At 45.1% G+C, this 72,089-nt stretch overlaps 2 protein-coding genes and 1 non-coding gene across 3 annotated transcripts; all 3 read left to right on the top strand.

Annotated features, from left to right (window-relative positions):
- Positions 1-21,568: 21,568 nt before the first annotated feature.
- LOC123087167 (uncharacterized) lies at positions 21,569-26,046 on the top strand. The gene is made up of 4 exons (XM_044509093.1): positions 21,569-21,790; positions 23,464-23,509; positions 25,258-25,763; positions 25,847-26,046. The coding sequence occupies exons 2-4, from the start codon at positions 23,466-23,468 to the stop codon at positions 25,879-25,881; spliced, it is 585 nt and encodes a 194-aa protein (XP_044365028.1). The 5' UTR covers positions 21,569-21,790; positions 23,464-23,465; the 3' UTR covers positions 25,882-26,046.
- Positions 26,047-31,543: 5,497 nt separating this feature from the next.
- LOC123107995 (nuclear pore complex protein NUP98A) lies at positions 31,544-38,232 on the top strand. Its single transcript, XM_044529873.1, has 9 exons — positions 31,544-31,729; positions 32,513-33,079; positions 34,251-34,325; positions 34,952-35,107; positions 35,716-36,068; positions 36,164-36,286; positions 36,361-36,474; positions 36,692-36,812; positions 37,448-38,232. Exons 2-9 carry the CDS (start codon positions 32,515-32,517, stop codon positions 37,987-37,989), a joined length of 2,049 nt encoding a protein of 682 aa, XP_044385808.1. The 5' UTR covers positions 31,544-31,729; positions 32,513-32,514; the 3' UTR covers positions 37,990-38,232.
- A 1,176-nt stretch (positions 38,233-39,408) lies between these two features.
- On the top strand, positions 39,409-39,481 carry TRNAK-CUU (transfer RNA lysine (anticodon CUU)). The gene has a single exon. It is a non-coding gene; the product is annotated as a tRNA-Lys (tRNA).
- The last annotated feature ends 32,608 nt before the right edge of the window (positions 39,482-72,089 follow it).

The following is a 72,089-nucleotide window of genomic DNA, read 5'->3' on the forward strand; positions in this document are numbered from 1 at the left end:
GATTCGTTCAGGCAATCGGTTTGAAGTTTCGTCAACCGTAAAGGCGAGGTAACCTTCCGGGGCGGCCATGGCGTCCTGTGGCTGTGAGCACACAAGAGAAGGGGAGAAGGGAGAGAGGAGCAAAGTAGCCGGAAACAGGGAACGGTGGGCCGTCCCTCGATCCGGATTCACCGACCCAGAATCAGATTCGGGAACGAGAGTCGATTCGGTAAGATTCGATGCGGATTCGGCGTTTCCGCAGCCGGATCGTCGATTCAGGTTCGGCGACTCGACAGTCTTGGTTCTTGAATCGGTCGAGTAAGCAAAAGGTCAGTCATATCAATCACGAACTCCTCGTTTTACTCTCTGCCCGGTTCTTTTTCACTCCCCTAAATAACTCGTCGTTCTGCTCTCCAATTACTCCAAGGCTGTTAATAAATTTTCCATTGGAAAGGAGATGATTTATTTTAATCTTCATGGATCGACGATGGAGCCATCTATAAAGATTCACGTTCCTCGTTCTATGGTACCGTACCGGATTCATCATACCGGAATTGGTTGCATCGCGTTTCCGCTTTAGAAAAATCGTTCTAGAGATGTATACCCCCGCTATACCCTATTTTTTCCAGACTCCGACTCTCGTCCCCCGTTCCCGTTCATCATTCCCACCGTACCGAAAACATGACAACGACTCTGAGCAGCGCCTTTGTCCTCGCTCATACCTTGTAGAAGACGTGCCCCAGCGTGCCGCGGCAGTGGCACCCGAGCACGGCAGCCTTGTCCTCGCTCATCTCGAGCCCATACAACAGTCCAACAATCCAACAATGTTAAGCTGGTGATGGATGAGTACTAGTACGCCTTGACTGCAACGGAAGCTTGAGGTTCATCATCAGGAGCAAGGATTGCATGGACGCTAGTATTGCCATAGTAGAGAGCACAACCATCGGATTGCGCGTCAGGACCTGGCTGCACTGGCTCTGGTGAAACCTGTTGATGTTCGGCGGCGGCTGCTGCCAGCACCTTGCCAGGGCCCTGCTGAGCTAATGCCTGAAGAAGAAGAAGAAACGACACCTTCAGTTAACGGACCCCCAAACAAATCAGGGACGAATTCGCCCCCATGTTCCTCAACGCCTCGATCCTTACGCACCTGCGCGTCGGCCGGCTGTCGCTTCCTCTGTTCACTGGCGGCGACGTTAAATCCGATGCTGGTGAGCACCGTGCTCAAGAGCGGCGGCGCTGATGACCCAGCCGCCGGGGTCCTTGTTGCCCGCGCGCTGGCAGGTGAGGTACCACGACGGCGGCCCCTGCGACGCGTCGCCGTTCCCCAGCTGGCTCGTCCCCCTCCTCCCGTTCTCCTCCTCAGACGCGCCGCCGACGAGGACGCCTTCGGCGCTCGGCGTGAGAACGTGGAGCTCAGCGAGCTGCACCGGGCAGTCGCCCACGAGAACGACAGCCTACAGCGCGCGCTCGAGCGGGCGGTAGAGGAGGCACGCGGCCAGCGAGTCGCTCAAGTTCGTGAGCGGTGTTCCTGGACTCCAGCAGGGTGATGGCCGCCCCGGCGATGAACCTGGTGATCATGCTGCGGGGCGGCTCGCTCTCCGGCGATGGGCTGAGGGCCGCTGCCCGGCGCAGTGCCGAGTCCGACGGTGGCTGCGGCGCCGAGTTCGACGGGCAGCGTGACGAACTAGTTGTTTGCGGCGTCAAGAACTCTATTTAAGGTTTGTGCCAGATGTAGTCACCATGTGCGAGTGGCCAACACACCATCCAGCGAACCAAGTTATAAAGGAACTGTGGTATCCCCAGACCATCAGGATTCAAATCCTGGTGTTCGCATTTATTTCTGGATTTATTTTAAGATTTTCGATGATGCGCATTCAGTGGGAGGAGACATTCCCGTCGACGACGAAGGTGCCTTCGGTGACTTTGTAAATTTCAAGATGATATGTCGGCTCGGTCTTTCGGAGGTGCTCACAGAAATAAGGTCTGTGTGTGTGCGTTCATAGGGGTGAGTGTATGCGTGTGCATATGAGCGCTTGTGTCTGTACTGATGTTAAAAAAAACACAGCAGCGTTATTTTTTTAGGAATTTATAAAATATATATTTTATTTCCATAAATGCTAATAGAAGTCTAGAATGTTCATGACTTAAATAAAAATATGTAGTATATTAGAGTGCTCATTGCTATTTTTAAATTTATTTTATTTTAACGCACAATTACAAGTTATATGTATTTTAATATATTTTTTACAAAATAACAATGTAAAATGGGTCACTAGGACTCCAGCCCACTTAAATCAGAATGGTTATATAAGTTTCGTATCGTTTAATCACAAGGAACGATGTTTTTTTTTCCGGAAATAAGGAACGATGTTTGGTGTATTGGTTTGGCCGACGGCAGTGCAGGCGCAGGCGTTAGGCGTCAGGCGACAATGTTTGCACAATACTAGCCTCCATGTGTGAGAAAAATATGGGCCCATGCCAGGGGCTTTTTCATGGGAAAAATATATGAGTTTTTTTTCACAAAATAGCTGGCACACGTCGTCCCTTCGCTGACAGCGGCCCTCATGCCACGTTGGTGCACCTAATCAGCACCTTGTTCGTATAGAAATATGATTTGCACCGTATATGCACGCCAAAGCCAAGTTATGACACCAGTTCAATGTATGCCACAAGTTTTAGCATTAAACTAACTTTTCGCGTCAAGTTGTGGCACCATGGTGTAATTGACTCTTGTTATTATGTGTAGGTGTTATCTCTTAATCACATTGCCCGTAGGCAACCATGCATCTGGCAAGCCAATGCACGCAACCAAACGGCAGGCAATTTTTTTTTCTCAATGCAGACAACCTATATGCAGGCAACCAAACTAAATGCAGATGATGATTTTTTGCCTGCATTAGCTCAACCAGGCCCAACTGAGACAAGTATGCAAAAGGGCAAAAAACGATGCAGATAACCAAACACGCCCGAAAATTCACATCTGATTAGATTGTCATAGGCAAGATGCACGTGTGTGATGAACAGCTGATGCTGAATGCGTCCGCCGCAATCCATGCATGCTCCTGGATACCGCCGCCGGCAGATCGTATTGCCCTCCTAGTCGTCGGTCCCTTCTTGGCCCAGGATTGTACGGCGGCTCTCGGCATGATTCTTCAATGACTTGATGGAAGTGTGGTTTTTTGCGGCTTACCGATTCTTATTCAATTGTAACGACTCACTTGAGGCAGAGATCCACGCACTGATGCAGCAGGGTATGCACTGGCCCTTCAACACTCTCGAGGCCGTCGGGCCCTTCCAAAGTGTTCTGTTGGACTGGCCTCCGTGCCGAGATTAGCCTCCTTGCCGCCTCTATCTCTGACCTCTTCTTCCACCCCCGCTCCGGCCCCTCTCCCTCCCATCTCCGGCGGCCACGGTGGCCGGCGGTGAGTGGGTGGGGGGCTCGGTTCTTGTGCCATATGTATAGTTGTAGTAGTAGGACTTTCCTCCACAGTAAACCAGATCTGAGGTCTTCTTTCTTGCTTCGTGGGATCTTTGTTTTGGCCATGCTGACTGGAATAAAGGTCACCGGAGCTGACCATATGCCTGGATCTGATGCTCTTCCCCTAAATAAAGGTGTGGATGAAGGTTATGGTGTGCTTGATTCAGATTTTTCTTCTTCCCGAGTCGCTCTTGTCTTCATGGAGAAGAGAAGAGAGGCAGAGGAGGTGAAGAATGCCTGGATCTGGCGTTGTATGTCGTGTATCTCCCTGATGTGGAAAAGGATCTTCCGCTCATTTTCGATTTCGGATGCCGCCGTGGTGGTGGATAAGGAGAAGGGGAGGAGCAGAGAGATGGAAACAACAGATGGGGTGAGAGCTCACCATCGATGGTGCTTCAGGCAAGGCTACGGCGCCCATGATTGGCAGCCGGCCTTTCTCACCACGCCATCGATTCTTCTGGCCGAAAGGCGGCCATGGTTATTCCTCCCGGCCTCGATGCCAAAGGGGAGGCAGGTCAGTTTCTGTTCGGAGTCCATGAGTTCCTTCTTCAGTGAGCTTGGTTGCCGGAGGCGAAGCCATGGAGATTGCGGCGACCCAAGTGGTTTCGTCCCCGGTGTCGTCGTGGTTGAATCCGATAGGAAACTGTGTTGGACCCGATTGCTTTTTTCATTCTCTGTATGGGGTCCTATTTACAAAAGTCAGGGATTGTTCTGTAGTTTCTCTTTTATGTTGGGTCCTTTTGTAATATGTACTGCAATGCCTATCTAATGAAGTCTGGGTCCTTCCGGACCCTCCTACTGTTCAAAAAAAACACTCTCGAGGCCCATTATGTCCAGTCAGACTCGTTAGAGGTATTGGCATGCTTAACCTGCAATAGCTTGTTTTTTCTGAACAGAACCTGCAATATCTTGTCCATATCAGCACACGGTCACCTGTCCCAGAGATAAAATCGTTAATCGAAGGCAAAGAGTTTATGCCACAAGAGATTACATGTAAACACAATTGGATGACATTGTATAGCCATAGTGAACATAACACTACCACGTGGCTCCTTGGGCGCAAGCCTAAAGATATTGCCCCGCTCATCCAAGAAGCTTCCATGCGTAAGAATTGGAAAGTGCGGAAGGCCCTCAAGCACAACGTGTGGATCCTCGCAATCAATCCATTCACATCTATCTCCGCTGAGCATGTCACGCAATTCTTCACACTTTGAATGCTCCTTCATGAGGTCCATCTTGACGAACTCTCTAAGGATAACATCCTTTGAAAGCACTCGGTCTCAGGGCACTACTCGGCGGCCTCCACATATAAGACACAATTTCTAGGATTGGTTCTCTCCCCCATGGACAAGATGGTTTGGAAAGTTTGGGCTCCCTCAAAAGTAAAGTTCTTTGCTTGGTTGGATCTCCAAGACAGGATTTGGACCGCAGATAGATTGGCAAAGCGTGAGTGGACATGTGATCTTTGCCCCCTTTGCAAGAGGGAACAAGAGAGTGGGAGTCACCTATTCTTCAAATGCCGCTTCTCTAAAAGGCTTTGGTCCTTGTTCATTGACAAGTACCACGTCCCCGATTTCGTCATTTTCACTTGGCCCTTGTTCGACTCGGTCCAATCTTGGTGGACAAGTACTTGCGACGACGGCTATCCGCGCAAACAAGCCAAGGCATCCCTCACCATGCTTGTTTCATGGACAATTTGGAATGAGCGAAACGCACGAGTTTTTAGGCATAAGTGCGCCCCTCTGACAATGCCGCTTTCCTCCATCGTCACTGAGGCTAACCTTTGGATCATTGCTAGTGCTAAAAAACTAGGGTCTTTGTTATCGCAGAGTAATCCGCATGTCGTGTACTTGAGTTGTTTGTAACTAACTCTATTCTCTCTTATTTAATGGATGAGGCAAAGCTTTTGCCTCCGTTTAAAAAAACAAACACTACCACATGGCTACCTAAAGGATCCTCCGCATTGAGGAATTTTGCCTCTTAACTGTAACCCTATTATTATAAAATAAAACCCTTTTTTCAAAAGAAAAAATCTTTTACAAACGAGGGTTCTTCATAGAAATCCCCTGTGTTCCTCCTCGTCCCCAAGGACTTGCAGTGACCCGGTTAACGGTTAAAAAGAAGACCTTCCTACCCGACGAGTGGCGTGGGAGAAAACCTGACAAGTCATACTTTACTTTTAGGTATCAAAAATTGACATGATTTGTAAAGGCATCTCTCACGCGGACCTTAAACTGCCCAAAACAATTTGAACCGCGTATTTCGGATGTATTTTGTCATCCAACGTTGTCTTGTATTAGTCTGTTCGCTAGTTCGGACGTCATTTTTTCCATAAACCGAAAGCAAACCAAGGGGCCTTTGCAGGCATCCGGACCGCTCCACGCGCGCTTCCGACAAACCTGGCCCACCCAAAACCCTTGTCCTCGCCCGCACGCTTTCCCGTCCGAAGCGGTTAGCATTACTCTAGAGCGTTAGTTGCACATTCATGCCCACCCAGAACTAACGACCTCTTACCTCGCCCCGACATTGAAGCGGCGAGCCGGCTGAGTGCCGCTTCCCTGTGCACGCTTCTACCCCGCGTTCAAACGACAACTCATCAGTCTGCCTTCCTAGATCAAACATGTGCGGTTTAGGAACCTTCTTCAGCTCCACCCGTCTGTCTGACTGCCGCCCACCATTAACCATTGCCCGTTTGCCATGCCATCCGCCCGGTATTTAAACTCCAAGCCCGGCCATAGCTGCATCAACTTCCTCCGCTCCCTATATCCTCTTTTGCACCACTGTCATGACCCTCGAGGTCCAAAGCCCTTTGAGCCTCTCGTCCGAGCAGAATAAGGAGATCGCCGCCATTGAAGTCAGCAGACAGGCCGACAGAAGAACGAGCTCACCGGAGGCCAGCGCTGAGGACGCCCCAATGGAAGAGGTGACCGACGATGAACCGGGCATGGGCAAGGCCCGTGCTCACTACACCGACATGGTTTTGACAGAGCGGGAGGCCTTGTTCCAGCAGGCGCATGCCGACCAGGCCTACAACCTCCGCCTCCTTGACGAGCACCGATGCATGGATGAGCAACTCGCCGTTGGCAAGGGCATTGAAGAGGATGTGGACATGGATGTGTAGGAGACACTTCTCGACTCCTACCGTTCTGCCTGCGACCGTTGTCGGTACCGCCTCCATCAGGCGAAGTTAGAAGCCACCTTTAAGGATATCAACGAGGCGACTGATGAAGTGTACGGCAAGAGCGAGGACGAGGACGACGTCGGCAACTCCGCCTCGAGGGCATCCTGCCACCATGAAGCCAGCACTTCCACGGGGCGCCGTCGACAGCAAGGAAGAATAGAGCATGGGAGGAGGTCCCCAAAAGGCCGCCACTCCTCCCCTCCCGTTGAAGTTAAACTTGGCGGGTTCATTATCGTCTGCTGATTAGCCGCTTGCATGGGAAACGGGTGCCCGCGGTCATTTAGACTACGGTTTAGTTGACATATGTCAAAATGTAATGGATTTGCTCCGATTTAATGAAAAGTATCTGATTTTATATAAAAAATTATAAGTATGAATGTCAGTTTTGATTAAATATACATTAAATTTCTTTTGAAATGCATCCGGACATATGCAGCTACCATTGGACTACGGGCTGCTGAGAGCATCTCCAACAGCTGCGCTTCGCGCCCCGCGCAAAAAACCTGTTTGCCGCGCGCGCTTCGGCCGGTTTAGCGCGACCGCCAGCGCTGGCTCCAGCAGCCGTGCTATAATGCAACACGCGCGCGCCGCTTCAGCAGCGCGCAAAAATACAGCGCGTGCAGCACGCACAAGCCACATATACATTTCAAAAAAGAGGAGCAAAAATGATCAAATAAACAAAATAAATCAACAATAAATAGTTCAATTTCGTTATCATTACAACTCAAACAAATAGTTTATTGTTCAGTACAACAAATAATGCAATAAATACAACAAATAGTTCATAAACAATACAATGTCGAATGCAGAAATCATGCTCTTTGTCGTCCATGTCATGCCCACCACTCTTCAATCAGATCATTCTGAAGTTCATTGTGCGTTGCGGGACGCCGAATGGCATGATAGGAGGCAATAAAACGGGCTACCCTTTCATCCCTCCGTCGCACTCGCACGGGATGTCCCAAGAGCTCATACTGTGAGTAGTCTAAATCTTGCTCACGCTTATTCTCGATGATCATGTTGTGCATGATCACACAAGCGTGCATGATGTACCAAAGCATTTTTTAATCCCAAAATCTAGCCGGTCCTCTCACAATAGTAAATTGGGCTTGCAAAATCCCAAATGCTCTCTCCACATCTTTTCTAGCCACCGCCTGAGCATTGTGGAAATCAAGATTTTTCTTACCTTCCGGCTTTTTCAACGGCTTCACGAAGTTTTGCCACTTTAGATAGATGCCATCCGCTAGATAATAGCCATAGTTGTACGTACGTGAAGGAAATATGCCCTAGAGGCAATAATAAAGTTATTATTTATTTCCTTATTTCATGATAAATGTTTATTATTCATGCTAGAATTGTATTAACCGGAAATATGATACATGTGTGAATACATAGACAAACATATAGTCACTAGTATGCCTCTACTTGACTAGCTCATTAATCAAAGATGGTTATGTTTCCTAACCATAGACATGTGTTGTCATTTGATTAATGGGATCACATCATTAGGAGAATGATGTGATTGACATGACCCATTCCGTTAGCCTAGCACTTGATCGTTTAGTATGTTGCTATTGCTTTCTTCATGACTTATACATGTTCCTGTAACCATGAGATTATGCAACTCCCATTTACCGGAGGAACACATTGGATGCTACCAAACGTCACAACATAACTGGGTAATTATAAAGGAGTACTACAGGTGTCTCCGAAGGTACATGTTGGGTTGGCGTATTTCGAGATTAGGTTTTGTCACTCCGATTGTCGGAGAGGTATCTCTGGGCCCTCTCGGTAATGCACATCACTATAAGCCTTGCAAGCAATGTAGCTAATGAGTTAGTTACGGAATGATGCATTACGTAACGAGTAAAGAGACTTGCCGATAACGAGATTGAACTAGGTATTGGATACCGACGATCGAATCTCGGGCAGGTAACATACCGATGACAAAGGGAACAACGTATGTTGTTATGCGGTTTGACCGATAAAGATCTTCGTAGAATATGTAGGAGCCAATATGGGCATCTAGGTTCCGCTATTGGTTATTGACCAAGAATAGTTCTAGGTCATGTCTACATAGTTCTCGAACCCGTAGGGTCCGCACGCTTAAGGTTTCGATGACAGTTATATTATGCGTTTATGAGTTTTTATGTACCGAAGGAGTTCGGAGTCCCGGATAAGATCGGAGACATGACGAGGAGTCTCGAAATGGTCGAGACGTAAAGATCGATATATTGGACGACTATATTCGGAGTTCGGAAAGGTTCCGAGTGATTCGGGTATTTTTCGGAGTACCGGAGAGGTACGGGAATTCGCCGGGGAGTATATGGGCCTTATTGGGCCATACGGGAATAGAGGAGAGAGGCCGCAAGGAAGGAGGCGCGCAGCCCCCCTCTGGTCCAAATTGGACAAGGGGTGCGCCCCCCCTTTCCTTCCTCCTCTCCCCCTCTTTCCCCCCTTCTCCTACTCCAACAAGGAAGGAGGGAGTCCTACTCTCGGTGGGAGTAGGACTCCCCTTGGCGCGCCCCTCCTAGGCCGGCCGCCCCCTCCCCCCTTGCTCCTTTATATACGGGGGCAGGGGGGCACCTCTAGGCACGACAACACAAGTTGATCTACGGATCGTTCCTTAGCCGTGTGCGGTGCCCCCCTCCACCATATTCCACCTCGGTCATATCGTCACGGAGTTTAGGCGAAGCCCTGCGCTGGTAGAGCATCATCATCGTCACCACGCCGTCGTGCTGACGGAACTCATCCCCGAAGCTTTGCTGGATCGGAGCCCGGGGATCATCATCGAGCTGAACATTTGCTGAACTCGGAGGTGCCGTACGTTCGGTACTTGGATCGGTCGAATCGTGAAGACATACGACTACATCAACCGCGTTGTCATAACGCTTCCGCTTACGGTCTACGAGGGTACATGGACAACACTCTCCCCTCTCGTTGCTATGTCATCACCATGATCTTGCGTGTACGTAGGAATTTTTTTGAAATTACTACGTTCTCCAACAGTGGCATCCGAGCCTAGGTTTTATGTGTTGATGTTATATGCACGAGTAGAACACAAGTGAGTTGTGGGCGATACAAGTCATACTGCTTACCATCATGTCATACTTTGGTTCGGCGGTATTGTGAGATGAAGCGGCCCGGACCGACATTACGCGTACGCTTACGCGAGACTGGTTTCACCGTTGCGAGCACTCGTGCTTAAAGGTGGATGGCGGGTGTCTGTCTCTCTCACTTTAGCTGAATCGAGTGTGGCTATGCCCGGTCCTTGCGAAGGTTAAAACAACACCAACTTGACGAACTATCGTTGTGGTTTTTATGCGTAGGTAAGAACGGTTCTTGCTAAAGCCCGTAGCAGCCACGTAAAATTTGCAACAACAAAGTAGAGGACGTCTAACTTGTTTTTGCAGGGCATATTGTGATGTGATATGGTCAAGACATGATGCTATATTTTATTGTATGAGATGATCATGTTTTGTAACCGAAGTTATCGGCAACTGGCAGGAGCCATATGGTTGTCGCTTTATTGTATGAAATGCAAACGCCCTGTAATTGTTTTACTTTATCACTAAGCGGTAGCGATAGTCGTAGAAGCAATAGATGGCATAAATGACAACGATGCTACGATGGAGATCAAGGTGTCGCGCCGGTGACGATGGTGATCGATGGTGATCATGACGATGCTTCGGTGATGCAGATCACAAGCACAAGATGATGATGGCCATATCATATCACTTATATTGATTGCATGTGATGTTTATCCTTTATGCATCTTATCTTGCTTTGATTGACGGTAGCATTTTAAGATGATCTCTCACTAATTATCAAGAAGTGTTCTCCCTGAGTATGCACCGTTGCGAAAGTTCTTCGTGCTGAGACACCACGTGATGATCGGGTGTGATAGGCTCTATGTTCAAATACAACGGGTACAAAACAGTTGCACACGCGGAATACTCAGGTTAAACTTGACGAGCCTAGCATATACATATATGGCCTCGGAACACGGAGACCGAAAGGTCGAGCGTGAATCATATAGTAGATATGATCAACATATTGATGTTCACCGTTGAAACTACTCCATCTCACGTGATGATCGGACATGGTGTAGTTGATATGGATCACGTAATCACTTAGAGGATTAGAGGGATGTCTATCTAAGTGGGAGTTCTTAAGTAATATGATTAATTGAACTTAAATTTATCATGAACTTAGTCCTGGTAGTATTTTGCAAATTATGTTATAGATCAATAGCTTGCGTTGTTGCTTTCATATGTTTATTTTCATATGTTCCTAGAGAAAATTGTGTTGAAAGATGTTAGTAGCAATGATGCGGATTGGATCCGTGATCTGAGGTTTATCCTCATTGCTGCATAGAAGAATTATGTCCTTGATGCACCGCTAGGTGACAAACCTATTGCAGGAGCAGATGCAGACGTTATGAACGTTTGGCTAGCTCAAAATGATGACTACTTGATAGTTTAGTGCACCATGCTTAAACGGCTTAGAATCGGGACTTCAAAGATGTTTTGAACGTCGTGGACCATATGAGATGTTCCAGGAGTTGAAGTTAATATTTCAAGCAAATATCCGAGTTGAGAGATATGAAGTCTCCAACAAGTTCTATAGCTAAAAGATGGAGGAGAATCACTCAACTAGTGAGCATGTGCTCAGATTGTCTGGGTACTACAATCGCTTGAATCAAGTGGGAGTTAATCTTCCAGATAAAATAGTGATTGACAGAATTCTCTAGTCACCACCACCAAGTTTGTAGAACTTTGTGATGAACTATAGTATGCAAGGGATGACGAAAACGATTCCCGATGATCTCTTCGTGATGTTGAAATCGACGAAGGTAAAAATCAAGAAAGAGCATCAAGTGTTGATGGTTGACAAGATCACTAGTTTCAAGAAAAGGGCAAAGGGAAAGAAAGGGAACTTCAAGCAGAATGGCAAGCAAGTTGTCACTCCCACGAAGAAGCCCAAAGCTGAACCAAAGCCTGAAACTGAGTGCTTACACTGCAAAGGAAATGGTCACTAGAAACGGAAATGCCCTAAATATTTGGTGGATAAGAAGGATGGCAAAGTGAACAAGGGTATATTTGATATACAAGTTATTGATGTGTGCCTTACTAGTGTTTATTGTAGCCCTTGAGTATTTGATACTTGTTCAGTTGCTAAGATTAGTAACTCGAAACAGGAGTTACAGAATAAACAGAGACTAGTTAAAGGGTGGAGTGATGATGAGTGTTGGAAGTAGTTCCAAGATTGATATGATCATCATCGCACACTCCCTATACTTTCGGGATTAGTGTTAAACCTAAATAAATGTTATTTGGCGTTTGCGTTGAGCATGAATATGATTTGATCATGTTTATTGCGATACGGTTATTCATTTAAAGTTAGAGAATAAATTGTTATTCTGTTTACATGAATAAGACCTTCGAAGGTCATGCACCCAATGAAAATAGTTTGTTGGATCTCGATCGTAGTGATACACATATTCATAATATTGATGCCAAAAGATGCAAAGTTAATAATGATAGTGCAACTTATTTGTGGCACTGCCGTTTGGGTCATATCGATGTAAAGCGCATGAAGAAACTCCATAAAGATGGATTTTCGGAATCACTTGGTTATGAATCATTTGATGCTTGCGAACTGTGCCTTTTGGGCAAGATGACTAAAACTCCGTTCTCCGGAACAATGGAACGAGCTAGTGACTTATTGGAAATAATACATACCGATGTATGCGGTCCAATGAGTGTTGATGCTCGTGGTGGGTATCATTATTTTCTGACCTTCACAAGATGATTGGAGCAGATATGAGTATATCTACTTAATGAAGCACAAGTCTGAAATATTTGAAAAGTTCAAAGAATTTCAGAGTGAAGTGGAAAATCATCGTAACAAGAAAATAAAAGTTTCTGCGATCTGATCGCGGAGACGAATATTTGAGTTACGAGTTTGGTCTTCAATTAAAACAATGTGGAATAGTTTCACAGCTCACACCACCTGGAACACCACAATGTTATGGTGTGTCCGAACATCGTAACCGCACTTTATTGGATATGGTGCGATCTATGATGTCTCTTATTGGTTTACCACTATCGTTTTGGGGTTATGCATTAGAGACAGCTGCATTCACATTTAATAGGGCACCATCTAAATCCTTGAGATGACACCGTATGAACTATGGTTTAACAGTAAACCTAAGCTGTCGTTTCTTAAAGTTTGGAGTTGCGATCCTTATATGAAAAAGGTTTTCAACCTGATAAGCTCGAACTCAAATCGGAGAAGTGTGTCTTCATAAGATATCCAAAGGAAACTATTGGGTACTCCTTCTATCACAGATCCAAAGGCAAAACATTTGTTGCTAAGAATGGATCCTTTATAGAGAAGGAGTTTCTCTCGAAAGAAGTGAGTGGGAGGAAAGTAAGAGCTTGATGAGGTAATTTGTACCTTCTCCCGAATTGGAAAGTAGTTAATCACAGAAATCAGTTCCAGTGATTCCTACACCAATTAGTGAGGAAGCTAATGATGATGATCATGAAACTTCAGATCAAGTTACTACAAAAACCTCGTAGGTCTACCAGAATAAGATCCGCACCAGAGTGATACGGTAATCCTATTTTGGAAGTCATGTTACTTGACCATGATAAACCTACGAACTATGAGGAAGCGATGATGAGCCCAGATTCCGCGAAATGGCTTGAGGCCATAAAATCTGAGATATGATCCATGTATGAGAACAAAGTATGGACTTTGATTGACCTGCTCGATGATCAGCAAGCCATGTTAAATAAATGGATCTTCAAGAGGAAGACGAACACTGATAGTAGTGTTACTATCTACTAAGCTTGACTTGTTGCGAAAGGTTTTCGACAAGTTCAAGATGTTGAATACGATTAGATTTTCTCACTCGTATCGATGCTTAAGTCTGTCTGAATCATGTTAGCAATTGTCACATTTTATGAAATCTGGCAAATGGATGTCAAAACTGCATTCCTTAATGGTTTTCTTAAAGGAGAGTTGTATATGATACAACCAGAAGGTTTTGTCGATCCGAAAGGTGCTAACAAAATGTGCAAGCTCCAGCGATCCATCAATGGACTGGTGCAAGCATCTCGGAGTTGGAATATACGCTTTGATGTGTTGATCAAAGCATATGGTTTTATACAGACTTTTGGAAAGGCCTGTATTTACAAGAAAGTGAGTGGGAGCTCTGTAGCATTTCTAAAATTATATGTGGATGACATATTGTTAATTGGAAATGATATGGAAATTCTGGATAGCATGAAAGGATACTTGAATAAGAGTTTTTCAAAGCAAGACCTCGGTGAAGCTGCTTACACATTGAGCATCAAGATCTATATAGATAAATCAAGACGCTTGATAAGATTTTTCAATGAGTATATACCTTGATAAATTTTTGAAATAGTTCAAAATGGAACAGTCAAAAAAGGAGTTCTTGCCTGTGTTGCAAGGTGTGAAGTTGAGTAAGACTCAAGACCCGACCATGGCAAAAAATAGAAAGAGAATGAAAAGTCATTCCCTATGCCTCAGTCATAGGTTCTATAAAGTATGCTATGCTGTGAACCAGACATATTGTATACCTTGCTCTAAGTTTTGCAAAGGAATACAATTTTGATCTAAGAGTAGATCACTGGACATTGGTCAAAATTATCCTTAGTGGAATAAGGATATATTTCTCGATTATGGAGGTGACTGTAACGCCCCGAGACCGACGCTCCAGAAGACTTCCAGCTATTCCGAGTTTTGTCGTGTGATTTGTTTTATTTGTTGCATTCATCCTTGCATCATGTGCATTGCATCATGTCATCATGCCATCATATCATTAATTTTTTAAAACCTCAACTAAATAAATTGTATGGATTTTTCGATCCATTTAAATCGAGGGACTCACATGGTGACTTCTCTTTATAACATACCCTCCCGATATTTAGGGAGCTATATTAAATATTCCACTATTTCGGAATCACCAAAACACACTTGCAAAATAATTTCGTTCCTTTTCTGCTTCAAGTTTGGTCTCCAACCTTGCCAATAATTATTTCATCATTTTCCGGAGCTCCACCAAAAATCCGAACATTTTTGGACCTTCCTTTCATCAAGTCCTAGTTCAAACCCATTTGAATTTCAAATGAGTTTGAATTTAAATCTTTCGATCATGCTCGCTTCTATTTTTCCTGGATCGAACTCATTTTTGTGAGTCCGGAAAAATTATCCCCATGTCCTACTTCTTCCCCTAACCCCTCTTTTTCTTTTCTTTCTCATCTCTGTTTTTTCTTTTCTTTTAGCAGTGAGAGAGAGCCCAGCCTAACGAGCAAACCAGGCCGGGCCGGCATGCTTCCTCGCAGCCCACCTCTCCAGCCGCAGCCAGCCGCAGCCCACTATCTAAGCAGGCCCAGCCGCGCCCCCCTCTAACCCTAGCCCGATCCCCTCGATCCCTCCTCCTCATCCCCTCGCGCCGCCACCTTCGTTCAGCGATCCCCATCGCACGCAGCCCCGCATGGCCAGGGAGCGCCGCCAGCACTCGACCCCACTCCCTCCTCTCGATCCCCATCTCCCTCTCGCCTCTCACCTCGCGCGCGACCCCGCCGCCGAACCATCTCCACCTCGCGATGCCTCCCTTTCTCGAGCGCCCCCGCGCCCTGCCAGCCTCGGCCTCCCGCGGCTGCCGCTGCTGGCCCCGCTGCCGAGCTCTCCACCGCGCCCGAACCCTCCTCTCGCTCGTCGCCCCGCCTCCAGGGTCCTCCCCTTGCTCCCGCGCTCCGCCCTCGCCGGAGAAGAGAGCCAGGCCGGAGCCCCGTCGGCCTCCTTGCCTCCGTCGCGTCCCGTTCCATCAGCCCCACGCCCGGCCTCCGCAACTCCACCGGGACGGCCAACTCCGGCGCCCCTCCGTCGCCCTCAAGCTCGTTCAACGGCCCCCTGTCTTCTCCTCATGCCCGCCGCCGTCTTCATCTGCGCCCGGAGGAGCCCACCGCCTCCCTACCTTCTGCTCGACCTCGTCCTCGGCCCCGAGATTCTGCTGCCATGGCGTCCCGAGCTCCGCCACACCTCTGCTCCTGCTTCCCCTTCATGCACCTGCCGACCACCACCGCACCGAGTCTTTTGCCTTGCTTCGTTTTGGTTTGGAGACTGAGACGAGACCGCCAAGATGCACCCTGGTTTCGCCAAGGCCCTCTGTTCGACTCCGTGTACAACTACACGGTGAGACGCCAAGTACCACGATGACCATCACTTGCCAAGTTCGGCTACATGGTGACGCGTCAAGTACCTCTACCGCGTCTACGGGATCGCCAAGAACGCGTACCTCGACGACCTGCCAAGTACCCCTTCGGATCGCCAAGTTCATCTACCACGTGTACCACTATCGTCGACCCTCGAAGACCCCGTGGACCCCGAACATCCACGGGACATGAACAACTACTTCCACTACGATATGTACCACTACCGTCACCCCGAAGATGTTGGATTCGTCAAGTACCTCTCCGAAAACGAACGTGTACAACTACTTCCACTACCGTCGCGAGAACGACTACTTCCCTCTACGAACTCGATCCGCCCGAAACGCACGCTTCGAAGGTATAACCCGAGACGACCGTGATGAGATGCCCTTGCATGTATGAGATGCTCGTGTTTGCGCCGTGCCCGTTTGTCTTTGCACGTTCCTCCTCGTTTGCCATGCCGTCGACCCGTGGGAACCCGGAAGCCGGGATCACCCCATCATCTTGCATGATACGCTCACGCCTCCTTTTGCACCGGTATCTCTGTGAGCTATCGGGACCGGAATGTTGCTGTGGCACCATTTTTGTTTCGCCGCCGTGGCACCCTTTTTGTTCCGCCATGGTGACCAAATGCTTCATAACATGCTCATGTCAACATTTTCATAAAATTGCATAAAACTTGCATATGTCATCCGCATCATGATAACAACATTTAAAATGTTTAAACTTGTTGTTGCATTAAATTGCTAAATGCATATGGGGATTTACCGGATTTGTTGTTTTTATATCCGGCCCCATTTAAATTGTTTAGATGGTATAGTTTATATTATGCTTCACCTCTTGCCATGTTTAACAACAGTTAATATTGTTGGGTAGCTTAAACGAGAGATAACTAAATAATTGATGTGGTGTTCCGTCAACATGCACCTCGTTGCATATTGAGCTCCACTTAACTTGTAGTATTGTTTGTTGCACTTTCCCATGCCATGCCTCATTAAACCGGACATGCATCATACTTGTTTGTGCATCATGACTTGTTTATGCTTGTGTGTTTACTATGTTGTTTGTTTCTTTCCGGGTTGCTTCTCTCGTTAGCTTCGGTTTCGTTCCGGAGTTGTGAGGATTTGTTCGTCTACGACCGTTTGTCTTCTTCATGGACTCGTTCTTCTTCCTTGCGGGATCTCAGGCAAGATGATCATACCCTCGAAATCACTACTATCTTTGCTATGCTAGTTTGCTCGCTCTTTTGCTATGCCAATGCTACGATGCCTACCATTTGCTTGTCAGCCTCCCAAATTGCCATGTCAAACCTCTAACCCACCATGTCCTAGCAAACCGTTGATTGGCTATGTTACCGCTTTGCTCAGCCCCTCTTATAGCGTTGTTAGTTGCAGGTGAAGATTGAAGTTTGTTCCTTGTTGGAACATGGAGATGTTGTTCCTTGTTGGAACATGTTTACTGGTTGGGATATCACAATATATCTTATTTAATTAATGCATCTATATACTTGGTAAAGGGTGGAAGGCTCGGCCTTATGCCTGGTGTTTTGTTCCACTCTTGCCGCCCTAGTTTCCGTCATATCGGTGTTATGTTCCCGGATTTTGCGTCCCTTACGCGGTTGGGCTATAATGGGAACCCCTTGACAGTTCGCCTTAAGTAAAGCTCCTCCAGCAATGCCCAACATTGGTTTTACCATTTGCACTAACAACCTACCACCTTCCCTTGGGTTCTGCAGACTCAAGGGTCATCTTTATTCTAACCCCCCCCGGGCCAGTGCTCCTCTGAGTGTTGGTCCGAACTAGAGCCCTGTACAGCGCCCCCTCGGGGAAACTCGAGGTTTGGTTTTAGTTGTACGGATTGCTCATCTGAGTGTGCCCTGAGAAAGAGATATGTGCAGCTCCTATCGGGATTTGTCGGCACATTCGGGCGGTGTTGCTGGTTTAGTTTTACCCTGTCGAAATGTCTTGTTGTACCGGGATACCGAGTCTGATCGGAACGTCTCGGGTGGAGGTCTATTCCTTCGTTGACCGTGAGAGCTTGTGATGGGCTAAGTTGGGACACCCCTGCAGGGTATTATCTTTCGAAAGCCGTGCCCGCGGTTATGGGCAGATGGGAATTTGTTAACGTCCGGTTGTAGAAAACCCGAAGTTGACCTTATTTAAAATACATCAACCGCGTGTGTAACCGTGATGGTCTCTTCTCGGCGGAGTCCGGGAGGTGAACACGGTGTTGGAGTTATGCTTGACGTAGGTTGTTATAGGATCACTTCTTGATCATACTCTTATCGACCGTGCTTTACCCTCTCTTCTCGCTCTCTTTTGCGATTGTAGCCACCATATATGCTAGTCGCTTGCTGCAGCTCCACCTCATTACTCCATCCTTCCTACAAGCTTAAATAGTCTTGATCTCGCGGGTGCGAGATTGCTGAGTCCCCGTGGCTCACAGATACTTCCAAAACCAGTTTGCAGGTGCCTATGTTACCGTGCAGATGACGCAACCAAGCTCAAGGAGGAGCTCGATGAAGATCTTGCCCTTTGTGTTGTTTCGTTCTAGTTGATCAGTAGTGGAGCCCAGTTGGGGTCGATCAGGGACCTTTGTCGCATTTGGGGTTCTTCTTTTATTTTGGTTCCGTAGTCGGACCTTGATTGTATCTGGATGATGTAATGCTTTATTCATGTAATTGTGTGAAGTGGCGATTGTAAGCCAACTATGTATCTCTTTCCCTTATGTATTACATGGGTTGTGTGAAGATTACCTCACTTGCGACATTGCTTTCAATGCGGTTATGCCTCTAAGTCATGCTTCGACACGTGGGAGATATAGCCGCATTGAGGGCGTTATAGTGACAAAAAGGTTCGTCGTAAAGGGTTACGTCGATGTAAATTTTGGCACTGGTCCAAATGACTTTAAGTCTTAATCTGGATACATATTGAAAGTGGGAGCAATTAGCTAGAGTAACTCCATGCAGAGCATTGTGGACATAGAATATTTTGCAAAATAGTGACAGACCCGTTGACTAAGTTTCTCTCACGAGCAAAACATGATCACACCTTAGTACTCTTTGGGTGTTAATCACATAGCGATGTGAACTAGATTATTGACTCTAGTAAACCCTTTGGGTGTTGATCACATGATGATGTGAACTATGGGTATTAATCACATGCAGATGTGAATATTGGTTTAAATCACATAGCGATGTGAACTAGATTATTGACTCTAGTGCAAGTGGGAGACTGAAGGAAATATGCCCTAGAGGCAATAATAAAGTTATTATTTATTTTCTTATTTCATGATAAATGTTTATTATTCATGCTAGAATTGTATTAACCGGAAACATGATACATGTGTGAATACATAGACAAACATATAGTCACTAGTATGCCTCTACTTGACTAGCTCATTAATCAAAGATGGTTATGTTTTCTAACCATAGACATGTGTTGTCATTTGATTAATGGGATCGCATCATTAGGAGAATGATGTGATTGACATGACCCATTCCGTTAGCCTAGCACTTGATCGTTTAGTATGTTGCTATTGCTTTCTTCATGACTTATACATGTTCCTGTAACTATGAGATTATGCAACTCCCGTTTACCGGAGGAACACTTTGGGTGCTACCAAACGTCACAACATAACTGGGTGATTATAAAGGAGTACTACAGGTGTCTTCGAAGGTACATGTTGGGTTGGCGTATTTCGAGATTAGGTTTTGTCACTCCGATTGTCGGAGAGGTATCTCTGGGCCCTCTCGGTAATGCACATCACTATAAGCCTTGCAAGCAATGTAGCTAATGAGTTAGTTATGGAATGATGCATTACGTAACGAGTAAAGAGACTTGCCGATAACGAGATTGAACTAGGTATTGGATACCGACGATCGAATCTCGGGCAGGTAACATACCGATGACAAAGGGAACAACATATGTTGTTATGCGGTTTGACCGATAAAGATCTTCGTAGAATATGTAGGAGCCAATATGGGCATCCAGGTTCCGCTATTGGTTATTGACCAAGAATAGTTCTAGGTCATGTCTACATATTTCTCGAACCTGTAGGGTCCGCACGCTTAAGGTTTCGATGACAGTTATATTATGCGAAGCCCTGCGCCGGTAGAGCATCATCATCGTCACCACGCTGTCGTGCTGACGGAACTCATCCCCGAAGCTTTGCTGGATCGGAGCCCGGGGATCGTCATCGAGCTGAACGTGTGCTGAACTCGGAGGTGCCATACGTTCGGTACTTGGATCGGTCGGATCGTGAAGACGTACGACTACATCAACCGCGTTGTCATAACGCTTCCACTTATGGTCTACGAGGGTACATGGACAACACTCTCCCCTCTCGTTGCTATGTCATCACCATGATCTTGCGTGTACGTAGGAATTTTTTTGAAATTACTACGTTCCCCAACAATACGGCCATTTGCTACAAACTGCACCGGTGACAACTCACTGTTTGCAATCTTATTCATCAGTGGTGACCGGTTGACAACATCGATGTCATTCAAAGATCCAGGCATTCCAAAGAATGCATGCCAAATCCAAGTCTCCTGATCGGCCACCGCTTCAAGGATTATAGTGGAACCCTTTTTTTGGCCGTGAAATTGCTCATGCCATGCCTTTGGACAATTCTTCCAACTCCAATGCATGCAATCTATTGAGCCAAGCATGCCAGGAAAGCCGCGCGCTTTGTTCATTGCCAATAGCCTTGCGGCGTCTTCAGCAGTGGGAGATCTCCAATACTCCTCGCCAAACACTTGCACAATTCCCACTGCAAAGCGCTTGACACACATGATGCCTTGGCTCTCACCCATAGCCAAGTGATCATCAACTAGATCAGTCGGGATACCGTATGCCAACATACGCAAAGCGGCTGTCACCTTCAGAAAGGTGCTATGCCCGAGCTCTCCGGCGGCATTCCTCCTTTGCTGGAAAAACTGGTCATCGCTCGCTAGTTTCTCTGGAATGCGCCTGAACAAGTCGGTGCTCATCCTAAACCGGCGACGAAAATACGACTCCGGGTATGTGGGATTCTCCACGAAATAGTTCTTCATCAATCTGTTATGGGCATCAATCCTATCTCTCCAAATTTTCTCCCGTCCCATAACCGAACCACCGTGCTTCGGTTTTTTATTGATATGCATAGATATGATCATTGCAAGATCCTCCTCCTCTTCCATATCAAATTCTTCTTCGGAAGAATCATACGACGAACTCATCTACAATGTTCAATACTATACTATAAAAACTACAATTCAAAACATGCACCAAATTCATGAAGTTTGAGCAATACATACCTTGTAGGCGTTTTGTCGAACACCTTGCGGGCGCGGCGCGGCAGCGAGCGCTCGGGCCGGCGAGACTAGGAGGGGATGCGGAGGAAGCGCAGCGGCACGGGGATACGCCGGGGAAGCGCCTGAACGGTCGCCGGGGGGGTGCGGGCGACGGCGGCAGCGCGGTCGGATGGGGGTGGAAGTGGGAGAGCGAGCGCTCGAGTGTGCCGCGCGCAGTAGCGGGCGTCCGAAATACACCGCGCGGGATAGTGCTTCCGACTCATTATAACGCGCGCCGTTTTTGCGCGTTCGCTGGAACGACCCGCCGTATTGCGCGCGCGTTAAAACGGCCTAATTTGCGGCGCGGCGCTAGTTTAGCGCGGCTGTTGTTGGAGATGCTGAAGACGGATGCTCTGTTCAGTCTACTTCTACACTACGCGCGATCCAGAAGTCCTCCAACTCCAAGTCCAGCCGCCGCTATATAAAATCCGCGCCGGCGCCAGACCGGGGAAGCCCACCCGCGCGCCTTCTCCTCCTCCTCTTTCACCCAAACGGCGGAGGACCCCTGCCGTCTCAAGCCCGTCGGCGCCCCGCCTCTCTCTCTCCGGTTGGAGCGCCGCCTTGCTGTAAGCATCCCCTCCTTACCCCGCACCAATTCGACCGGAACCCGGCGATTCTAGTTGCGAATCGCTCGTAGATCAAATCCGAGGCTAGGTTCGGCGGGTGCGTTGCCTACTTGATCGATGTGCTTCCCACGCTTGTGTCCCTGCCTGATTTTGGTTCAGTTCGGTTCTATCCCCAATCCGAGATAGGGTTCTTCGTGCGTTTGATTTCGTTTTCTTAGTGTGTGTTTGGTTCGGGAACGAAGTGTAATGTAATGTCATGGTTCCGTTCCACTAGAATGGGCTGGTTCCGTCCTTGTGTTTGGTAGTGGCAATTTGAAGGAATGAAATGGTTACATTCTAGTGTTCAGTTTGAGACATATGGAATGGAATGGATTTATTATGTCACCATGAACTGGATTGAATTTCAGTCAAACAAAGGCATATAAATATTGTTGTTGAATCGAAGGCTTGAGCACACTGTCAAAAACAAATCGTAGAGAAACAGAAAGAAAAGAATTGGACTGAAACACAAGATCAACAGCAGCCACCCAAATACCAAAGTCTGAATCTGAATCAACAGCAGCCACCTAAATTCCGTCAACAGCAGCTACCCAAATACAAAATCCAGTAGAGCTACTACAAATACCAAAATATCAAGAGCAGCTACCCAAATACCAAAATCTGGATCAACAGCAGCCACCCAAATTCGGCCATGCTCCTCCTATTCTTTTTCAGCCGACGGCGGGGTGAAGTCATCTATGGGTGAAGTGCACTTGCTCCTTCAGTTACTTTTCGGCACCGAGGCCGTCCAGCCACTTGAGCTCGGTAGCCATGGTAGAAAGCTCGGCCGGCCTTCCTGTCGCACCAGGCCACATGCCTCCTTCCACCAGATCTTTGGGGTTCGAGGAGGAGAGACAAGGGGCAGGGGACGCCGGCGAGGCTGCAGTTCCGAACAGGGGCAGAAGATGGTGCCCCGCAGGAGGGGAAGGTGCTACGGCCGCCGGCCGCCGGTATGGCCATCGAGGGAGAGAGGAGAGGAGAGGTCGTGGGTGGCTGGGGCGCGGGGTGGGTGAGTCGTGGAGGAAGGGAAGAGAGTCACGAGTGAAGCGTTCCGTGTGGTCCGGCCGATTTGGAGGAACGCCCAGGTTCAGTATAATCAGGGAATATGCCGTTCCCTGGAATGGGTGGGTTCCGGTTCCTTCGGTGATCTAAACACGAGAACGGGCTCTGGGAATGGAACCGACCCGTGCCGTTCCGCTTCGTGACTGAAACCAAACACACCTTTATTAGTTACAGTATTTAACTATTCTGCATTTATTGCCTAGATTCTTGTTTACCCCGTGGTTGGCGGGGTAGATCAAACTAATGGGAAGCTAAGAGTAACAAATTTATCAGGCCTCCGATCCAGAGGTGAAAGATTAGTTTATGATTTCTGAATGTAGCACGACGTATTGAGAAAATGCACCCACTCAACTACTTAAGTAGCTTTCATATAACTGCCAGGATAAACCGATGTGTGTTCGTTTCTGTGAATATTTTGCAATTTTGGCAAGAAGTGGCTTGCGTTTCTTCCTTTTCTGGTAGTACCTAGCAATTAGTGTCTTGTGTAACTGATGCAGTTTCATCTCCCATGCTTATTAGGGATTATTAACTTGTCATTCATTTAATTCAATTTAATCTTTGCTGTTTTGCAGTTATGATGGGTTCTTCATCATCTTGGTCTGTCCCGCCAGCCTCTGGGTCAGTCATGGGCTCTTCATCCTCATTCATTTTTGTCCACCGCGACCTCTGGTGCAGCCATGGGCTCTTGTCCATCCTCGTTTTGTTTCACAACGAGCTCTGGTGCAGCCATGGGCTCCTCTTCTCCTTTGTATAGCCCGACCTTTTGGCCACCCATGCGCCATTTTCCTCCATGAATTCTCTATTTTTTTTTGTTTTCATGGTTTGCTATTTGGTTATCCCTAAGTAGATTTGATGGGTTCTTATGTTTGTCAAGTTCAATACAATAATAGATGTGAATTCTTTGTCTTGCCCTGTTTGACCGTGCATGTGTACAATTTCTGGGGACGCCATCAAGTAAAACATCCGTGAGTAAGTTGATGAATAGGTGAAACATTCATGGTATAACTAGGAACAACATTTTTCTTGAGTTCATGGCCTAAGATATTTGTTAACCAAATGCCATGCACAAATAGATCGTGCAAGTACTAAAATTTCAGTAGTATAGTAGGATATGATGCATTTAACTACTGACTACTGAAGGACCGAAATCACTATTTTGACCTTTTCAGCAATCTTTGCCACAAAGTGAACTCGACATGAAAGTATTTCACGATCTGACCCTTTTAGCAACGCCACAGCCCGTGGCGTTTCTTCTCCATACAAAAACGCCGAAGTAGCTCGCGTTTCAGACCCACATACGAACGCCAAGCTAGCTAACGCTTTCGACCCACATGGAAACGCCAAGCACATTGGCGTTTCCGCCCAGGCAGAAACGCCATGATCGTTGGCGTTTGTGGCATGCATTTTGATCGACCGGACGAACACCGATTCGATGGGTCCAAACTCCGGCGGCCCCATCTGGCTGCTGCATGCATGCATGCATGATCTCCTTCGTTCAGTGTAAAAAATCACTGGCTGCATGCCGACAGCCGTCCCTGCCGTGACATTCCACTGGCGAATGAGAGCTGTTTACTTGCGAAAAAAAAGGGAGAAATTGCATCCAGGAGTCTGTGTTAATCAAGTCATTAACTTCAGATGTTAACCTAGTACGTACTGGACAGCAAGTACCACAAACCAGATCGCTAGACCTAGGCGAGATCAAACTGGAAACAGAACGAGAATACAGTACACCACGTCGGGAAGAACCACTGGGTGCGGTGCCGTTTTCTTATTTTTAGGCGCGCATCAGTGCTGTGCCGTGCACCTCTCCTCTGGCATTGGCAATGGCAATGGCCGCTACTGACGAACAGGGCCATGCACAGTGTGAGCCACAGGGACTTTCCAGTTTTCCTCTTGGAGCAAACCCAAACCCAAGCCCCCCCCCCCGCTGCTTCCTCCCACCTGCCTCTCCTGTGCTGCGCTGGAGCCAGTGATTTTTTACACTGAACGAAGGAGATCATGCATGCATGCATGCAGCAGCCAGATGGGGCCGCCGGAGTTTGGACCCATCGAATCGGTGTTCGTCCGGTCGATCAAAATGCATGCCACAAACGCCAACGATCATGGCGTTTCTGCCTGGTTCCATGTGGATCGGAAGCGTTAGCTAGCTTGGCGTTCGTATGTGGGTCTGAAACGCGAGCTACTTCGGTGTTTTTGTATGGAGAAGAAACGCCACGGGCTGTGGTGTTGCTAAAAGGGTCAGATTGTGAAATACTTTCATGTCGAGTTCACTTTGTGGCAAAGATTGCTGAAAAGGTCAGAATAGTGATTTCGTCCCTACTGAAGCACCATTGGCATTTTTTTGTGTTAATAGTTGGTTTTTATAGGGAATGTTCTTTACAAAATGGCGAACGTTATGAGATAACCAAGGCCTTATTGAAGTGCAAAATGGCAGAAGGAAGCTCAGTGAGCCAACATCTGGTCAAGCTAGTTGGTTACATGTGGAGGTTGGAAGCTTTGGGCACTCCCATCCCTGCCTGGCTTTGTACTGATCTTATCCTTCTGTCTCTACCCTCAAGCTTTAATGGCTTTATCACGAATTACATGATGTGGGAGATGGAGAAGAGCGTGAATGAATTGCTCAGGATGCTCAAGACCTTTGAGTATTGGATGCAGAAAGACACCAATTATGTGACGAAGAAGACAACTAGTTTTAAGAAGAAGTGCAAAGTCAAAAATGGCAAGGGCGTCATTAAGACCGACACCAAGGGAAAGCCTAAACGCGGCGCTGCTAAAGAGACTGAGTGCTTCTTTTGCAAGGACAAGGGTCATTGGAAAAGGAATTGCAAAAAGTTTTTGGCAGAAAAGAAGAAGTCTGAAAAGTCCAGCACAAGTATGATATTCATACATGTTATAGTTGTTTTTTCTGTTGATCCTCAATGCAATTCTTGGATATTTAATACTCGATCGATGCAGGGACTTCCGAGGACACTAGGACTGGTAAAGAATGAGGTGCTGTTCCGTGTCGAAACGGTGTTGAAGTTACCGCTCAAGCCGTCGGCGTCATGCCCTACATCTACCTCTATAATTCGTACTCCCTCCGTCCCAAAAACTTTGTATTAAATTTAGTATAAAGTTGAGACATATATTTTGGGACCGAGAGAGTACTATAACTTAGTAATTGTTATTTTGTTTCCGCGTTGTGTAAAAACATTATATTAGGATATTGTTTATCATGTGATGGATATATCTATATCTATCCGTACTAATAAGTAAGGTGTGATTCTTTGGGTTTTTAATCCGTTCATCCATATTATTATTACTAGCAAAAATGTCTGTGCGTTGCAACGGAAAAAAACACATGCTCTAGTCGTAACAAGAAAGCTTTCACAAATTCACCGGTCCACATTATCTAATTCAACATAGTGTCTCACATTTCTTGTCTCTTAGCGTCCTTTCCGCCATCACCGATCATGGACGCGGTGTCCAACTAATCGCGACACCGCAACGCGTTTGAACGTGATCAATCTTTAAGGTGACGATCTCAACCACCGCATGACACATTTATCAATAAACCGTGTCATCGCGGGCGAATGATACACCTAGTTCATACATATGAGCCGGTTCACCTTTAAACTGTGTATTTGTTTTTTAATGTATCGACTTTAATTTTAAAACACGTAAATACTTTTTAAATCACATGGAATTTTTAAAGATCTTGAATATTTTTTAAACTACGAATATATTTTTAAGCACAAGAACACTTTTTCCTTCTTTTTTTCTTTTTCTTTTTCTTTTTTTTCACAAACAATCTTCCAAATTAGAGAACATTTTTTGAAATCGTGAATACTTTTTCAAATTCATGAAGATTTTTTAATCATGAATAATTTTACAAATTCGTGAACATTTGTTTTGAAGTCGTGAATAATTTTTCAGATTCATGGATATTTTTTAAAATAATATTTTATTTTAAAATTCTTGAGCATTTTTTGGATCGTGAACATTTTTTCGAATTCATGATTCTTTTTTACAAAATTTGGGAACATCTTTGGATATTCGTGAATATTTTTACTTTTTTTGAAGAGTTTTTAAAATTTCCATGTATAGTATTTGAATTCGTTATTTTTATTCAAATTGATGAACATTTTTTGAATAACCAAACATTTTTCTAAAACCACGAACATTTTTTAAAATACACAAACATTTTATAATTTCTTGAATTTTTTTGAAAACTGTTTTTTTTAATAAAATTCGAACTACTTTAAAATCCCAAATTAGGAAAAGTGTTAGATTCAACCGGCTGATTTCACAGCTCGTTAAACCGCCCGCTTTGCTCGCCACGTGTCCATTGGACCCACTCACCGCTGGCAAACCACCATTCCTTATCTCTAGTGACACACGCAAACCGCCTAATCCTTTTCTCTTTCTTCAGGCCCCCTTCGTCTCCATCGCGACTCTCTCCTGCTGCTCCTCGACATGGCCACACTTTTCCTTTCCTCTGCCCAAAGCTGCTCCTCGACATGACCACACTTTTCCTTTCCTCTGCCCAAAGCTGTAATCCAATGGCCACTAGTAGGCAGATCGGACGGCTGATTCGTAGCAATGGCCTATTATTTATATGGTCCGTCACCCTTGTTGGCCCCCAGTTTACAAAAATAAATTGTCTAGGCCAATGGCGGAGCCAGGAAATATGTATTAGGGGGGCCAAGTGCTGCTAAAACAAGTTAGGGAGGGCCAAACTATAGCAAAATAGATTTTCAGCAACAAAAGATTACTAATTATGTCACTGTTCATAGCAGATTAGCAGCAAAATCCAGATGTTAGGGGGGGCCAGGGCCCCTGCCGGTCCCCCCTGTCTCCGCCACTGGTCTAGGCTGTGATTTGAACACTGCTCGATTCATTGAAGCATAGCACACTAGCCACCATCACCCATCTATTCTATATCTATATCTATACGAAATAATAAAGGGTTCTTGCTTTTGACGATACGTCACAAAAATTGCCTCCAAAATTGCAAAATATTACCCTTCAATGTCACCTATAAGTGATAAAAATAACGTTCTTACACAGGGGAAACCCTCGCCTGGGCCAGCACATGTAGTAGGGACCTCCTATAATGAGCTCTGCGCGCTGGGAGAAGACGTAGTGCATCTGTTTGGGCCGGCACATGTCTGGGCGAACTGTTTTTAAATTTTCTTTTTTTCTTTTTTCTTTTTTACATTTTCGCTTTTTCTACTTCAAATAATTGGAACTTCCAAAAAGTTCTGAAAATTAAAAAATGAGAATTTTGATATAAAATGCTTAGTAAAACATAAAATGTTTGTGGAAAAGATGTTCATAATTTTGTAAAAGAATGTTTGCTTATTCGAAAAATGTTTGAAATTTTGAAAGCAAATGTTTAGAAAATCAAAAAATGCTTGTAAATAGCAGAAATGTTTCATGAATTCAAAAAATGTTCTCGATTTTAGAAAATGTTCAAACATTTATAAAAGTGTTCATGAATTTGAAAAATGCCCACATTTCAAATATGTTCACGAGTCTAAGAACATGTTCATGATTTCAAAAATTGTTCATGAGAGTGATAGTGTATCTCGGTGATGCAGCAAAATATGGCCATGGCATTGGAGATTATGATTTTTTCCCCTGTTGCAACACGCGGGTCCTTTTGCTAGTATCCTTCCGTCCTTTGAAGAGTGTACTTCCAACTTTGTTGGAAAGTCAAATATTTTTTATATTTGACCATATTTATATAATAACAGACCAACATTTATGACATCAAATTAGTAGCATTAGATTCATGATAAATTATATTTTCATCATATACCTATTTGGTTTCACATGCATTAATATACTTTTGCACAAACACAGTCAAACTTTGAGATAATTTGACTCTCCTATAAAGTTGAAAATACTCTCTTCTTTGAAAGTACACTCTTTAAAGGATGGAGGGAGTATGTGTAAAAATAGAGATAGACTAAATATACACTCGATGCTTGGATGGATGAAGACGTATTTGCACATGCGCGACGACATAGTTGCACAATCACGTGGAATCATAGTCACACACACATTCGTAGAGTTGCACACTTTCATCAGCATAGTCGCACATGCATGGCCGCACGTTTTCATGCTCTTGTAGACATAGTCGCACATGCACGGCCGCAAAGTTGCACACGCACGATTGCAGAGTTGCACACCCTGGTCGGCATAGTTGCTTACGCACGAACTGCGCGATCACGCACTCTTGTCGGGTAGTAGCTCACGCACAGCTGCGGGAGTTGCACATGCGCGGCGGCGTAGTCACATAATCACGACAAGTGAGTTGCACATGCGTGACGTCATAGTCACACACGCATAGTCGCAAAGTTGCACATTTTCATCGGCATAGTCCCACACGCATGATCGCGGAGTTGCATGCTCTCATCGGCATGGTCGCACACGCACGCCCGCAAAGTTGCATGCTCTTGTCAGCATAGTTGCACACACATGATTGCGGAGTTGCACACCCTAGTCGGTATAGGTATGCTTACGCATAGACTGTGGGGTTGCACACTCTCGTCGGGTAGTAGCTTGCGCACGACTGCAGGAGTTGCATACGCGTGACGGCATAGTGGCACAATCACGGTTGTGAGAGTTGCACACGCGCGGCGACATGGTTGCACAATCACAGTTGTGGGGATTGCACACACTCGTTGGCATAGTTAGCCGGAACAACAGACGACGTTGCACGTCTCACTAGCAGAGATCTTTGGATGATGAAAACTGCACACCCATGACGGGTAGAGAAAAGTTGCTTATAGGCGCGAAGCTAAAGTTGCACATTTCACCAGCAGGGGGGCCGGAGGGGTGTTAACAGTGAAAACTACACCTCCACAGGATATGGGAAAAGTTGCACATCACTACTAGACGGTTGCCCGGGGCAGCATCCGAAGTTGCACATCCAATGCTAGGAAGTCGGTCGAGGTAGAGAACAATGAAAACTGCACATCCACGGGTAGAGGGAAAGTTGCACATCAACTACTGGCAGTTGGTCATGGCAGCAGACGAAATTGCACATCTCACTGGTAGAGGATAGTGTAGGGTGGAGGTGCCATCAGTGAAAACTGCATGTTCATGGGTAGGTAGAAAAGTTACACATCAACTATTAGGTAGTTGCACATTAACTGCTATGCATTTGCATCTAACAAGGACTAAATTGCATGCAAAAAAGTTCATCGAAACATACCCAAGCGGGTTCTAGTTGTGAAGAGCTTGTTGCGAGGACTCCTACGGTGAAAGCGGGTCTTAATTCCGATATTCAGTTCAAAAATTATGTCATTTTTAGAATTAAATGCATTCACACACGCTCACATCAGTTAAAACTACACGTCCACGAGTAGGGATAAAGTTGCACATCTACTACTAGGGAGTGGCACCAAATAGAGACGACTAAATTCCACACACATAAAAATCATCGAAACATACTCATGCGAGATTTAGTTTTGAAGAACATGTCAAGGTTCCAAAGGGTGAAAACAAATTTGAATTTTGACACTCAATTTGACAATTATAGCTTTTTGACTTGTCTTGAAACAAAATTAAAGACACGATAAGACAATACCTCCATCTTATATGCCAGTTGAACTAAATGGGACAAGAGACACACGTGTTCATGATACTAATGCACATGGGACTAGAGGCACATACGTGCATGCTAACTTTCTTAATTGATGGCTGCTCGAGGGCGCTATCGGGTAAACATTCGCCCGCTAGACACGTCCTTTATATATATGGCGTGAGTACTGGCATCAATTAAGTACTTCAAACACTTGACAAGAGTGCTAGCTTAGTAGCTCGAGGGCGCTATCAGGTATTTCCATTCAATTTTTGATGTTGTGTGAATTAAAATTGTATGCATTAGAGGAAACAATGACATTGTTGATTTTTTCACTGGGTTGCCAACACCGAGCCTAAAAGAATGGACCTTTGTATAAATGTTAATCCTTTTTATTTCCCAATTCACTTTTTCTGTTGGTTTCCTTCTTTTGTATCTTGCTTTGTTCACTAATATAAATTTACATCTGTTATATAGCTAGTTGTTTGTAACCATGGATGAACTGTTTTTTTGCTACCTTTCGATATTTATCTAAGTTAAATTGGCTTGCACATTACCAACTGCTAACTCACGTACCCACTGTCTTCTTCTCTTCTATAAGAAAAAAAACATAGCTACGCAAACGGGCTTCAGGACGGACGCGGCACGCCTCTGCCTACTAGTCCTTAGTAGTCTCGTGAAGCATGTATCAACATTTTAATGATCAATAAAATGCGGTATCGATGGCTTTTCCTCGAATAGAAAAAAAACCACGGCACTTTCTTTTAGATCGGAGAGAACATTCGGTACATCTTTCATGTTCCACCTCTCTTGCCGAGAAGTAGCTACCGAAGAAGACTTGTAGTCGTCGCTAGGTGGTCCATAGACCTAGTTGTAATTTTTATTACCTCTTGTGTTCTCTGTACTGCCATGATTGATGAATAGATTGGAAATTTCTCTCGCAAAAAAAAAAGCTACCGAAGAAGACTTAATAAAAATCGAAAAAAAAGGTGGCGTTGGAAGAAAGCTGACAAGTCATATTTTACTCTCGTGGCTTGATTTGTAAGCTAGTACTACACCACTCCTACGCTACCCGCGATCCGGAAGTCGTCCCCCAAGCCCAACCCCAACCGCCGCTGTAGTATATAAACCGCGCCGGCACCGCACCGGGGAGCCAACCTGCGCCACCTCGTCTCCTTCCACCCAGACGGTGGAGGACCCCCGCCCGCCCAACCCCGCGCCGCCGCGCCGCCCCTTCGATCGGACCGCCGCCTTCCTTCCTTCCTGTAAGCCTCCCCTCCTCCTCACCCTCCTCCCCGCCCCAATGCGACCGGAACCCGGCGATTCTATCTACTCGCGATTCGCTCGTAGGCCAAGTCCGACGCTAGTTCGCGGCGGCCGCATTGCCCGCCTGACGCGCTTCCCGCGCTTGTTTCCCCGCCTGATTCGGTTCGGTTCAGCTCCGTCCCCAATCCCGGGCTAGGGTTCTTCGGGTGCTTCGATTTTGATTAGGAGCTCCACTCCACTGCCGCGCCCGCCGGGGCAACCGCGTGCGTTTTCTCGTCGGTTTGTGCGACGGGCGCACGCACGCACGATTTGTTTTTTGTTTGTTTCTATACACATCATCGTTGAATGAATGAGCGAACTGGGCACGCGACGATCCCACTTTATTTGCACTTGCTCCCCTTCTGTTAGAAGCGCTGTTCTATGTGGTTTGATTCGGAGGGTTCGTTTGTTGGGTTTTCTCATTAGTTATTTAACTATTTGTGCTGCATTGCATTTGCTGCCTATATTCCAGTTTACCACGGGGTTGGCGGGGTAGATTAAACTAATGAGAAGTTATTAAGAGTTAACAAATTTAGTAGGCCTCCAATCCGGAGGTGAAGAATTACTTTATGGTTTCTGAATGTAGCACGACGTATGAGAAAATGCACCCACTCAGTGAATGTAACTGCCAGGATAGACGGATGTGTTTTTGTTTTAGTGAATATTTTTGCAATTTTGGCAAGGATTAATAAGATTATTAACTTGTCACTCGTCTAATTCGATTTGATTTTTGTTTTCTGCAGTTATGATGGGTTCTTCATCTTGGTCTACCCCCCCACCAGCCTTTGGCTCAGTCATGGGCTCTTCATCATCATTGTTCTCCACGCCGACCTCCGGTGCGGCCATGGGCTCTTCTCCATCCTTGTTCTGTTTCACGCCGGCATCTGGTGCAGCCACGGGCTCTTCTCCATACTCGTTTGGCATAAGGCCGGCCTCTGGTGCAGCCATGGGCCCTTCTTCATCCCCATTTGGTTCCACGCCGGTAGCCACGGGCTTTTTCCCATCCTCTGGTTTCACGCCATACGCTGGTCCAGCCATGGGATCCTCGTTTGGTTCCACGCCGGTAGCCACGGGCTTTTTCCCATCCTCTGGTTTCACGCCATACGCTGGTGCAGCCATGGGATCCTCGTTTGGTTCCACGCCGGTAGCCACGGGCTTATTTCCATCCTCGTCTGCTTTCACGCCTTCTTCTGGTGCAGCCATGGGCTCCTCTTCATCTTGGTGTGGCCCGGCATTTGGGCGATCCCCTAACGCCTTCGGGCACCCCATGCCCCATCAGGCACCTTTTTCATCCAACACACCATTTGGCTGTAAGTAGCCTTCTGTCCACCAATTCTCTATTTTATTTTAATCGTCTGCTATTTGGTTATCCTGAAGTAGATTTGATGGGTTCTTTCAATACAATGGTAGATGTGAATTCTATTTGTTAGCAGTGTCTTTCCCTGTTTGACTGTGCATGTGTTGGGTGAACAGTAAAATTTCTGGCCATGCCATCAAGTAGCATCCGTGAGTAAGTTCATGAATACGTGAAAGATTTATGGTGTAACTGAGAACACAATTTTCCTTGAGTTCATAACCCAAGATATTTGTTAACCAAATGTCCTGCACAACAAGATTGTGCAAGTACTACAATTCCAGTATGATACTAGGATGCATTTAACTCTGACTACTGAAGCACCATTGGAGTTCATAACCCAAGATATTTGTTAACCAAATGTCCTGCACAACAAGATTGTGCAAGTACTACAATTCCAGTATGATACTAGGATGCATTTAACTCTGACTACTGAAGCACCATTGGTGGTTTTTGACGTTTTTGGTTAACAGTTAGTCTTTTTCTTTCCTCGTGACTTATGATTGATATATAGTAGGAAGTATTCATTTAGCATTGACTTTTGATTTTCTCTAATTTGAAATTATGTATACTGAGGCTAATCAATCCAGTATGACTGTAATAAGGTCAACCAAACCAGTATGCTGATACTACAGGGTCTTTTGTAAGTTCTTGGAAGATCTGTTTTTGAATGGAGACGGACGCTATATAAACAGCTATAGTAGGCTGCAAGTGCTACTCTGTTCCCAGGAGCATGCCATTTTGGTTCATGGTCTCCACGATGTTCTTTGGATCGTTATTTTCTTCATGACATATTCACAAGTATCATGACAGTCTACAGGAATATTCTTTTACAAAACTACCCATATCATGAGCATGTATGTAGTCAATTCTGATATTTTATCAATAAATTATTTGTCATAATCAAAATTGTTTGCTGCATGCAGTGGTCATATTCCTTTGTGAAACCATTAGGGTATTTTTTCTTCTCTGAATTATTTGGCAATGTCACTGTTTTCTATGTTGCTTTCACTATTTCCAGCAGTAGATGTAATCCCAACATAACCTTGTTTTCTACGGTTTCATTACTCATAAGTTTACTCAGCACAGCTGATTTGACTAAACTAATTTCATATTGCTTTGTACAGCTACAACAGGCCAACATTATTCACATGTTCCTACCTTTGGGGTGCAATCTAAGCCTTCATTTGGGGCCTTTGGCCGTAAGTTTTGTGGTTTCTTTGTGCTTTTCATTCAGTTCATCATGTATTCACAAATTATAGTTGACCCAGTCTCTTACATTTTCAGCTGCTATCATTAAACATACTCCTCCGATCCAAAATAAGTTTTGCGGTTTTAGTTCAAATTTGGACTAAAACCATGTCACTTGTTTTGGATCGGAGGGAGTAGTTGAATATGTAAACTGGGCTGTGCATTGTAATTTGTCAACGCACTTTTAAATACCATTTTTGTTTTACTATTTGTGGATCTATTGACTCAAAACGCGATGCAGTAATCTGATCCTAATATTCATGCAAGTCTTTACATGATCTACTTTGTCTATTTGTTATGGGCAGTAGTGCCTTCTATACAATAACAATACACCTTCAGTGGTGATTAGTAATGGAAGTAGTTAGCTTATTTTGAAATAAGAGTTTTAAAACTGGGGAAAACCACTGGTCAAATGAGTCTGACCTTTTTCTTTGAATACGGCTGGTTTAAAGTTTAGTTGACTTATTGGTACTTACTTTTTTTCAATTTGATGTAAATTTTTCTTTCTTTGAGTTGAGTTATTATGAGATTTTATATGTTATTTCACTGTTTATTTTTTCACATCTTATTTATGTAGGAGTGTCTAAAAAAGGCAGCAGGGTTTCTGCTTATACCAGGACTCTTGGTGATGATCCTGAACGTAATTACTATGTATCTATTTCAGCAATGCCAGCATTCAAGAGCAAATCTCACGAGGAGCTTCGACATGAAGATTATAAGAAAGGAGACAAAGGTAAGATATTGAGTATTTCCAACACTTTAGACTCTTTTGTCCTGTTTAGATTTTTCATAAGTTCTATGAGGTCTCGGCAGGTTGCTGTGATGGTCAAGATCAGTAGGAGTTATGCACAGAAGGATAACTTGCAACTCAAGACATATAATACATCCCATAGTCCTAACTTTCTTATTGTACTCCCTCCGTTTCTAAATATAAGTATTTTTAGAGATTCCAATGGACTACATACGAAGCAAAATGAGTTAATCTACACTTTAAAATATGTCTATATACATCCGTATGTAGTCCATATTGAAATCTCTAAAAAGGCTTATATTTAGAAACGGAGGGAGTACTATTTACTCTAATACTTAATTGATTTTCTTCCAAATTTATCTTCAATCCTCTAGAGACCTAACCTAATGTGCAAGAACTTGACTAGTTCAATTAAAGCAACACGGTGCTGCTCTTGGTGCCCTGGCTGCAATCTGGGGCCAAAGAACGTGCATGGACCTTATATAATAACTGATGGTTAATAATTGTTGAATCTTTTGTTTTTTCATTATGTACTTATTTTATTAGTTTATATGGTTCTTATTACTAATCTAGGTTTGTATGTTCCCCAGGTGGTTTCAACTCAGAGGAGAGCAGAGTTCCTTGGGCTCATCATTCCTCGCAGCCTCAGCCCCAGCCCCCAGTGAATGCCTTCACAAATCCTGTCAAGCCATCATTGTTTTCATACTCTCCTGAGCCATCCTCAGCACCTGTGGGACTGCAATCCTCAGCACATGGTACCACCAACCCATTTTGGCTGCGCCCTCCAGGACCACCCCAGTCACCATTATTCTCATACCCTCCCGAGCCAATCCACAAGCCATCATGGTTTTCAAGCTCCTCTTTTGCACCATCTACTACATGTTGGGAAAACGTATCCAATAACACAGCAGCATATACAGCTCCTGCAGATACATCTTCTGCTGTAAGTATTCCTATAGAAGATTATTCTTTCAGGATGCATTTCATTCATAGGAGTTGGTATGTGTTCTCATTGATTAATTGTTCTGATTGAAGCAGCAAGGCCATATGTTTAGCCAAAATTTGTTCCCTTCAAAATCTACTCAATCTGGTGGAAGTTTACTCAGCTCTTCGGTTGCCCATTCAGCACCAGCTCCATCGCCAAACGGTCACTCCACTACTGTAGGTGTCACTGAATGGCTATATTTCCTGGCTTTTTGTTTCTTTATCTGATTTATTATTGTCGTCCTTTCCAGATAAATATTGATCAAGCTGAGAAAACTGTGGAGTTGTTACTACCAGTTGACATTACTACTGTAAGGATTAGATTTTCTCCAAAGAATGATGATACTGGCAGTCGTGCTACAGAGGTATGGCAATAAATATCCATAGCCCAGAATTGTGTTGCACAGTAAAACGAAATCTTGTGGACCTCTTCAAACATGTTTGAAGCCATATATGCTCACACGTTTAGGCTCATGAATATTCAGATAAAATGCTCCCAGTCGCTTTTTATTGCATCCAAAAAAATTGAATCTGTCCATTTCGAGTACCCCATAAATGAAATCCACATGTCCTTTTGCATAGGTTCATCATAATGTTAAAGCTTCAGCAACACCAGTGTCTTTCTGTATCTATCCTGGAGAGAACCAAGAGCTAACTATACAATCAGTGGAGCAGCATGACGGGAAACCATCTAGTTCAACAGGTAGATACTCCAGAAATTACCAGTGGTATTGTATCAGTTTCTTATCTTCTGGTACTAGTTTGTTCTGTAGACTTCTGATAGGTTGATGCTACATTATTTTTCCTTGACTTTTGATACTGCAATGTTTTTGTAGCAGTAATTTTCATTATAAGCATGATGTGTTTTTGTCTTTTCTATTTCACATTGCATCACAGACTTAAGTAGATGCAGGTTCAAGCAGAGTAAACAATATTTTGTTTTCCACATTAACTAGATACGCACATTTCTTGCTATAAAATGGATCCACTGTCATGTTCTACTTGATCCCATGGGAAAATTTATTGAAATAAGCTTTTGTTGCTTCATGCTAATAATTTGAATAAGCAAAAGAATTTACTAGCATCTTTACAGTGAAGATTCCTAGGAGTATTTTATTCAAATAAGCTTTTACTGTTTCATTCTACAAGCAATTCTTCACTGGCACGTTACAAATTTACAATGAAGAATCCTAGGAGCAAACCAAAGTTCTCCATTAGCACTTGTGGAGCCCAAATGTCAAAATATTTGATATCTCAGAACCGAAGCTACTTCATCCTATTTGTGTTGCCATATGATATATGCAATTGAGTTACTGACATCTTGTTCACCATCATCAGAATCCGCTGGGGAACAGAAAGGGTATATCAACGGTGCTAATCCATTTGATCCTGTGATAACTCCATTTGGTGGCGCCTCTGTGAGTGAGAGTGTCCTACCTCGGCTCTATAAGGCAGACTATTACACTTCGCCGTCGATCGCAGAGCTTGCTGCACGAGAAAGCAACGAGCCAGGTTGTTGCTCACATGTGAAGGACTTAACGGTCGGCAGGCATGGCTACGGCAGCATCAAGTTTGATGGAGAAACCGATGTGAGGAAGCTCGACATCGCTTCCATCGTGGAGTTCAAGGACCGCGAGATCCTGGTCTACACAGATGAGAGCAAGAGACCTCCTGTGGGGCAGGAGCTCAACAAGCCTGCAGAGATCACACTCCTGAATGTGAAGTGCGTCGATAAGAAGACCGGGTTGCAGTTGACGGAGGGGGCAGAAGTTGACAGGTATACGGAGATTCTGGCGCAATGGACCAAGAAGAATGGCGCTGAATTCGTGGCGTTTGATGCCGTGAATGGGGAGTGGAAGTTCAGGATCAAGCACTTTTAGTCAGTAGCTAGGTTCTTGGCAATATTAAGATTCCAGTCGCAACCAATACCATGGCTCTGTGGCTATGTAAAAAAAAAAAAAACTCTGTTCCTGCATCTTCTAGTGAGTCTCTTTGTTAGTCGACAGGCAGGCCTGTCAGAAACAATTTTAGATCACTTTTTCTTTTCCTTTCAGTGGCCTGTAACTGTTTACTTCTACCACTTTATCAATGAAAATCAGCAATCTGCTGCTTTTTCGTCAAAAGAAAAACAGTTTTAAATGTGTGGCTGGACTATATATTTGATTGTTCGTATGATATCCACAAGCTTGTGGGACATATGAGCACACATCTTTATTTCCTCGAGGAAATCTTGAGACAAGCTAAAACTACTCATCAGAGACACAAACTAAACTCTCAAATCAAGCCTCTTGTGGCCTACAGAGAAGAGAAGACGCACAGCCAGCCAGCCTCACCTCTCTGGCACCGGCCTAGCCGTAGCCGCCGCCGCGGCCGTGGAAGACGCGCACGGATGCACCCTGCCGGCGGCGGTCCATGAGTCGCAGTTTTTCTTCTTGATCTTATCTCCTTCACCGATACTCTTCACGGTCGTCTTCTTGGCGGCTTCTTGTTGGTTGATCCTCTGCCGGATCTTCTCCTGCCGCACATGTATCTGCGCATAGCTGAACCCCATGGAAGCCATGTTTGACCAGGCGCAGCTGAAAGATGCAGGCTACTCCAGCTACCTTCCTCTTAAAGCAAGATATAATCGGATCGTGTGTAGATGCTTGTGTGTGCATACATATGGATACGGGTGTATTTATATGCGCGGGCTGCAATTATTGGGGGGCGGGGCACCGAGTTTCTTGATGATATCCGGTGTGGACTTATCTCCTCTGGTGGTGGTAGGCGGTAGGTGTCGCCAGAGGGAGAGGAATTCGGAAGCAATCACAAACAGCGGCTGCCTTTTCTGCTTGCAGGGTTGCAGTCGCAGGCGCTGCTGGCTGCGGGAAACGGTTGCGGAATTATTAGCAGCACTACCTGTGGGCACAAGCAAACGGTTTTGTGTTCCTGGTGGGCTGCCGGCTGCCCAACTTTCGCCGCTTGTGCCTCTACGCGACAAGTTTCGATGTTGCCTTTGCGACTTCCCACTGACGCGTCTATATTTGTCTATGGAGTAGTATAATAATGCATGAATGGATGATTCCATCCGACTAATGATATCCTGGTGGAAAGGAACAACTGAGTCCCTGACTCCATGTATGCTTTGGTGATTCTGCTGGGCGAGGTTAAGTAATGGAAGGATATTTCCAGGTTAAAAGAAACTAATCACTCGCTTGCACGCTGATAATTGAGCAAACCTTGAGCTCGGTAGGTAGGCAGAGGAAGGCTTTTGTTTGGTGTATCACATATATAGCCGTGAATGAAGCAAGTGACACAAAGCCCGTCTAGCTCAGTTGGTAGAGTGCAAGGCTCTTAACCTTGTGGTCGTGGGTTCGAGCCCCACGGTGGGCGATTACTTTTTCCTTGAAAGAAAATACAAACGAGCCTAGATATGTACACACACACAAAATAAAATAATGTCACTCTAACACATGTACTATTTGCGTATTTGATCTTGAAACTTTATAGATATGTACTATACACCTCAATGTTCTTGTGTATTTGCGTATTTGACCTTAAAACTCTGAAAGTTAATTTCATGTTACAAAGGCAAATTACTTCATACGTAAGAGTTTGGTCCAATGTAGAATTGATTTTTCTTATTGAACATGCTTGGAAGCATTGTGATTTTCATCAAGAAAAAACCTGAACGATGATTGAGCGAATAAATATACACCAATTTACAAAAAGAGCATTGCATCCGACAAATAGTGCTTTTTCTAGAGCGAAACTACAGAATATAGGGGTAAGCTGTCATTAGAACCTGCAATCGAATTGGCCAAAGAGAAAGTTGACGGACAAGGCACATAACAACGCCTATGGACTCGTCGTGTTGACCATAGGCCTTGGCTCAAGCTTCTCTGAGCGAAACATATAAATAGCAAAAATCATAAAGCACATGTTGGTGTTGTGGCCCATCAACATTTTCTTTGGAATTATTTATTGTTTATAACCAAATATTTAACTCAATTTTAGCTTCACCTGCACACAGGGAAAAAAACTCAATTTTAGCTTGGCCCGGTAGCCGGCTCGCTTAGCTCTGAAAAGATTACTAGCAGTACATTTTAACCAAATATTACTAAAATATTCAAACTTGTCAAATGAACATGAAAACATTCTAGTAACTCAATCAACCTTTCTTGGGTTAACTGTGAAATTATGAGCACATTAGTTTGGTGTAACAAAATCTAGAGCCATGTCTTGCTTCAATCTCCTCGAGTAAACTACCGACCAACAAAGGATGCCTAGCTAATCTAGACCTAGCACAACACGTGGAGATAACTGTGCGTTCGGTTTATTCGGTTTACATGATTCGGTTTATACGGTTTTTCGGTATGTACGGTATTAATACTTTGATAAATACGGTATGAAATTAAAATACGGTTCGGTTTCGGTATATACCAAATTATTTCGGTATGGTTTCGGTATATACCATAAAAACCAAAGTTGACGCGAATTTGAAAATGACATAATAATAATTTGCAAATTTATGACTCAAAACACATTCTATTTTACACAAATAGTATATGACTATATATATAAGTATATATGCATGCATTGATTCATCTGTTGATGGTTATGGACGTGCTTAGCATTTTAAAAAGAGAAAAATGACAATGTTACAAGAAAAATGTAGGTGCTTAGTAGTGAATTTGACTCATGTACAAGAAAAATGACAACTTGTACGGTTGTTCATCTCAAGAAATATAAATTTATCTTTTACTTCGGTTTATTCGGTTAACCATTCGGTTTTTCGGTATATACCATAAAAACCAAAGTTCAAATCGGTATGAAAAGTTCATACCATACCGAAACCAGAAACCATAAAAACAAAAAAATCGGTTCGGTTCGGTTTATTTTCGGTATGGTTTTTCGGTTCGGTTTTAAAATGCACAGAGTGAGAGATAAGAGCATCTCCAGCCGTTCGGCCCTTCAGGGCGCCGAAAAAGAGCGGCCTGGGGTGGTTGGGCACCCAGCCGTCGCCCCCAGGCGCCGATTTCGGCCCAGTGTTCGGCCCAACTGTGTCCAAAAATGGCCCGATATCTGCGTGAATTGGCCCATATTCGGTGCGGTTCAGCGTGAATTTTCGCATACAAATAGAAATCAATTAGTTTGTCACATAGTTCGGCATGGTTCGACGTGTTTCATCACATAAATCAAATAGTTCAATACAAATTATATAGTTTAACAAATAAAAACTCAAGTTTCATCACAAGTCATTCCCGCGTCGCCCCGGCCTCACCCTTGAGCCTCCATAGGTGCTCCACCAGATCGTGTTGCAGTTTTTGATGCACCTGTGGGTCTCAGATCTCCTGACGCATATTGAGGTAGTCAGTCCAGTTTGCCGGTAGCTGGTGATCAACTTGGACAAGAGGACCCTGTCTGTAATATGGTTCAGTGTCAAACACTGGCTCTTCCTGCTCGCTCTCAATGATCATGTTGTGCAAGATGACACAGCAAGTCATGACCTCCCACATTTAATCTTTCGACCAGGTCTTAGCAGGAAACCGGACAACAACAAATCGAGATTGGACCACACCAAATGCCCGCTTGACATCCTTCCTGCAAGCCTCCTGAATCTTCGCAAACCAGGCGTTCTTGCCTACTGGCACAGGGTTTGAGATGGTCTTCACAAATGTTGACCATCTCGGATAGATGCCATCAGCTAGATAGTACCCCTTGTTGTACTGTCGCCCATTGACCTCGAAGTTCACTGGAGGAGAATGACCTTCAACAAACTTGGCAAAGACCGGGGAGCACTGCAGGACGTTGATGTCATTGTGAGTTCCTGGCATCCCAAAGAAAGAGTGCCAAATCCAGAGGTCCTGTGTGGCCACTGCCTCAAGTACCACACTGCAACCGCCTTTGACGCCTTTGTACAACTCCTGCCAAGCAAATGGACATCCATTTTGAATGCATGCAGTCGATGCTTCCAAGCATCCTAGGAAATCCTCTTGCTACATTCTGTGCTAGGATCCGAGCAGTGTCTTCCGCATTGGGTGTTTGCAAGTATTGCGGTCCAAACACTGCCACCACTGCCCTGCAGAACTTGTAGAAACACTCAATGGTGGTGGACTCGGCCATGCGCCCATATTCGTCGAGTGAATCACCGGGAGCTCTACATGCAAGCATCCTCATAGCTGTCATGCACTTCTGGATATAGGTGAATCCAAGTGTGTCGGTGCAATCCATCTTGCACTTGAAGTACCTGTCGAACTCCCGGATGGAATTCACAATCCTAAGGAAAAGCTTTCAGCTCATCCGATAACGGCGCCGAAATGTTTTCTCACCGTGCAATGGAGCGTCGGTGAAGTAGTCCAAGTAGAGCATGCAGTAGCCTTCCAGACGATGCTGGTTCTTTGCTTTGACCCGCCCAGGCGCCGAGCCACCTCGACGCGGCTTTTCACTGCTGCAAGCAGGCCGGCGAGGGCGGCGAGCACCATGAGATGCTCCTGCTTCTGGACGTCGGCTTTGGCTTCCTCCTCCAGCAACGCCGCGAGCGACTCCTCATCTTCGGAGTCCATCGCCGGGCCGGGAAAATCACCGAACATCTTGCGGGCGAGGTGGGCGCAAACCCGCCGGTGTACAGGCCCTGCGCGGCCAGAATGCTGGAAAAGGTGCCCAGACGGCGGCGGAGAGGCTGCCTCGGCGAAAACCCCTTCTTTTTCCCGGTGGGAAATGATCTACCTAGCTGCGGTGGGCGGTGGACGGCGCCGGGATCGGCATGGTGGCGCAGGGTGGCGGCTGAGTGCGGGGGGTCGGAGGCGAATCTGGATGGGTGGCTTGACTTTTCGCTGACAATGTGGCCCCAGGAGCGCTTTTCCCTTGCGCCCCCAGTGCACCGGATTCGGCCTGCGATCACCAGGTGTAGAAACGGGCCGAGCCGGCGGAAATCAGTGTCCTGGGGGCGCGACTGGGGCATTTTTTCGGCATCGGCGCCGAAAAAACTGTTGGGGAACGTAGCAATAATTCAAAATTTTCTACGCATCACCAAGATTAATCTAGGAGATTCTAGCAACAAGAGAGAGTGGATGAGCATCTTCATACCTTTGAAGATCGCTAAGCAGAGGCGTTACTACGACGCGAATGAGGGAGTCATACTCGCGGCGATTCAAATCGCGGAAGATCCGATCTAACGCCGAACGGACGGCGCCTCCGCGTTCAACACACATACAGCCCGGGGACGTCTCCTCCTTCTTGATCTAGCAAGGGGAGAGGAGACATTGAGGGAGAGCTCTGGCAGCACGACCGCGTGGTGGTGGAGCTTGCAGTTTCCGGCAGGGCTTCGCCAAGCACTACTATGGAGGAGGAGGTGTTGGGAAGGGAGAGGGTTGCGCCAGGGGAAGGGTGTGGCAGCCCTCCCACCTCCCCTCTATTTATAGGGGCAAGGGAGAGGGGGGTCGGCCCCCTCCAGATGGATCTAGAGGTGGGGCGGCAGCCAAGGGGGAGGCTTGCCCCCCAAGCCAAGGGGGCCGCCCCCTTTAGGGTTCCCCCAACCCTAGGCGCATGGGCCCTAGGGGGGGGGTTGGCACCCAGCCCACTTAGGGGCTGGTTCCCCTCCATATTCAGCCCATAGGGCCCTCCGGGGAAGGTGGACCCTTCCGGTGGACCCTCGGAACCCTTTTGGTGGTCCGAGTACAATACCGATAAACCCCCGAACACTTCCGGTGATCGAATAAAGACTTCCCATATATAAAACTTTGTCTCCGGACCATTCTGGAACTCCTCGTGACGTCCGGGTTGATCATGTTTTTCTCGTGGAAGAGGTTTAGTCAATAGATCTACGACATTCATATCCGTATGCACTTTAAAAATATCTATGTCTCCATCTTGAACATTTTCATGAATGGAGTTGAAGCAACGCTTGATATGCCTGGTCTTCTTGTGAAATCTGGGCTCCTTGGCAAGGGCAATAGCTCCAGTGTTGTCACAGAAGAGATTCATCGGGCCTGACGCATTGGGAATAACTCCTAGGTCGGTAATGAACTCCTTCATCCAGATTGCTTCATGTGCTGCCTCCGAGGCTGCCATGTACTCCGCTTCACATGTAGATCCCGCCACAACGCTTTGCTTGCAACTGCACCAGCCGACTGCCCCACCATTCAAAATATACATGTATCCGGTTTGTGACTTGGAGTCATCCAGATCTGTGTCGAAGCTAGCAATGATGTAACCCTTTACGACGAGCTCTTCGTCACCTCCACAAACGAGAAACATATCCTTAGTCCTTTTCAGGTACTTCAAGATATTCTTGACCGCTGTCCAGTGTTCCATGCCGGGATTGCTTTGGTACCTTCCCACCAAACTTACGACAAGGTTTACATCAGGTCTGGTACACAGCATGGCATACATAATAGACCCTATGGCTGAGGCATAGGGGATGACACTCATCTTTTCTCTATCTTCTGCCGAGGTCGGGCATTGAGCTGTGCTCAATTTCACACCTTGCAAAACAGGCAAGAACCCCTTCTTGGACTGATCCATATTGAACTTCTTCAATATCTTATCAAGGTATGTGCTTTGTGAAAGACCGATGAGGCGTCTCGATCTATATCTATAGATCTTGATGCCTAATATGTAAGCAACTTCTCCAAGGTCCTTCATTGAAAAACACTTATTTAAGTAGGCCTTTATGCTATCCAAAAGTTCTATATCATTTCCCATCAATAGTATGTCATCCACATATAATATGAGAAATGCTATAGAGCTCCCACTCACTTTCTTGTAAACACAGGCTTCTCCATAAGTCTGCATAAACCCAAACGCTTTGATCATTTCATCACAACGAATGTTCCAACTCCGAGATGCTTGCACCAGCCCATAGATGGAGCGCTGGAGCTTGCACACCTTGTTAGCATTCTTAGGATCGACAAAACCTTCCGGCTGCATCATATACAATTCTTCCTTAAGGAAACCGTTAAGGAATGCCGTTTTGACGTCCATTTGCCATATCTCATAATCATAGAATGCGGCAACTGCTAACAAGATTCGGACGGACTTCAGCTTCGCTACGGGTGAGAAGGTCTCATTGCAGTCAACCCCTTGAACTTGTCGATAACCCTTAGTGACAAGCCAAGCTTTATACATGGTCACATTACCATCTGCGTCAGTCTTCTTCTTAAAGATCCATTTATTTTCTATGGCTTGCCAATCATCGGGCAAGTCTGTCAAAGTCCATACATTATTTTCATACATGGATCATATCTTGGATTTTATGGCTTCAAGCCATTTGTTGGAATCTGGGCCCGCCATCACTTCTTCATAGTTCGAAGGTTCACCGTTGTCTAACAACATGATTTCCAGGACATGGTTGCCATACCATTCTGGTGTGGAACGTGTCCTTGTGGACCTACGAAGTTCAGTAGCAACTTGATCTGAAGTTCCTTGATCATCATCATTAACTTCCTCTCTAGTCGGTGCAGGCACCACAGAAACATCTTCTTGAGCTGTGCTACTTTCCGGTTCAAGAGGCAGTACTTCATCAAGTTCTACTTTCCTCCCACTTACTTCTTTCGAGAGAAACTCTTTCTCCAGAAAGGATCCATTCTTGGCAACAAATATCTTGCCTTCAGATCTGAGGTAGAAGATATACCCTATGGTTTCCTTAGGGTATCCTATGAAGACGCATTTTTCCGACTTGGGTTCGAGCTTTTCAGGTTGAAGTTTCTTGACATAAGCATCGCATCCCCAAAATTTTAGAAACGGCAGCTTAGGTTTCTTCCCAAACCATAATTCATACGGTGTCATCTCAACGGATTTAGACGGTGCCCTATTTAAAGTGAATGTGGCTGTCTCTAAAGCATAACCCCAAAATGATAGCGGTAAATCATTAAGAGACATCATAGATCACACCATATCCAATAGAGTGCGATTACGACGTTCGGACACACCACTACGCGTAGGTGTTCCAGGCGGCATGAGTTGTGAAACGATTCCACATTTCCTTAAGTGCGTACCAAACGCATGACTCAAATATTCTCCTCCACGATCTGATCGTAGGAACTTTATTTTCCTATCACGTTGATTCTCCACCTCACTCTGAAATTCCTTGAACTTTTCAATGGTCTCAGAGTTGTGTTTCATCAAGTATACATACCCGTATGTACTTAAGTCATCAGTGAGGGTGAGAACATAACGATAGCCACCGCGAATTTCAATGCTCATTGGACCGCACACATCAGTATGTATTATTTCCAACAAGTTGGTTGCTCGCTCCATTGTTCCGGAGAACGGAGTCTTGGTCATCTTGCCCATGAGGCATGGTTCGCACGTGTCAAATGATTCATAATCAAGAGACTCCAAAAGTCCATCTGCATGGAGTTTCTTCATGCATTTGACACCAATGTGACCAAGGCGGCAGTGCCACAAGTATGTGGGACTATCATTATTAACCTTACATCTTTTGGTATTCACACTATGAATATGTGTAACATCACGTTCGAGATTCAATAAGAATAAACCATTGACTAGCGGGGCATGACCATAAAAGATATCTCTCATATAAACAGAACAACCATTATTCTCGGATTTAAATGAGTAGCCATCTCGCATTAAACGAGATCCAGATACAATGTTCATGCTTAAAGCTGGCACTAAATAACAATTATTGAGGTTTAAAACTAATGCCGTGGGTAAATGTAGTGGTAGCGTGCCGACGACGATCACATCGACCTTGGAACCATTCCCGACACGCATCGTCACCTCGTCCTTTGCCAGTCTCCGGTTATTCCACAGCTCCTGTTTTGAGTTACAAATATGAGCAACCGCACCGCTATCAAATACCCAGGAGCTACTACGAGTACTAGTAAGGTACACATCAATAACATATATATCACATATACCTTTGGTGTTGCCAGCCTTCTTATCCACTAAGTACTTGGGGCAATTCCGCTTCCAGTGACCATTTCCCTTGCAATAAAAGCACTGAGTTTCGGGCTTGGGTCCATTGTTTGGCTTCTTCCCGGCAACTGACTTACCGGGCGCGACAACTCCCTTGCCATCCTTCTTGAAGTTCTTTTTACCCTTGCCTTTCTTGAAACTAGTGGTCTTATTCACCATCAACACTTGATGTTCCTTTTTGATTTCCACCTTCGCTGATTTCAGCATTGAATATAACTCAGGAATGGACTTATCCATCCCTTGCATATTGTAGTTCATCACAAAGGTCTTGTAGCTAGGTGGGAGCGACTGGAGGATCCTGTCAATGATCGAGTCATCTGGGAGATTAACTCCCAACTGAGACAAACGGTTGTGTAACCCGGACATAGTGAGTATTGTTGGTGATCGTTGCAGAAACTAAAAAATTTCTACGCATCACCAAGATCAATCTATGGAGAGACTAGCAACGAGAGAGAAGGGGGAGAGCATCATCATACCCTTGAAGGTCGCGAAACGGAAGCGTTGCAAGAACGCGGATGAAGGAGTCGTACTCGTAGCGATTCAGATCGCGGTTGATTCCAATCTAAGCGCCGAACAACGACACCTCCGCGTTCGACACACGTGCAGCCCAGTGACGTCTCCCGCGCCTTGATCCAACAAGGAGGAGGGAGATGTTGAGGAAGAGAGCTCCAGCAGCAGCACGACAGCGTGGTGGTGGTGGAGCATCAGTTCTTCGGCAGGGCTTCACCAAGCTCACACGGAGGAGGAGAGGTGTTTGGGAGGGGAAGGGCTGCGCCTTGGATGTGGTGCTGCTGCCCTCCCTCCACCCCTCTATTTATAGGGAGAAGGGGAAAGGGGGCCGGCCCCTTGAGGGAGTTCTGGATTAGGGGGTCCTCGGACAGTCGGACTATATACTTTGGCCGGACTGTTGGACTATGAAGATACAAGATTGAACACTTCGTCCCGTGTCCGGATGGGACTCTCCTTGGCGTGGAAGGCAAGCTTGGCGATTCGGATATGTAGATCTCCTTCTCTGTAACCAACTCTGTGTAACCCTAGCCCCCTCTGGTGTCTATATAAACCGGAGGGTTTAGTCTTTAGGACAAGGACAATCATAATCATAGGCTAGCTTCTAGGGTTTAGCATCTATGATCTTGTGGTAGATCAACTCTTGTAATACTCATATCATCAAGATCAATCAAGCAGGAAGTAGGGTATTACCCCCATTGAGAGGGCTCGAACCTAGGTAAACATCGTGTCCCCAGCCTCCTGTTACCATTAGCCTTAGATGCACAATTCGGGACCCCCTACCCGAGATCTGCCGGTTTTGACACCGACATTGGTGCTTTCATTGAGAGTTCCACTATGTCGTCGTGATAAGGCTTGATGGCTCCTTCAATCATCAGCAAGGATGCGGTCCAGGGTGAGATTTTCCTCCCCGGACAGATCTTCGTATTCGGCGGCTTCGTACTGTAGGCCAACTCGCTTGGCCGTCTGGAGCAGGTCGATAGCTACGCCCCTGGCCATTAGGTCAGGTTTGGAAGCTTAAACTACATCGCCGACATCCGCGGAGACTTGATCTTCGACGGGTTTGAGCCTACGTCGAGAGCACCGAACAGTCACGACGGGCATGATTTGGATCTTCCATCGGACGGTGTTCGGGATATCGCACCTGTGGCTGCCCTGGCCTTCAATCCGGAGCAGATCGCGCCATCCGAGGATGGGTGGATGGACCCTGCCACGGAGGCCGCACACTCATCAGCGTTGGAGCCGAACACAGACTCCACCTCCAAAGGGATCTGTGTCACCGGACCCCCGGACTGGTCTCCGACCTTAGGTTCCGAACCGCGCGCGTCCGTGCCTATGGAATCTGATTGGGCATGGATCATGGAGTTTACCTCCGCGGATATCTTTAAACACTCAACCTTGGGTGACATGCTAAATTCATTGAGATCTCTCTCTTTATCAGGAGACTCTTGGCCAAACTATGTCCGGCTCGAGTGGGAAGCGGACGATGAAGAAATTCGTTACCCACCCACCACCCACTTAATAGCCACTGTCGATGATTTAACCGACACACTTGACTTCGACTCCGAAGACATCGATGGTATGGACGATGATGCTAGAGATGAACGGGAACCACCGCCCACGGGGCGCTGGACAGCCACCTCATCATATGATATATACATGGTGGATACATCCAAGAAAAACAACGACGACAAAAATGATGCGACTGAGGACAATCCCCTCGGGCAGAAACCAAAACGACGGCGCAGGCGCCGCTCTAAATCCAGCCACAGTAAAAATAGCGACAACAACGCAAGGAAAATAACACCCCGGTCGACTCCAAAGGAAACGACAACCCCATGGACCTAGCGATGGAGCAGGACGAGCCAGGGCATGCCGAGCGTACCCCGGAGCAGATGTACGATCACGACGATCCCGAGGGTAAAACTCATCAACCTGCCTCCGAAGAGGAGGACAGTCTGGATGACGACGCATTCATCCCAGAAAAACATTTGGAACAAGAGAACCTCCACAGAAGGCTTATGGCCACCGCGAGGAGCCTGAAGAAGCAGAAGCAATGGCTTAAGGCCGCGCAGGATATGCTCCACCGCAGATGGAACAAAGTGCTAGACACTGAAGAAAAATACGGCGATGATTGCCACACAAAGAGCTACCCAAAGCGCAAGCTGCTGCCCGAATTCGACAACGAGGCCATAGAGCCCATTCCGCCGAAGAATAATACAGCCGATCAGCCGGACCTACCACCTCATGGCTGCGACAGAGCGGCTAATGATGCCGCATACAAGTCAGCACACGATTTACGTGAGCTCCTGGACAAAAAGGCCGGTGCGACCAGGTCCATCTATGGATCTAGAGGACGTGCTCCGGTGCAAGATCATAGCCACCAAAACGATCATATTGATCGAATACTAGTTTGGAATCAACCCTGAACACAACAACCATCGACAGCATGCCATGACACATCCAATTACAGGGGTGTTGCACACCCTCTGTGCTTGACCGATGAAGTGCTGGATCATGAATTTCCACAGGGATTCAAACCCGTGAATATAGAGGCATACGACAGGATGACAGAACCTGGGGTTTGGATTGAGGACTTTATCCTTCATATCCACATGGCTCGCGGAGATGATCTCCACTCCATTAAATACCTGCCCCTCAAGTTGAAAGGACCAGCTCGGCATTGGTTGAAAAACCTCCCCGAAAACTCAATTGGAAGTTGGGAGGAACTTGAGGATGCTTTCAGGGTCAATTTCAAGGGACCTATGTCCGACCTCCGGATGCAGACGATTTAAGTCACACAATCCAACAACCCGGAGAGTCAGCCCGTAAGCTTTGGAACCGATTTCTCACTAAGAAGAATCAAATCGTCGATTGCCCGGATGCCGAGGCCTTAGCGGCTTTCAAGCATAGTATCTGAGACGAATGGCTCACCAGACACCTCGGCCAAGAAAAGCCAAGGACAATGGCGGCCCTAACAAGCCTTGTGACCCACTTTTGCGCGGGAGAGGACAGCTGGTTGGCCCGTAGAGGCACTAGCGACCCAGGCACATCTGGCAACGGGAAGCCGCGATGCAATAAAAACAAGCGTCAAAACAATGAAGATAGTCCGGATAACATTGCGGTCAATGCCGAATTCAGGGGCTCTCGACCCAGTCAACAGAAAAAGTCATTTAAAAGCAGCAGAGATGGACCATCCAGCCTAAATAAGATTCTAGACAAATTATGTCAAATTCATGGCACCTCCAAAAAGCCTGCAAATCACACCCACAGAGAATGCTGGGTCTTCAAGCAGTCCGACAAGCTAAACTCCGAACACGAAGGAAGGGAGACACCAAGTGAAGATGAGGATGAGCCTCGCTAGGTGAACACTGGGGGACAGAAAAAATTCCCACCAGAAGTCAAAACAGTGAATATGATCTACACAACTCATATACCGAAGAGAAGGCGCAAACGCGCACTCCAAGACGTATACGCTGTAGAGCCCGTCGCCCCCAATTTTAACCCTTGGTTGGCCTGCCCGATCACTTTTGATCGCAGGGATCATCCGACTAGTATCCGGCATGGGGGATCGGTTGCCTTGGTGCTCGACCCAATAATTGACGGATACCATCTCACCCGAGTTCTTATGGACGGCGGCAGTAGTCTTATATCGGAACACTGTCCGCAAGATGGGGATAGACCCATCAAGAATCAGCCAAGGTAACACTTCCTTTAAAGGAGTAATACTAGGCATCGAGGCCCGGTGCACGGGCTCTCTCGTATTAGAGGTTATATTCGATTCTCCCAACAACTTCAGAAGCGAAGAATTAATCTTCGACATCACTCCATTCCGAAGTGGCTATCATGCACTACTCGGAAGAACGGCCTTCGCTCGCTTCAACGCAGTACCGCACTACGCCTACCTTAAGCTCAAGATGCCCGGTCCACATGGCATCATCACAGTTAGCGGGAATACAGAGCGTTCCTTACGAGCGGAAGAATATGTGGCGGCTCTAGCAGCCGAACACTGAGCGGCCTCTCCAACCAGAATACATGATCGGTCGTCAAGACCACGGACACGGTTAGATGAGTCTGGTGCACCGTCGGTGATAACATCCCAGATAAACCTGAGCTTGGGTCTATGCATATACCCCCATAGGCAGTGCTAGGGGTTGCACGCATGTAAAAAGCCCACAGTTCGGCTTGACCCTATTAATACAATAAGAGATTGCATTTTCACCATTCATCGAGAATAACCAACTTTTCACACGATTACACCAGACTCTTTTACCTGGGTTTTTTCCTTTTTATAGATGATCATCGTGCTACACCCTTACAGGATACGCCACAACGGAGACAAAGGCGCAGACGTGCAGTAGGGCCCCGCTCAAAGGTTTCTCTTTAGATTAAGCCCCTGTGTAAACCTTCTTTAATGTCTCTTGTTGCTTGACATCCCCCGGGTACTTAACACACCCGAGAGGGATATTGGCGTTATTGGCATTTCGCCATGATAGATTAATGCACGTACTTGGAAATTCGGGGTTCATTATTGAGGGCGTTACTCAGCCCAGTATATGTTACAAAGTACGAATACCTTCGGGAGTATTTGGCGTCACGAGTTTGGCCTTATATGCATCAGCTCCGAATCATGTCTTTGGTCAAATGTTGGGTTTGCCCGGCTCCTGGCTTTTGCTACCTGACATTCCGTTTTATCGGCTAAGGTGGCCAAAGAAGAACTACTGTGATTGTGCCTTGGTTATTCCGTATGAGCACCTCAGTAGAGAAAGCCGGAAACTGTCTGTCATGATACAGTGAGAGACTGGTCAACCACTCGAGGACTTAGCGGAATCTTCAGGATTCCTCCGCATTAATGAAGGACCAGTTTCCCGGTCATGTACGTACGCGCACCGAATTCAGATGAACACGGAAGTACTAGGGGCTATATAGTAGCCCCACTGTCAAACTCCTATGGCTAAGTGAAAGTGTTAAAGCTATATAGTCCGATTGCCTAGTTCGACGTGTGATCACCTCCTTAATGGACCAAGACGTTGGATCAAGTGTGATTATGCACCTTTTTCGAACACCCCCGCATTATATGCATGGGGGCTGAAGCCGACGACTGCAAACTTTCAGGTTATATACATACATAAACGGCCGCACAAGAGGCACTACAATACTTTCGGGCAAAAGTATAAACACAACCTTTATAATCAAAATAGCATTGTCTTTACAATTGAGATACATGTCACTCGAACATAATACTCTTCGATCACTGAGCCTCTATTAAACGGGCGCCTTCTAGGACTTGCTCAAAATAGTGCTCGGCCGGGTCCTGGCCTCCCGCCGGACCCCGGGTTGCAATACCGGTGACCTCCATCCCTGCCCAATATGTTTTAACACGGGCAAGAGCCATCCGCGCACCCTCTATGCACGTCGACCTCTTCACAGTGTCGATATGCGACACAACACCAAGGAATTGTTGCACTAAGCCAAAATAACTGTCCGGCCTTGGTCCCTTCGGCCAAAGATGATCCACGACAGACCTCATGGCAAGCCCGAACAACCTATGGAGCTCGGCCCATGCGGCCATCTTTTCATTCAATGGCAGCGGGCGCGTTGGGGAACTGAACTGCGACCAGAATAGCCTTTCCACCTCATGATCTTTCTGATCTTTGAAAAACTTGGTCGCATCAGCAGTAATTTTCGCCAGGTCCGCATACGCGTCTGTAGCACTCCATAGCTGATCCAGAGGGGCATACTTTGGATCTCCAAACTTCATCCGCAACAAAAAGGGCCTCCCAGCCGTGATATCTCCGGCTTGTCGAAGCTCCTCCCGTGCAACTCTGATTTCAGAGCGCGTTTCCTTGGCTGCTTCCAAGGCCTTCTTCAGGTCATCCGCTTTCACTTGGCTCTCCTTTTCAAGGAGCTCATATCGGCCGGCGGCATTTTTCAGCTCAACAGCCATCTTGGCTATCTTATCTTCGCTCTGGCGATGAGTAGCCTACTCAGCTCTTAACTCTTCGGTTGCCTTTAGGGTGGCCGCATCACTTATCCTAACTTGTTCCTTGGCTAGGACAAGTTCTGCTCGAAGGGCATCCACGACATCAGCTCCATCTACAGCCACATCATATTATAGATACTAGCATCATGCTCCTCTTAATATTTGCTGACAATCCAAAAAAACACATACCCTGTGCCTCATCAAGCCGCTTGTTCACAAGCGCGATGTCGGCATCCGCCACATCAAGCTGTCGCCTCAGTTCAGCGAATTCAGCAGTCCGGTCAACCGCCGGACCCTCAGCCGTCTGCACATAACACAACACGATCATTACTTGGGAGTATGATCCTTTGTTTGCCGCCTCGGACTGGCAACTAGAGTCTCAGGGGCTACTATCTATACGGAGCACACCTAGCGTGTGCAGCACAACCAAAAGTTTACATATTACTTTGTGCACCTCAAAACCTTTGAGCAGGCTCGTAAAAGCTTCATTCAACCCGCTCTTTGCGGATGAAATCCTCTCAAACACCGTACCCATTAAAGTACGGTGTGCCTCCGAGATAGCCGCTCGCTCCAGAAGGCCTGTCAGTGTGTCCGGCTATGTGCCGGACAATCCCAGACTCTTCTTGTTGCTCTCCTTGGGAGCCGAATACTCCGAGCTTCGGGCGGCCGAAGCATTAACTTCCGGCCTTAGTGGATCAGGAGAAATCCTCCGTGACGACACCTCGAGGTCGTCCGCCCCATGGGGCGGGGAGGCAGGAGGAGGCATTTTGCTCTCCATCATCTCCGAAAGAAGATCCCCCAAGGACGAACTCTGTTGAGAAGGGCTATGATCCATACTGCAAGATAGGTCTCGGTTATTGTTCTCAGAGATAAAGCAGGACATATTTAGCAAAGTACTTTTTCACTTACAACTCGGTGGAGGGCTGGCCTGGTTGTGGGCGCTGTGCGGCGAGGACGCCCTCTGGGGCAGGGCCCCCTGGTGAAGGTTTCTTCCCTCGTTTGGAAACCTCCCTTTCCAAGTCTTCAGAGGCGGCCCTTTTCTTCCCATGGGGGGAGGGGATTTTAGATTCCCCTCCCCGACTATCCTCCTTTCTAGAGACATCACTTCCCCCGGTTTGGATGTGTAATGTATGAAGCCCGCTCTTGGCTTCTTTATTCCTCCCTTCATCTTCTCCTGATGGCACTTGATAGGGTGCGCGCTCGGGCATCCTGGCTAGTACAGGATCCGGCGAGCCTTCGGGAAGAGGGGCCGAACACCTGATCCTCTCTGCCTTCCGTATCCAGTCCTGGATGAGAGCATTTTTTCAGATTGGTGTTGCATCAAATATAAAGACATCATGTTCGGTTGAGGAATTACTTACTTGGGTATCTGGACGGTTGCAGTTGAGACCCGCGTCCTCGATGGTGTCTGGACACTTTATTTGTGATCCGAAGAACAACCTGTACATCCCTTCGAGTGTCATGCCAAAGAAGTGTTGAATAGTTCGCGATCCTTCCGGATTGAACTCCCACATGCGGAGAGGTCGACATTGGCAGGACAGGACCCGACGAACTAGCATCACTTGTATTACCTTGACAAGACTGACATCCCTCTCGAGAAGATCCTGAATGCGGCCTTGCAATGTCGGTACGTCATTAGCTGGCCCCCAATCCAGTCCCTCGTTGACCCACGATGCCAGTTGAGGCAGAGGGCCCGAGCGGAAGGCGGGGGCGGCCGCCCACTTTTTGCCTCAGGGAGATGTGATATAGGACCACCTCCACTGCCATAAGTCGGACACCTCCGGGAAGGAACCCTCTGGCCATGGGGCATCGATGCTTTTGCTTATTGTAGCACCTCCGCACTCCGCATATCGCTCGTCGACCACCTTCAGCTTTACATTGAAGGTCTTGAGCCATAGGCCGAAGTGTGGGGTGATGTGGAGGAAGGCTTCACACGCGGTGATAAACGACGAGATGTGAAGGATGGAGTCTGGAGCTAGATCATGAAAGTCTAGCCCGTAATAGAACATGAGCCCTCTAACAAAGGGATCAAGATTAAAGCCTAAGCCCTGGAGGAAGTGGGAAACAAATACGACGCTCTTGTTGGGTTTGGGAGTGGGGATGACCTGCCCTTGGGCAGGCAACTGATACGTCTCCAATGTATCTATAATTTTTGATTGCTCCATGCTACTTTATCTACTGTTTTGGACTATATTGGGCTTTATTTTCCACTTTTATATTATTTTTGGGACTAACCTATTAACCGGAGGCCCAGCCCAGAATTGCTGTTTTTTGCCTATTTCAGTGTTTCGAAGAAACAAAATATCAAATGGAGTCCAAACGGAATGAAACCTTCGGAAACGTGATTTTCTCACCGAACGTGATCCAGGAGACTTGGACCCTACTCCAAGAAGTAACAGAGGCGGTCATGAGGGTGGAGGGCGCCCCCCCTAGGGCCCCCCTACCTCGTGGGCCCCATGTTGCTCCACCGACGTACTCCTTCCTCCTATATATACCTACGTACCCCCGACAGATCAAATACAGAGCCAAAAACCTAATTCCACCGCCGCAACTTTTTGTATCCACGAGATCCCATCTTGGGGCCTATTCCGGAGCTCCGCCAGAGGGGGCATCTACCACGGAGGGCTTCTACATCAACACCATAGCCTCTCCGATGAAGTGTGAGTAGTTTACTTCAGACCTTCGGGTCCATAGCTAGTAGCTAGATGGCTTCTTCTCTCTTTTTGGATCTCAATACAATGTTCTCCCCCTCTCTTGTGGAGATCTATTCGATGTAATCTTCTTTTTGCGGTGTGTTTGTTGAGACTGATGAATTGTGGGTTTATGATCCAGCTTATCTATGAATAATATTTGAATCTTCTCTGAATTCTTTTATGTATGATTGAGTTATCTTTGCAAGTCTCTTCGAATTATCCGTTTGGTTTGGCCAACTAGATTGGTAGTTCTTGCAATGGAAGAAGTGCTTAGCTTTGGGTTCGATCTTGCGGTGTCCTTACCCAGTGACAGAAAGGGTTGCAAGGCACGTATTGTATTGTTGCCATTGAGGATAACAAGATGGGGTTTTTATCATATTGCATGAATTTATCCCTCTACATCATGTCATCTTGCTTAAGGCGTTACTCTGTTTTTAACTTAATACTCTAGATGCATGCTGGATAGCGGTCGATGAGTGGAGTAATAGTAGTAGATGCAGAATCGTTTCGATCTACTTGTCTCGGACGTGATGCCTATATACATGATCATACCTAGATATACTCATAATTATGCTCAATTCTGTCAATTGCTCAACAGTAATTTGTTCACCCACCGTAGAATATTATGCTCTTGAGAGAAGCCACTAGTGAAACCTATGGCCCCCGGGTCTATTCTCATCATATCAATCTCCATCACTTTATTATTTGCTTTATTTTTACTTTGCTTTTTACTTTTCACTTTGCATCTCTATATCAAAAATACCAAGAATATTATTTATCATCTCTATCAGATCTCACCCTCGTAAGTGACCATGAAGGGATTGACAACCCCTAATCGCGTTGGTTGCGAGTAGCTATCGTTTTGTGTAGGTACGAGGGACTTATGCGTGTTATCCTACTGGATTGATACCTTGGTTCTCAAAAACTAAGGGAAATACTTACGCTACTTTGCTGCATCATCCTCTCCTCTTCGGGGAAATCCAACGCACTGCTCAAGAGGTAGCAAGAAGAATTTCTGGCGCCGTTGCCGGGGAGGCTCACACAAGCAAGTCAACCATACCAAGTACCCATCACAATCCCTATCTCTCGCATTACATTATTTGCCTCTCGTTTTCCTCTCCCCCACTTCACCCTTGCCGTTTTATTCGCCCTCTCTTTCCCAATCTCCTCCTCTCTTTCCCTTTTGCCTTTTCCCGTTGCCTTTCTGTTTGCTTGTGTGTTGGATTACTTGTTGCCATGGCGCAAGATAATACCAAATTGTGTGACTTCTCGAATACCAATAATAATGATTTACTTAGTACTCCGATTGCTCCTCTTAATAATGACGAGTCTTGTGAAATCAATACCGCTTTGCTGAATCTTGTTATGAAATATCAATTCGTCGGCCTTCCTAGTGAAGATGCCGCTACTCATCTAAACAATTTTGTTGATTTGTGTGATATGCAAAAGAAGAAAGATACGGATAACGATATTGTCAAATTGAAGTTATTTCTGTTTTCACTTAGAGATCGTGCTAAATTTTGGTTTTCGTCTTTGCCTAAAAATAGTATTGATTCTTGGAATAAGTGCAAAGATGCTTTTATCTCTAAGTATTTTCCTCCCGCTAAGATCATCACTCTTAGGAACGATATTATGAATTTTAAACAACTTGATCATGAGCATGTTGCCCAATCTTGGGAAAGAATGAAATTGATGCTTCGCAATTGCCCTACTCATGGTTTGAACTTATGGATGATCATACAAAATTTTTATGCTGGATTGAATTTTGCTTCTAGAAATCTTTTAGATTCGGCCACGGGAGGCACGTTTATGGAAATTACGTTAGGAGATGCTACAAAATTGCTTGATAATATTATGGCTAATTATTCTCAATGGCACACCGAAGGATCTTCTAGTAAAAAAGTGCATGCTATAGAAGAAATCAATGTTTTGAGTGAAAAGATGGATGAACTTATGAAGATGTTTGCTACTAAAAATACTTCTCTTGATCCCAATGATATGCCTTTGTCCACTTTGATTGAGAATAATAATGAATCTATTGATGTGAATTTTGTTGGTAGGAATAGTTTTGGAAATAACGCGTATAGAGGGTATTTTAATCCTAGGCCTTATCCTAATAATCCTTCTAATAATTATGGAAATTCCTACAACAACTCTTATGGAAATTTTAATAAGATACCCTTTGAATTTGAGAGTAGTTTTAAAGAGTTTATGAATTCACAAAAGAATTTCAATGCTTTGCTTGAAGAGAAATTGATTAAAGTTGATGATTTGGCTAGGAACGTTGATAGAATTTCTCTTGAAATTGATTCTTTAAAGCTGAGATCTATTCCTCCTAAGCATGATATCAATGAGTCTCTCAAAGCTATGAGAATTTCCATTGATGAGTGCAAGGAAAGAACCGCTAGGATGCGTGCTTCCAAAGATGCCTTTATTAAAGCGTGTTCTTCCAATTCCTATGAAAATCAAGATGAAGATCTAAAAGTTATTGATGTATCCCCCATTAAATCTTTGTTTTGCAATATGAATCTTGATGAAACTGAATATGATCTTCCCTTACCTAGAAGGCGTTCTAAGAATTCGGAGTTTCTAGATCTTGATGATGAAATTGATGAAAGTGAGATTGAAAGAAATAAAAACCTAGATGTTGCTAAACCCACTATTTTGGATCTCAAGGAATTTAATTATGAAAATTGCTCTTTGATTGGTTGTATTTCCTTGTTTCAATCCGTGCTAGATTCTCCTCATGCTTATAGTCAAAATAAGGCCTTTACCGAACACATTGTTGATGCCTTGATGCAATCTTATGAAGAAAAACTTGAGTTGAAAGTTTCTATCCCTAGAAAACTCTATGACGAGTGGGAACCTACTATTAAAATTAAAATTAAAGATTATGAGTTTCATGCTTTGTGTGATTTGAGTGCTAGTGTCTCTACTATTCCCAAAACTTTATGTGATTTGCTAGATTTCCGTGACTTTGATGATTGCTCTCTAAACTTGCATCTTGCGGACTCCACTATTAAAAAGCCCATGGGAAGAATTAATGATGTTCTTATTGTTGCAAATAGGAATGATGTGCCAGTGGATTTTATTGTTCTTGATATAGATTGCAATCCTTCATGTCCTATTATTCTTGGTAGACCTTTCCTTAGAACGATTGGTGCGATTATTGATATGAAGGAAGGGAATATTAGATTCCAATTTCCCTTAAGAAAGAGCATGGAACACTTCCCTAGAAAGAAAATAAAATTACCATATGAATCTATCATGAGAGCCACTTATGGATTGCCTACCAAAGATGGCAAAACCTAGCTCTATCCTTGCTTTTATGCCTAGCTAGGGGCGTTAAACGATAGCGCTTGTTGGGAGGCAACCCAATTTTATTTTTTGTTTTTTTGTTATTGCTTCTGTTTAGGAATAAATAATCAATCTAGACTCTGTTTGGATGTGGTTTTATGTTTTAATTAGTGCTTGTGGCAAGTAGAACCTATAGGATAACCTACGATGATAGTTGATTTGATTCTGCTGAAAAACAGAAACTTTGCGCTCACGAGAAAAAATTCAATAAATCACAGAAACGTCCTTTTGCATTGATTATTTTTGCTGCTGATCAATAGACAAATTTTCCAGTACGTACTATTTTGGTAGAAGTTTTAGAGTTCCAGAAGTTTGCATTAGTTACAGGTTGCTAGAGACTGTTCTGTTTTTGACAGATTCTGTTTTGCGTGTGTTGTTTGCTTATTTTGATGAATCTATGGCTAGTAAAATAGTTTATAATCCATGGAGAAGTTGGAATAAAGTATTTTTAACACCAATATAAATAAATAATGAGTTCATTACAGTACCTTGAAGTAGTCTTTTGTTTTCTTTCTCTAACGGAGCTCACGAGATTTCTATTGAGTTTTGTGTTGTGAAGTTTTCAAGTTTTGGGTGAATTCTTTTGATGGATTATGGAACAAGGAGTGGCAAGAGCCTAAGCTTTGGGATGCCCATGGCACCCCCAAGATAATCCAAGGACACCAAAAAGTCAAAGCTTGGGGATGCCCCGGAAGGCATCCCCTCTTTCGTCCACTTCCATCGGTAATTTACTTGGAGCTATATTTTTATTCACCACATGATATGTGTTTTGCTTGGAGCGTCTTGTATTATTTGCGTATTTGCTCGTTAGTTTACCACAATCATCCTTGCTGTACACACCTTTTGAGAGAGCCATACATGATTTGGAATTTGCTAGAATACTCTATGTGCTTCACTTATATTTTTTGAGCTTCATAGTTTTGCTCTAGTGCTTCACTTATATATTTTGAGCGTGATAATTTTTGCTCTAGTAGTTCACTTAGATCTTTTAGAGCACGCTGGTGGATTTGTTTTAAAGAAACTATTGATCTCTCATGCTTCACTTAGATTATTTTGAGAGCCGTTAATAGCATGGTAATTTGCTTAATGATAATATACTTGGTATTCAAGATATGTGAAACTTTCTTTTGAGTGCGTTGAATACTAAGATAAGTTTGATGCTTGACAATTGTTTTGAGATATGGAGGTGATAATATCAAAGTGATGCTAGTTGGGTGATTATGAATTTAAAGAATGCCTGTGTTGAAGTTTGTGATTCCCGTAGCATGCATGTATGGTGAACCGCTTTGTGATGAAGTTGGAGCACAATTTTATTTATTGATTGTCTTCCTTATGAGTGGCGGTCGGGGACGAGTGATGGTATTTTCCTACCAATCTATCCCCCTAGGAGCATGTGCGTAGTGCTTTGGTTTTTGATGACTTCTAAATTTTTGCAACAAGTGCATGAGTTCTTTTGATTAATGTTGAGTCCATGGATTATACGCACTCTCACCTTTCCGCCTTTGCTAGCCTTTCTAATAGCGTGCACTTTTCGCCGGTATCATACACCCACCATATACCTTCCTCAAAACAGCCACCATACCTACCTATTATGGCATTTCCATAGCCATTCCGAGATATATTGCCATGCAACTTTCCACCGTTCCGTTTATTATGACACGCTCCATCATTGTCATATTGCTTTTTGCATGAACATGTAGTTGACATTGTATTTGTGGCAAGGCCACCTTCATAATTTTCATACATGTCACTCTTGATTCATTACATATCCCGGTACACCGCCAGAGGCATTCATATAGAGTCATATTTTGTTCTAAGTATCGAGTTGTAATTGTTGAGTTGTAAGAAAAATAAAAGTGTGATGATCATCATTATTAGAGCATTGTCCCAGTGAGGAAAGGATGATGGAGACTATGATTCCCCCATAAGTCGGGATGAGACTGCGGACGAAAAAATAATAATAAAAAAAAGAGGCCATAAAAAAAGAGAAAAGGCCCAAATAAAAAAAATGAGAGAAAAAGAGAGAAGGGACAATGCTAATATCCTTTTACCACACTTGTGCTTCAAAGTAGCACCATGATCTTCATGATAGAGAGTCTCATATGTTGTCACTTTCATATACTAGTGGGAATTTTTCATTATAGAACTTGGCTTGTATATTCCAATGATGGGCTTCCTCAAAAGTGCCCTAGGTCTTCGTGAGCAAGCAAGTTGGATGCACACCCACTTAGTTTCTTTTGTTGAGCTTTCATATACTTATGGCTCTAGTGCATCCATTGCATGGCAATCCATACTCACTCACATTGATATCTATTGATGGGCATCTCCATAGCCTGTTGATACGCCTAGTTGATGTGAGACTATCTTCTCCTTTTTTTGTCTTCTCCACAACCACCATTCTATTCCACCTATAGTGCTATGTCCATGGCTCACACTCATGTATTGCGTGAAAGTTGAAAAAGTTTGAGATTACTAAAGTATGAAACAATTGCTTGGCTTGTCATCGGGGCTGTGCATGATTAAATACTTTGTGTGATGAAGATAGAGAAACAGCCAGACTATATGATTTTGTAGGGATAACTTTCTTTAGCCATGCTATTTTGAGAAGACATGATTGCTTTGATTAGTATACTTGAAGTATTATTACTTTTTTGTCAATATGAACTTTTGTCTTGAATCTTTCGGATCTCAATATTCATGCCACAATTAAGAAGATTTACATTGAAATTATGCCAAAGTATCACTCCGCATCAAAAATTCTTTTTTATCATTTACCTACTCGAGGACGAGCAGGAATTAAGCTTGGGGATGCTTGATACGTCTCCAACGTATCTATAATTTTTTATTGCTCGATGCTACTTTATCTACTATTTTGGACTATATTGGGCTTTATTTTCCACTTTTATATTATTTTTGGGACTAACCTATTAACCGGAGGCCCAGCCCAGAATTGCTGTTTTTTGCCTATTTCAGTGTTTCGAAGAAACATAATATCAAACGGAGTCCAAATGGAATAAAACCTTCGGGGACGTGATTTTCTCACCGAACGTGATCCAGGAGACTTGGACCCTACTCCAAGAAGTAACAGAGGCGGTCACGAGGGTGGGGGCGCCCCCCCTAGGGCGCGCCCCCTACCTCGTGGGCCCCCTATTGCTCCACCGACGTACTCCTTCCTCCTATATATACCTACGTACCCCCGACAGATCAAATACGGAGCCAAAAACCTAATTCCACCGCCGCAACTTTCTGTATCCACGAGATCCCATCTTGGGGCCTGTTCCGGAGCTCCGCCGGATGGGGCATCTACCATGGAGGGCTTCTACATCAACATCATAGCCTCTCCGATGAAGTGTGAGTAGTTTACTTCAGACCTTCGGGTCCATAGCTAGTAGCTAGATGGCTTCTTCTCTCTTTTTGGATCTCAATACAATGTTCTCCTCCTCTCTTGTGGAGATCTATTCGATGTAATCTTATTTTTGCGGTGTGTTTATTGAGACCGATGAATTGTGGGTTTATGATCCAGCTTATCTATGAATAATATTTGAATCTTCTTTGAATTCTTTTGTGTATGATTGAGTTATCTTTGCAAGTCTCTTCGAATTGTGGCTAGTACAGGATCCGTCGAGCCTTCGGGAAGAGGGGCCGAACACCTGATCCTCTCCGCATTCCGTATCCAGTCCTGGATGAGAGCATTTTTTCAGATTGGTGTTTCATCGAATATAAAGACAACATGTTCGGTTGAGGAATTACTTACTTGGGTATCTGGACGGTTGCATTTGAGACCCGCGTCCTCGGTGGTGTTCGGACACTTTATTCGTGATCCGAAGAACAACCTGTACATCCCTTCGAGCGTCATGCCGAAGAAGTGTTGAATAGTTTGCGGTCCTTCCGGATTGAACTCCCACATGCGGAGAGGTCGACATTGGCACGACAGGACCCGACGAACTAGCATCACTTGTATTACCTTGACAAGACTGACATCCCTCTCGAGAAGATCCCGAATGCGGCCTTGCAATGTCGGTACGTCATTAGCTGGCCCCCAATCCAGTCCCTCGTTGGCCCATGATGCCAGTTGAGGCAGAGGGCCCGAGCGGAAGGCGGGGGCGGCCGCCCACTTTTTGCCTTGGGGAGATGTGATATAGAACCACCTCCACTGCCATAAGTCGGACACCTCCGGGAAGGAACCCTCTAGCCATGGGGCATCGACACTTTTTCTTATTGTAGCGCCTCCGCACTCCGCATATCGCCCATCGATCACCTTCGGCTTTACATTGAAGGTCTTGAGCCATAGGCCGAAGTGTGGGGTGATGTGGAGGAAGGCTTCACCCGCGACGATAAACGACGAGATGTGAAGGATGGAGTCTGGAGCTAAATCATGAATGTCTAGCCCGTAATAGAACATGAGCCCTCTAACAAAGGGATCAAGATTAAAGCCTAAGCCCCGGAGGAAGTGGGAAACAAATACGACGCTCTTGTTGGGTTCGGGAGTGGGGATGACCTGCCCTTGGGCAGGCAACTGATACGTCTCCAACGTATCTATAATTTTTGATTGCTCCATGCTACTTTATCTACTGTTTTGGACTATATTGGGCTTTATTTTCCACTTTTATATTATTTTTGGGACTAACCTATTAACCGGAGGCCCAGCCCAGAATTGCTGTTTTTGCCTATTTCAGTGTTTCGAAGAAACGGAATATCAAATGGAGTCCAAACGGAATGAAACCTTCGGAAACGTGATTTTCTCACCGAACGTGATCCAAGAGACTTGGACCCTACTCCAAGAAGTAACAGAGGCGGTCATGAGGGTGGAGGGCGCCCCCCCTAGGGGCCCCCTACCTCGTGGGCCCCATGTTGCTCCACCGACGTACTCCTTCCTCCAATATATACCTACGTACCCCCGACAGATCAAATACAGAGCGAAAAACCTAATTCCACCGCCGCAACTTTCTGTATCCACGAGATCCCATCTTGGGGCCTATTCCGGAGCTTCGCCAGAGGGGGCATCTACCATGGAGGGCTTCTACATCAACACCATAGCCTCTCCGATGAAGTGTGAGTAGTTTACTTCAGACCTTCGGGTCCATAGCTAGTAGCTAGATGGCTTCTTCTCTCTTTTTGGATCTCAATACAATGTTCTCCCCCTCTCTTGTGGAGATCTATTCGATGTAATCTTCTTTTTGCGGTGTGTTTGTTGAGACTGATGAATTGTGGGTTTATGATCCAGCTTATCTATGAATAATATTTGAATCTTCTCTGAATTCTTTTATGTATGATTGAGTTATCTTTGCAAGTCTCTTCGAATTATCCGTTTGGTTTGGACAACTAGATTGGTAGTTCTTGCAATGGAAGAAGTGCTTAGCTTTGGGTTTGATCTTGCGGTGTCCTTACCCAGTGACAGAAAGGGTTGCAAGGCACGTATTGTATTGTTGCCATTGAGGATAACAAGATGGGGTTTTTTATCATATTGCATGAATTTATCCCTCTACATCATGTCATCTTGCTTAAGGCGTTACTCTGTTTTTAACTTGATACTCTAGATGCATGCTGGATAGCGGTCGATGAGTGGAGTAATAGTAGTAGATGCAGAATCGTTTCGATGTACTTGTCTCGGACGTGATGCCTATATACATGATCATACCTAGATATACTCATAATTATGCTCAATTCTATCAATTTCTCAACAGTAATTTGTTCACCCACCGTAGAATATTTATGCTCTTGAGAGAAGCCACTAGTGAAACCTATGGCCCCCGGGTCTATTCTCATCATATCAATCTCCATCACTTTATTATTTGCTTTGTTTTTACTTTGCTTTTTACTTTTACTTTGCATCTCTATATCAAAAATACCAAAAATATTATTTATCATCTCTATCAGATCTCACCCTCGTAAGTGACCGTGAAGGGATTGACAACCCCTAGTCGCGTTGGTTGCGAGTAGCTATCGTTTTGTGTAGGTACGAGGGACTTGTGCGTGGTCTCCTACTGGATTGATACCTTGGTTCTCAAAAACTGAGGGAAATATTAACGCTACTTTGATGCATCATCCTCTCCTCTTCGGGGAAATCCAACGGAGTGCTCAAGAGGTAGCAACAACCTGTGCGAGATTTCGGTGGTCAGATACCTGGCCTCCCTGAGCTTCTCGATGTCCTCCTCTGTGACAGAGGAGGCCATCCACCGACCTTGAAGGTTGGATCCGGACATGATTGAAGGTTCGAAGCGCTTAAGCCTGAGCTTTGGGTGTTCGAACTCAAGGTGGGGGAAGGAGCAAGCGTGGGAAGAAAGGGGCAGGCCTCGGTCCCTCTATAAAGGGAGTGAATATCAAGCGTCCTCAGCGTGACCGTTTGGGACTTGCCTAAAATCGAGGAGTCATACCAACAGGCGTAGTTGGGTTACCCACACCCGTATTGATGAGAATTCCATGATAAGGGGAACATGATCTCTGCTTCGACAAGACGTGCCAATAAAACCGCCTTGCGATACATGTAGTGGCAGGCTGGGAAAAACGGTTCGTAGTAAACTGGGCCGCGACATGATGTCACGCCATGAAGAGTTGTCAGCAGATTAGATTTGTGGAATATTATGTTCTCTACGGTGGTAAGTGGAAATCATTTTGCAGAGCCGGACACGATCCTCGCATTCAAGATCTTCTATGGAGTATTCGGATAAGGAACCCGCCTTGCAATGCCGAAGACAATCTGTGCGCCGGACTCATCATCATTGAAGCCTGGTTCAGGGGCTATTGAGGGAGTCCTGGATTAGGGGGTCCTCGGACAGCCGGACTATATACTTTGGCCATACTGTTTGACTATGAAGATACAAGATTGAAGACTTCGTCGTGTCCGGATGGGACTCTCCTTGGCGTGGAAGGCAAGCTTGGCGATTCGGATATGTAGATCTCCTTCTCTGTAACCGACTCTGTGTAACCCTAGCCCCCTCCAGTGTCTATATAAACCGAAGGGTTTAGTCCGTAGGACAAGGACAATCATAATCATAGGCTAGCTTCTAGGGTTTAGCCTCTACGATCTCGTGGTATATCAACTCTTGTAATATTCATATCATCAAGATCAATCAAGCAGGAAGTAGGGTATTACCCCCATCGAGAGCGCCCGAACCTGGGTAAACATCGTGTCCCCAGCCTCCTATTACCATTAGCCTTAGACGCACAGTTCGGGACCCCCTACCCAAGATCCACCGGTTTTGACACCGACACCCCTCTAGATGAGATCTAGAGGGGGCGGCGGCCAAGGGGGAAGGGGCTTGCCCCCCAAGCCAAGGGGGCGCTCCCCTTAGGGTCCCCCCAACTCTAGGCGCATGTGCCCTAGGGGGAACGGCGCCCAGCCCACTTAGGGGCTGGTTCCCTTCCACATACAGCCCATAAGGCCCTCCAGGGCAGGTGGACCCTCCCGGTGGACCCTCGGAACCCCTCCGGTGGTCCCGGTACATTACCAGTAAACCCCCGAAAACTTCTGGTGACCGTGTGATGACTTCCCATATATAAATCTTCACCTCCGGACTATTCCGGAACTCCTCGTGACATCCGGGATCTCATCTGGGACTCCGAACAACATTCGGTAATCACATACAAATCTCCCCTATAACCCTAGCGTCATCGAACCTTAAGTGTGTAGACCCTACGGGTTCGGGAATCATGCAGACATGACTGAGACAGCTGATACGTCTCCAACGTATCTACTTTTCCAAACACGTTTGCCCTTGTTTTGGACTCTAACTTGCATGATTTGAATGAAACTAACCCGGACTGACGCTGTTTTCAGTGGAATTGCCATGATGTTGTTTTATGTGTAGAAAACAAAAGTTCTCGGAATGACCTGAAAATCCTCGGAGATAAGTTTCAGAAAATATAAAAAATACTGGCAAAAGATGAAGACCAGGGGCCCCACACCCTTTCCACGAGGGTGGGGGGCGCGCCTACCCCCTCTGGGCACGCCCCTTGTCTCGTGGGCCCCCTGGAGCTCCGCCAACCTCAACTCCAACTCCATATATTCTGTCTCACGGAGAAAAAATCAAAGAGGAAGTTTCATCGCGTTTTACGATACAGAGCCGCCGCCAAGCCCTAAAACCTCTTGGGAGGGCTGATCTGGAGTCCGTTCGGGGCTCCGGAGATGGGGATTCGTCGCCGTCGTCATCATCAACCACCCTCCATCACCAATTTCATGATGCTCACCGCCGTGCGTGAGTAATTCCATCGTAGGCTTGCTGGACGGTGATGGGTTGGATGAGATTTACCATGTAATCAAGTTAGTTCTGTTAGGGTTTGATCCCTAGTATCCACTATGTTCTGAGATTGATGTTGCTATGACTTTGCTATGCTTAATGCTTGTTAGTAGGGCCCGAGTGCCATGATTTTAGATCTGAACCTATTATATTTTCATGAATATATGTGTGTTCTTGATCCTATCTTGCAAGTCTATAGTCACCTATTATGTGTTATGATCCGACAACCCCGAAGTGATAATAATCGGGATACTTCTCGGTGATGACCGTAGTTTGAGGAGTTCATGTATTCACTATGTGTTAATGCTTTGGTCCGGTACTCTATTAAAAGGAGGCCTTAATATCCCATAGTTTCCACTAGGACTCCGCTGCCACGGGAGGGTAGGACAAAAGATGTCATACAAGTTCTTTTCCATAAGCACGTATGACTATATTCGGAATACATGCTTACATTACATTGATGAACTGGAGCTAGTTCTTTGTCACCCTATGTTATAGCTATTACATGAGGAATCACATCCGACATAATTATCCATCATTGATCCATTGCCTACGAGCTTCTCATATATTGTGCTTCACTTATTTACTTTTTCATTGCTACTGTTACAATCACTACAATACTGCTATCATTACAATCTTTACCTTTACCACTGTTACCATTACTATCATACTACTTTGCTACTAAATACTTTGCTGCAAATACTAAGTTATCCAGGTGTGGTTGAATTGAAAACTCAATTGCTAATACTTAAGAATATTCTTTGGCTCCCCTTGTGTCAAATCAATAAATTTGGGTGTACTCTACCCTCGAAAGCTGTTGCGATCCCCTACACTTGTGGGTTATCAAGACTAATTTCTGGCGCCATTGCCGGGGAGCATAGCTCTATTCTTTGAGTCACTTGGGATTTATATCTGCTGAGCACCATGAAGAATTTGAAAGATCAAAGAACTAAAATTTATCCCTCAACTATGAGGGGAGGTAAGGAACTGCCATCTAGCTCTGCACTAGATTCTCCTTCTGTTATGAGTAAGCTTGCGACACCTAAACCTGCTAATGCTAAGAATTCTGATATGTCGCATGTTAGTGATGATGCCACTTCAGCTATGCATGATACTTATGATGAAACTACTTTTATGCTTGCTACTACTGTGCCATTAGGTGAATATCTTGATGAACAACTTGCTAGGGTTAGAGAGAATGAAATAATTGAAAATGAAATAATTGAAAATGAAATAATTGATGAAAGCAATGATGAAGGTTCTCCCCCTAATTATGAATTCCTGTTGTTCCTGAGGGTTATGTTATGGATGAAGAAACTGCTAGAGATTTTCTTACTTGCAATGATAGATCAGATCTTAAGAAATTATTAGCTAAGCTGAAACAAAAGACTCTGAATGCTAGAATGAAACATGACCCTGCTTTTGCTACTTCACCTATCTTTGTTACTGATAAGGATTATGAATTCTCTGTTGACCCTGAGATTATTACTTTAGTTGAATCCGATCCTTTCTATGGCACTGAATCTGAAACTGTTGTGGCACATCTTACCAAGTTAAATGATATAGCCACCCTGTTTACTAATGATGAGAAGTCTCACTATTATTACATCCTTAAGATATTTCCGTTCTTATTAAAGGGTGATGCTAAAACTTGGTTTAAAATTCTCTTGATCCTGGTTGTGTGCGTAGTCCCCAGGATATGATTTATTACTTCTCTGCTAAATATTTCTCTGCTCATAAGAAACAAGCTGCCTCGCGGGAAATATATAACTTTGTGCAAATCGAAGAAGAGAGTCTCCCACAAGCTTGGGGGAGGCTTCTCCGATTACTTAATGCTTTGACTGCTCACCCTCTTAAGAAAAATGAAATACTTGATAGCTTTTATAACGGACTAACCGATGCTTCCAAGGACCACTTGGATAGTTGTGTTGGTTGTGTTTTCAGGGAAAGAACAACGACCAAGCTGAATTATTATTGAACAATATGTCGACTAATTAAAATAATTGTACTCTTCCTGAGCCAATTCCTGAGGCAATTCCTGAACCAATTGAGCCAACTCCCGAGCCTATTCCTAAACCCACTCCTAAGAAGAGAGGTGTTCTATTTCTCAGTCCTGAAGATATGCAAGAGGCAAAGAAATCAATGAAAGAAAAAGGTATAAAAGCTGAAGATGTTAAGAATTTACCACCTATTGAAGAAATACATGGTCTTAGTATACCGCCTATTGAAGAAACACATTGTCTTGATAACCCGACACAGGTAGTGAAGGTAAATTCCCTCTATAGATATGATAAAGTTGAAATTCCCTCTACTAAATTTCATAGCCCATGCTTAGATGAATTTGATGACTTTATGGATAAACAAGCAAATTTCAATGATTATGTTGGTAGAGAATTAAATAATAATGCTTATATGATTGGATGCTTGAGTGATTATATGGCTAGAGTTAAAGGTGAACTTAAACTCACTAGTAAACACGTCTCTATGGTTGCTACTCAAGCCGAACAAGTACTTAAGGCTCAGAATGAATTGCTAGATGAATTAAATAATAAACATGACTTTGCTATTAGAGTGGCTACTAGAATTGGTAAAATGACTCAGGAACCTTTGTATCCTGAAGGCCACCCAAAGAGAATTGAACAAGATTCTCAGAATAATAATCTAGATGCTCCTAGTTCCTCTAAGAAGAAGAAAAAGAAAAGTGATAGGACTTTGCATGCTTCTAGTGAACCTAATGTAGAAACACCTGAGAATCCTAATGATACTTCTATCTCTGATGCTGAAACACAATCCGGAGATGAACATGAACCTGATGATAATGCTAATAATAATGTTTATGTAGATGCTCAACCTAGTAATAACAATGATATAGAAATTGAACCTGTTGTTGGTCTTGATAACCCACAATCAAGAAACCAATGTTATGATAAGAGAGATTTTGTTGCTAGGAAGCATGGTAGAGAAAGAGAACCATGGGTTCAGAAACCCATGCCCTTTCCTCCTAAACCATCCAAGACAAAGGATGATGAGGACTTTGAGCGTTTTGCTGAAATGATTAGACCTATTTTCTTACGCATGCGCTTAACCGATATACTTAAAACAAACCCTTATGCTAAATATATGAAAGATATCATCACTAATAAAAGGAAAATACCCGAAGCTGAGATTTCCACCATGCTTGCCAACTATACCTTTAAGGGTGGAATACCTAAGAAACTTGGTGATCCCGGAGTACCCACTATACCATGCTCCATAAAAAGAAATTATGTTAAAACTGCTTTATGTGATTTAGGAGCCGGTGTTAGTGTTATGCCTCTTTCCTTGTACCATAGACTTGAATTAAGTAAGTTGACACCCACTGAGATATCCACGCAAATGGCTGATAAATCAACTGCTATACCTGTCGGCATTTGTGAGTACGTGCATGTTGTTGTTGCAAATGTTACTATCTTAACAGACTTCGTCATTCTTGATATTCCCGAGGACGATAGTATGTCTATTATCCTTGGTAGACCCTTTTTAAATACTACAGGTGCTGTTATTGATTGCAACAAAGGCAATGTCATCTTTCATGTTAATGGAAATGAGCACATGGTACATTTTCCGAGGAAACAACCTCAAGTTCATGGCATAAATTCTATTGGGAAAATTCCATCAATCATTATTGGAGGTTTTGAATTTCCTCTCCCTACTGTCAAGAAAAAGTATGATATTCTTATTGTTGGGGATGTCCATATCCCCGTTGAGGTAACCTAGTGTCACTTTGAAATTTCTCCGGTTCCGTGTTATTCGGAATGAGTTTGTTAACAAGACTTGATCAACCTTGTTAGTAGATTCATTTTGATGATCATGAGATGGATGAAACTAGAAGGCACAACCTTCTATACCCTCTTTTTACTTTCTGTTATTTGAAATAAATAAAGGAAAATTAGTATTATCTGTCTGTTTTCTGAATTATCTATGCAATGAAAAATATCTCGAAAATAAAAGTGCTCCAAATGCCTTGCAAATTTAGTATGATTTTTTATGGAATATTTGAGGATTTTAGGCACTGAAATCATTGCAGGAGGGGCAAGCACCAGGCCACGAGAGTGGAGGGTGCGCCCACACCCCCTAGGTGCGCCCCCCTATCTCATGGGCCCCTGGTGGACCCCCTCCACTTATGCCAGCACCCACACACTCCATCTTCCCAAAAAAATCCCCATCCAGCTCAAGCACGAGTTTTAGCTCATTTTGCTACGATTTTCGATCTCCTTGCTCAAAGCTCCATTCACAAAACTGCT

Source organism: Triticum aestivum, chromosome 1B (genome assembly GCF_018294505.1).
Source record: "Triticum aestivum cultivar Chinese Spring chromosome 1B, IWGSC CS RefSeq v2.1, whole genome shotgun sequence".
Classification (NCBI taxonomy): domain Eukaryota; kingdom Viridiplantae; phylum Streptophyta; class Magnoliopsida; order Poales; family Poaceae; genus Triticum; species Triticum aestivum.

What these genes read in the sequence shown, in the direction of transcription:
- LOC123087167 (XM_044509093.1), top strand. Translation starts at nt 23,466, where the DNA reads ATGATGGGTTCTTCATCATCTTGGTCTGTCCCGCCAGCCTCTGG. An exon ending in TCTGTCCCGCCAGCCTCTGG is followed by an intron (nt 23,510 to 25,257) that starts GTCAGTCATGGG and finishes TGGTTTTTATAG; the next exon opens with GGAATGTTCTTTACAAAATG. An exon ending in GTCTGAAAAGTCCAGCACAA is followed by an intron (nt 25,764 to 25,846) that starts GTATGATATTCA and finishes CGATCGATGCAG; the next exon opens with GGACTTCCGAGGACACTAGG.
- LOC123107995 (XM_044529873.1), top strand. Translation starts at nt 32,515, where the DNA reads ATGATGGGTTCTTCATCTTGGTCTACCCCCCCACCAGCCTTTGGCTCA. An exon ending in CTGCAGATACATCTTCTGCT is followed by an intron (nt 36,069 to 36,163) that starts GTAAGTATTCCT and finishes TGATTGAAGCAG; the next exon opens with CAAGGCCATATGTTTAGCCA. An exon ending in GAAACCATCTAGTTCAACAG is followed by an intron (nt 36,813 to 37,447) that starts GTAGATACTCCA and finishes CACCATCATCAG; the next exon opens with AATCCGCTGGGGAACAGAAA.